Source organism: Mchenga conophoros, linkage group LG1, assembly GCF_057382185.1.
Source record: "Mchenga conophoros isolate Kocher_MC1m ecotype Shallow Benthic linkage group LG1, M_conophoros_male_GT1.1, whole genome shotgun sequence".
Lineage (NCBI taxonomy): Eukaryota > Metazoa > Chordata > Actinopteri > Cichliformes > Cichlidae > Mchenga > Mchenga conophoros.
In genome coordinates this window covers 1,516,481-1,573,633 of record NC_140526.1, presented here as the reverse complement: position 1 = coordinate 1,573,633, position 57,153 = coordinate 1,516,481, and the positions used below count along the sequence as shown (strand labels likewise).

Genomic DNA, 57,153 nt, shown 5'->3' with positions numbered 1-57,153 from the left:
TCCCGGGGAGAGGAGGGGGCTTTCAGAGGGACAGCAGGGGGGCGTTACGGCTGAAGATAACAGAACAAAAAGTAATCAAACGAAACTAAAGCATTTTTTAAACCACTCGATTATTTCTGCCTCGTTTATGTTTCGTCTCTTTCTCTTTATCCAAATTTATCTGGAAACACATTTAAAACAACAACACTGACCAAAGAGCTGCGCATGAATCACAGGGTTACACAATATAACACACACACATGCACACACACACACACACATATAAGATAAGATAAGATAAGATAGAACTTTATTAATCCCTCGGGTGGGTTCCTCTGGGAAATTCGACTTCCAAAAAAAGCACAGCAACGACCGAAGTTACAGTTACAGAACTGTTATATATATATATACACACACACACACACACACACACACACACACACACACACATATATAAATACAGAGACAAATATAAATAAAATATACAAAGGGGATAAATAGAATAAATAGGAATAAAAAATAAAAAATACAAGTGAATTGCACATTTCAAGTATTGAGGTCTATTGCACCGTTGACTATTTACAAAAAGTATTGCACAAGGTATTGCACAGTGAGGTCAAATCAAATCAAATCAAATCAAATCACTTTTATTGTCACATCACATGTGCAGGCACACTGGCACAGCACATGCGAGTGAAATTCTTGTGTGCGAGCCCCACAAGCAACAGAGATGTGCAAACACAACAACACAAACGAGCAAAATACAAGAATGGCCAACCTGAAACTAATAAATATATGTACAATATATAATAGTGTATGCATTTCTGGATGTGTATACTAAATATTTTCCTACGTGTGTGTGTGTGTGTGTGTGTATACACATTTTTACAAATTAAATAGTAAAAAAATAAAATAAAATAATAATAATAATAATAATAAAATATATAAAATATACAGAGTTGAATATGTGCAAAACAAGTGGCATTTATATACAGTGTGGAGTGCATAATGTTGAAGTTCCAGTAGTGAAGCTGAGGTGTCTATGACGTGTTCAGCAGTCTGATGGCCTGATGGAAGAAGCTGTCTCTCAGTCTGCTGGTACGGGACCGGATGCTGCAGAACCTCCTTCCTGATGGAAGCAGTCTGAACAGTTGATGGCTGGGGTGACTGGAGTCCTTGATGATCCTCCTCGCTTTCCTCAGGCAGCGCTTCCTGTAGATGTCTTGGAGGGAGGGAAGCTCACCTCCAATTATCCGTTCAGAGCACCGCACTACTCGCTGGAGAGCTTTGCAGTTGTAGGCGGTGCTGTTGCCGTACCAGGTGGTGATGCATCCAGTGAGGATGCTCTCAATGGCACAGTGATAGAAGGTCCTGAGGATGCGGGGGCTCATGCCGAATCTTTTCAATCTCCTGAGAAAGAAGAGAAAAGTGTGAAAAGGTGAAGAGGCACTACAGCTTAGTTGTTCCCCCCTCCTTTGTCCTCCTGTTTCCCCTCCCTCTCCCCTCCAGAGAGGAGTTAAACAGTCTGATGGCGTGTGGGACAAAGGAGTTTTTAAGTCTGTTAGTTCTTGTCTTGGGGAGAAGCAACCTGTCACTGAACAGACTCTTCTGGTTGTTTATGGCCGTGTGCAGAGGATGCCCAGCATTGTCCATAATGTCCATCAGTTTCTTTAATGTCCTTTTCTCTGCCACTGTCACCAGAGTGTCCAGCTTCATGCCGACCACAGAGCTAGCCTTCCTGATCAGTTTCTCCAGCCTGGATGAGTCCCTCTTTGCTGTGCTGCTCCCCCAGCACACCACAGCATAGAAAAGTACTCCAGCAACCACTGACTGGTAAAACATCCTCAGGAGCTTCCTGCATATATATATATGTGTGTGTGTGTGTGTGTGTCTGTGTTTAAACCCTTTAATGTGGTTGGCTCCATGACCACATGTTAGCCTTTTTGGCCCAGAGTGAGAGTTTCAATATTCAGGCTGCTGTATTGTGTGTGTGTGTGTGTGTGTGTGTGTGTGTGTGTGTGTGTGTGTGTGTGTGTGTGTGTGTGTATTGGGTTGTTTTGTTTTTAGAGCAGGAGTTACGTTCTAAAAATAACCCACAATAACTGAAACCCGCGAAGTAGCCGACTTTATTTACAATGATTACAGATGTTTTAAGGCTGTAAAACCCGTCACTACACACTTTAGACACTTTTCTCAGACAGGCATGAACATTTTCAGTTTTCTCTCTTGTTTATACGCTCAAAGTTCAAACCTTCGTAAAAAACAAACAAACAAGTCCAGCATTACAGGATGAAACCAAAGACACCCGCACGTGACGACGTCTCGTCAACATTGTTGTGCTTGTTGGGGAGAAGACTGACAAACGTACAGTCCAGCACTTATGAGTCACACTGTTAGGATGGAAGATTTATGTAAATGTGACGAGCTGAACGCACTCTGTGCTGTACAGGAGACACGTGCACGGGACTGATGGACAGTAGGGGTGCAACGATATTCGTATCGATATTGAACCGTTCGATACAGTGCTTTCGGTTCGGTACGCATATGTATCGAACAATACAACATTTGTAATTTATTTTATCAACTTTCCTTCTGACGATGCTGTCTGTGTTGAGCGCTCAGTGAATCTGTGTTCGACTACTCCGCCTACGCTGCACTGTCCAGCGCAGATCCACTGAGCGCTCAACACAGACAGCATAGTCAGAAGGAAGAGCGCAGGGCAAGCTAGCGAGACAGAAGTTAAGCTCTACTTGCAACATGGCAAATTGAACCTCATTCAGATCTGGCGTTTGGAATTATTTTGGTTTTCATGTGACGTATGACCCTGAAGGTAAGCGAGTCATGGACTAAAGTAAAACAGTATGTTGGATGTGCCACGCAATGCTCAATTACATGGGTGTGAACTAGTGTGTTAGCGCAGTTAGCTCGTTAACGTGTTGGCCGTCTAGCCCCATGCACGGAGCGATCGGCGGTAGCTCGTTAACGGAGATTTGCCGTGTTGTGGCGTTAAGGTCATTTCAACGAGATTAACCTGAAAGCACTAGTGGGAACACAACGAATATGACTGCACATTTACGCAGACATCATCCTAGTGCAAAGACAAAAACAACAAGCATGCTACTAACTTTAGCCGAGTCATTTAGACAGCTGTTAGCACATGATTCTCCTTATGCTGCTGAGAATATAGCCCAGAGGAAGCGGATAGTATAGCTTTTATTTTGGAAAGAGACATTTCTCTGTAATAAACTCTCTTTTCCAAAGATGAGTGATTCCTCAATCAGATACAGGGCTCGCAATATCGCTAGCCCGACGTCCCGGAGCTAGCGATTTTTTCAGTCGGGCTACCAAAATCTATCTCTGCCCTGCCCGTCGGGCTATTGTAGGAAGGAAAAATATATGTCAATGCTTTTGCATTCTTTCAGAAATGTAGCTGGGTAATTATGTCATTGGCATCGGTGAGCCACTGTCAATATGTGACATATTGAAGTCGCGTTTGAATTTGCGCTTGTTTTTTTGCTTTCACTTTGCAATCGTGCGAACTGTGTATAGAGAGCGACAGCACTGATCTGTGAGTGATGATAATTTGTGCACCAATTCCTCTGACATCGTCTTATTAATCGTTAGCTTACTATGCAAACATGACAAGTGAAATCACCCGCAGCTTAAACATGTGAGAGGTTGATCGCGCAGAGAATCGCTGAGCTTATGTGAGTGCGTGTGTAAAAGCATTTCAGTTCTGCTGAGCCAAATAAGACAGGTCAGGGTGAAGAAGTGACAGCCAAAGAAAAGCTTACCACAAAACGGAGAAGTTATGACAAATCAGACTATAAGGCAAAAAGAAAGTGCAGCTTTATGGTTTCATGGACAAAAGAATTTCTGTGGCTGCAATATGACGAGCTAAATAACCAGGGCTGCACATAAGTGGTCCGCAGGTGCGCATTCGCTGTCAAAATAAAAAACACGCACAAGGGTTAGGGTTAAATTTAAAAACTGTACTTTTGAGTTAAAATATATATTTATAATTTTAATAAATGACAAATTAAAAAGGCATGAACATTTTTTTGTATTGAAAAAATATCGAACCGTGACACCAAAGTATCGAACCGAACCGTGAATTTTGTGTATCGTTGCACCCCTAATGGACAGTGGTCCACAGCCAATCAGGACGCAGAACACAATGCGCTGTATAAAAAAAGACAAAAGGGGGAAAAGTATGCAAAATTGCACAAAAAAATCAGCGAAACAGCGAGGCTGCGAAAGATGAACCGCGATATAGACCGCCAGGGCTGGACTGGGACAAAACATCGGCCCACCAGGTATTATAGGAAAAACCATAAAGCCTTTGATTGAGAACAAACGCTGTTGTCACAGTGATGGACGCTGTCTTGTTGGTATATATGCATCAGTCTAATAAACTTAAACCTGCACCATCCTCCCTATTCTGGTATTCTAAACAGTACCTGAAAGTAGACTGTTGGTCGAGTTAACCTCCTGAACTATCTACCTGACATTGAGACAGAGAAGACTAGAGGTGAGACATGATCATTACTGATGACAGATTTAGATATATTTGCATAAACCATTCATTTGCCACATCAATAAACAGCATGACAGGGCAAAATATTCTTTCTAACATGGCAACCTTTAAAAAGTGAAAAGTGACAGAAAGACAGGTGAGAAAGAATAAAACTGACTTTTTGATGGCATTTTACACACAGTACTGGTGCAGTATCTAGAAAATGTGGGAAATACTGGCATCATATACAGGGAGTGCAGAATTATTAGGCAAATGAGTATTTTGTCCACATCATCCTCTTCATGCATGTTGTCTTACTCCAAGCTGTATAGGCTCGAAAGCCTACTACCAATTAAGCATATTAGGTGATGTGCATCTCTGTAATGAGAAGGGGTGTGGTCTAATGACATCAACACCCTATATCAGGTGTGCATAATTATTAGGCAACGTCCTTTCCTTTGGCAAAATGGGTCAAAAGAAGGACTTGACAGGCTCAGAAAAGTCAAAAATAGTGAGATATCTTGCAGAGGGATGCAGCAGTCTCAAAATTGCAAAGCTTCTGAAGCGTGATCATCGAACAATCAAGCGTTTCATTCAAAATAGTCAACAGGGTCGCAAGAAGCGTGTGGAAAAACCAAGGCGCCAAATAACTGCCCATGAACTGAGAAAAGTCAAGCGTGCAGCTGCCAAGATGCCACTTGCCACCAGTTTGGCCATATTTCAGAGCTGCAACATCACTGGAGTGCCCAAAAGCACAAGGTGTGCAATACTCAGAGACATGGCCAAGGTAAGAAAGGCTGAAAGACGACCACCACTGAACAAGACACACAAGCTGAAACGTCAAGACTGGGCCAAGAAATATCTCAAGACTGATTTTTCTAAGGTTTTATGGACTGATGAAATGAGAGTGAGTCTTGATGGGCCAGATGGATGGGCCCGTGGCTGGATTGGTAAAGGGCAGAGAGCTCCAGTCCGACGCCAGCAAGGTGGAGGTGGAGTACTGGTTTGGGCTGGTATCACCAAAGATGAGCTTGTGGGGCCTTTTCGGGTTGAGGATGGAGTCAAGCTCAACTCCCAGTCCTACTGCCAGTTTCTGGAAGACACCTTCTTCAAGCAGTGGTACAGGAAGAAGTCTGCATCCTTCAAGAAAAACATGATTTTCATGCAGGACAATGCTCCATCACACGCGTCCAAGTACTCCACAGCGTGGCTGGCAAGAAAGGGTATAAAAGAAGAAAAACTAATGACATGGCCTCCTTGTTCACCTGATCTGAACCCCATTGAGAACCTGTGGTCCATCATCAAATGTGAGATTTACAAGGAGGGAAAACAGTACACCTCTCTGAACAGTGTCTGGGAGGCTGTGGTTGCTGCTGCACGCAATGTTGATGGTGAACAGATCAAAACACTGACAGAATCCATGGATGGCAGGCTTTTGAGTGTCCTTGCAAAGAAAGGTGGCTATATTGGTCGCTGATTTGTTTTTGTTTTTGAATGTCAGAAATGTATATTTGTGAATGTGGAGATGTTATATTGGTGTCACTGGTAAAAATAAATAATTGAAATGGGTATATATTTGTTTTTTGTTAAGTTGCCTAATAATTCTGCACAGTAATAGTCACCTGCACACACAGATATCCCCCTAAAATAGCTCAAACTACAAACAAACTAAAAACTACTTCCACAAACATTCAGCTTTGATATTAATGAGTTTTTTGGGTTCGTTGAGAACATGGTTGTTGTTCAATAATAACATTATTCCTCAAAAATACAACTTGCCTAATAATTCTGCACTCCCTGTACAGTACTTACTTCTGAAGAAATTATGATGGGACCCTAAAAAAATTACTATGTACAATAATGGATTTCTATACATCTCCCAGCATCTGGCCCATAAAAACAAAAAATCACCATTGGGCTTACCGACCAGTCCACCTACGGGGACCGCTGTGTGTGTATATATATAAATGTGTGTGTGTGTGATACAACCATGTTCCACAGTTGTCCTGGCTTCTGTCTGAGAAATCTCTTTACATTTGAAATGTTCATCCCTGATTTATTTTGTCTTTTCCTTCCTCTGTTTGTCTCCTTGTTTCTGGATTTTGTTTTTTTGCTTTGTCCTGTTGAATTTTTGCTGTCAGCCTAATGAAAGCTTATCTTTCTTACTTTATCTGGCTAGTGTCCTGTTGTGTCCTCTCGTCGTTCCCTACAGATACCGAGACCACGAAGTGCTTCAAAACAAGTAAAAGGATTTGGAGTCATTGACGTGACAGCGTGAGAGGTCTGACTCAGCCCTGAATCCAAGTTTTACGTACATTTTGAGGTGCGTCACAGCTGGATATGACGGCATGCATCAGTTTGTCTCTGATGACTGAAAAGCAGATTTAGTGGCAGTTCCCACATGACTCATGAGCAACTTAAAATGTGAGTCAAACATTATTCCCGGGTTCCGGCTGGAAGGTTTGGAGTCCAGGGGGATTTCTCTCTGGCTGGCTGAGCTTCAGCTTTCAGTTTCATGTTGATTGAGCTGTACGGGGCTTTGTCACATCCACACGTGCGTATCTAAAATACACCCACTGTGGATTCAGGTTTGTGCGGTTCGTGTACAAAGTGACTCGAGCTCTGAAAGTGTAAAGAGTGTTTTTCATGATTGTTTACAAAAATGAGTCACATGCTGGGCCCGGATGATGCTCCAGATCCTGCACATGCACAGAAGTGGTGGAAATGACACAATCTGCAGTTCTTCCTGCACACGTGGCTTCAGGTAAAGCAGCCGTGGCTCTGTCGTTTATGCACATGTATGAAAAGAAAAGCCTCCGTTTGTTTTCCAGCTGTTCTTCTTTAACACACTGACTCCATATTTGTTCCTTGTCATCCGAGCGCCTGCGTGGTGAAGTCGGGGTTTTCCTACGACACCTGAAGATGTTCAAATTCAAGTCTGGTAAGAGTCAGAGCAGAAACATCTGCTCAGCAGCACCGAGTCACAATCATGGCTCCTCCTACTGGCCACAGGAAATCAACAATATGTGATAAACTTTATCTGATCTCCAACATCACCTCATGAGCACAGGAAGCGATTTGTTTGTGCAACAGCTAATAGTCAATAGAGCGTCTCGAGATGCTCCAGGAGAGACGAGCGTCTGATAAACTGAAGCTGTCGGCATGTTTGGGCTCTTCCACGTGACGCAGCAGTTTGATCAGACAGGTGGTGTGCTGCTCTTCAGCCGTTGGGTGTAGTTCCACCCCCCTTCGTGCTTTGGGTGGACGAGGAACGCTATAGCCAATCACCTTCCAGCTGTGGGTTTGTAAGCAGCTGTTTGCAGTAACACTGGGGGACTTTGTCCTGGACTCTGCTGTGTTGTTGGAGTCACTGGTTTGTCTTTTTTCTGCTGTTGACAGAGACTGAGAGATGACCTCTGACCTTTGGTTTGTGAGCAGTGTGTGTGTGTGTGTGTGTGCGTGTGTGTGTGTGTGTGCGTGCAGCCCTGTTCTGAGTCTAAATTTAAACTCAGAGTTTTCTGTTCCTGTTTTTCAGGCGACTCTGATCACAAAGCCGTCAATGAGTCACCATGGCGACCGATAAATAAAGAGCAGAGACATTTTTAGCGAGGCCAGAATTATGAATACTGGTCGGTTCAGAGTTCAGAATAAATCCTCCGTGATCACTTCCTCTGTCCTGTCATTGATCACTGATCGATTAGAAAGTCAGCTGTGTTTTATGTCACAAATATTTCATGTTTGGAGAGATGTAAACTCTGATACGAGCTGTGAGATTCACAGGATGTGAAACAGAGAGTCAGGCAGGAGGGGAGGGGTCAGCCACCTGCCAGGTGAGGTTTCGTCTCAGGGTGAGCAAACTCAGAGACTCCAGTAAATCCTGAAGTTCTCCTGAGAAACGACTGAAATGCTGAAGAGCTTCGCCTCCTCGTCTCCATAACTTCAGGTATCAGGATGAAGCACGGTGGATAAGCTGTGCAGGATGTGGACGTGATGATATTTGAACAGATAATATTCATTCTTGACTTCAATACTCAGTGATTCCTAACAACAAGCACGGCTCTCATATATCAAAGCCACAACTTCATGTCAACCATTTTCTCTCGCTGCTGTTTAAATTTGACTCTTTGCTGAATAGAACGAGCACTAACAGTCCAGCTTCTCTGAACACTGGACCTTGTACACAAACTTCAGTTTTTCCCTTTAATATGACACCGCTGGCTTTTTAGCTGCCTCCACCAAAGATCCACCAATCAGCTTGGGACGTGCAGCGCTGTGTTAGCGTCCTTTCAGGCTCCTGGCAGCTCTCACTGCTGACTTTAAGGGCTCTTTGTGGACTCTGTCCTTCTACATGTGAGCTCGTAGTCTCTGATGAGCATCACAGTCAGTGACAGGACTTTAAATGATTGGTCAGTGTTTCCTGTTGGTGTGAAGCATCCTTCCAGTTTGCATCGGTCTGATTATACACACAGTATTTTAACTGTGATATACCTGAAGTGATGTACAGGCCACATTTAAAAGTTTGGTATCAAACTTTCAGTCAAGCGTGAAGTGAAACATGTTTTTAAAATGTAACTTTAGGCTGTTTTTTGCAGGAACACCCTAATAAGGTTTCATATAAGAAAAGAACTACATACAAAATCTTTACCTTCACTCGTTATCAGAAGCACAAAGTTTCTAATAATACGTTTCTGAGCCCAAACCCAGCTGCTCTAAACGCTTTCTATTCTTCGACCTGTCTGATGTCACAGAGGGAATAGGAGCCACACCCACCCGCCGTTCAAACCTTTTGGTTTACATAAGAAATGTATCTTACCTGCCCCTCCCTTCCTTCCCTCCCCATCTCCAGCTGCCTCCCTCTTCCCGCTCCACCACAACCACCCACACATGCAGGGCCTTGGAGTGGGGGTATGTCACCAGGGTGCAGAGGAGGCTACCCCCCCCCCCCCCCCGTCCCCTTCTGGCTGCCTCTGCCTCAATTTTATCCCACAACTTAGACATTCACATTATTCACACTCTCATTACACATACATATAGGATCTTGGGGGTGGGCACAATCACGGAGTCCAAAGTACCATCAGGGTGTACACCCCACCCCTGGCATCGTTGCCCACCTCTCAATTTTAAATACACGTAGACATTGAGGGCTAGCAGGAGGGACCATGCGCTTACCTGCTGCTCTCTGGCAGGTAGCTCCATGCCCTCCTGGGTTTTAAAGGCACCTTAGAACACACATGCATCAACACTACAATGAGCGGGTGGAGGGAGGTTTGGAGTCTTCTCCCACCCCCATTCTCTGCGACCTGCTGGAGCGGGAGGGCTAGGAGGAGGAGTTGGCCGTCCGACTGCGGTCTGGGGTGTAGGGCCTCCCTGCTGCTGCGGAGTCGGGGCGGTCTGCCTCTCCCCACCGCAGGGAAAAGGGAAACACCACCTGGGTCTGGGTGCAGTTCCCCCCTCCAGGGGCAAGGGTACCTAGACCCGATTTGTAGAGTACGCTTGGGGAGTGTGATCGTGTGTACAGCGTCTCTTTATGTCTGTCTCCACGTTGGTTGAGTGTGGAGTAAGTGCATATGAGAGCATGAGGGTGGGAATGGATGTTTGTATCTGTGTGTGCCTGTATGTCTGTGTCTATATGTCAGGTTGGGTATCAGACGCCACCTCTCTGGGGACATCTCAGGCCCTCCAAGGTTTGGAGGCCTATCTCCACCCACCACCACTTCCCCTGCCAGTGGCGGACTCCCTCAGGTGTCGGTGTGTTGGTGGTTCTTTGTGTCTGGGGGTGGGCGTCCAGGTACACACCGGCTCACTCCTTGGCGGCCGCTTATCGGGGCCTGGAGCCTGGGGCTCGCTCGGGCCCCTTCGGAGGTGGGGTGCCCCCGGCCTCTCGGCCTGGGGCTCGGTCACTCAGGCACGGCTGGCGGCTGGGGGAGCTCACGGGCGCGTCACTGCAACTCCCCCTGGCTTCTGCTCCGCGGCTGCTGGGCGAGCCCTCATCTGGGACTCTCCTCAGCTCTTTCTGGGACAGTGGCGCGGCTGCCCCTCTGGATGTCTGGAGTTTTGATCTCCTCCATACCTGCTTCACACCCTGGAGGACGGGGCTGTGGCCCCCCCACACCCTCTAGCAGATCATTACATGGAGAAACCTTTGGAATACAAGCGCGCTGATCCACACAGGTATGCACACAGGTGTTCACTGCTCGTAGACTTAAATTATACCTTTCTTGGCTGCTACCTCGAAGCACATCTGTCCTGCGTGCTGCACAACAACATTGAATATTTAGTATTTACTGCTGTTTACACTTAGCTAGATTAATGCGATGGTGTTGTGTTTAGTATGTTGCTTTGTTTTTTTTTGCTTGTTTTCTATTCTTCTCTCAACAGGTGATCCAGGAGATTTTTATTTTTTTTCTCCCCCCTTTCTCACTGTCCCTCTCCCCTTCTGTTTTTCCTTTCTTTCCTCTTTCTTTCTCCCTTTCCTATCCCTCACTCATGTCTGTCCTGTCTGTAACATCTGAAAATAAAATATAATAAATAATAAAAACAAAGATCGACCAAATGGATCAATACGGCAATGCCACGATGATCCATTTGGCAAAATAAATCCATTGGGTATCCTTGTTGGTCTTCAGACAACAATTCTGATGGCTAAAGAACCAAATGGGACAGGCAAACAAAAAAGAAAAGAAAAAAAAAAGAAAAAAGAAATGTATCTTAAAGGGGGAGGAGCTAAAGGGATGAGCTGAGGAGTCGCAGGAGGCCCAGCAGGTAAAGAAGGATTATTCTGAACTATGAATCATGCAAAGCTGCTCTGGGAGAGAGAGTCCAGGAATAAAAAGATGAAGCTGGAGATGAGCAGAGGTATTTAACCGACTGACATCTGTTCCCAGTCACAAGCTGAAGGTTCTGCTCTGTGACAATATATCTGTGAGCTATTTTTAACCAGCGAAGTGCTTTTATGGTGCTGCTGGTACTCTGCTGTGGATACTGGTGGGGTGGCTGAGTGGCGCCCTCTGCTGGTGTGAAGCATGCACAACTAAATGCTGCTCTTTGCACATCCAGCAACACTTTGTTGCTTTAAAAGTTGTTGTGAGGCCTCGTGTAGGTGTGTGCAGCTGATCTAATGGACACGGGTGCTGTGTCGCATTAAATGCCGCAGTAACTGAGCAGCAGCACAAACAGAACCAGGATCAGATCACTGCAGAACTCTCACACACGATTATGTGTATTTTATAAATCATCACACAAATTCACATGATTACAGACAGATTATCACGGCACACGTGCCGCATTTTTACAGCTCAGCCTACAAACAATAAATGTGTCCTAGCGAATGTTTCAGGAGGCCCCTCCCCCCTCAGGAGGAGGTGTCGGCTTTGTTGCAGCAGAAGTAGATTCAGAGCAGAAGCAGAGGCATAGAAGCGGTGTTCGGCTGTCAGCGGCTTTACTGTGAGCACCTCTTTACACGCTCTGCAGTTTTTTGCTGAGTCGGTTCAGAGCGTCTTCGACGATGTCCAGCTCGTGCCGGATGTCCTTCACCATGCTGTTGATGTTGTTGGTGTCCTCCAGAACGTCCACGCTCTGAGTGTAGGGGTCGTAGCGTATCGTGAAGGGACGACGAAGGGTCTTGGCAAACTCCCTGCAGACACAGCACACACTTTACATCCTCAGCTGAAGCTCTCACATCGGCTCAGAACCAAAATCAGGGACAAGCAGGGACATACAGGGTCAGGGTTCACGGTGCGTCTCACACATCATGTGGGGAAAACTTGCAGCTCACCTCATTTTGTTCTTGGCTTCCTCAAAACTGTCGGCCACATAGTAAACGTGCTGAAACGTGGTGATCATGCACTCCTGGTTGCAGGTCACCGTGGGGTCAAAAGGAAGGATGTTGGCACTGCTGGACAAAGCGTGCTAGGAGGACAGACAGACACGTGCACAGATGTTTTAGATAGAGTCCAAACTTACTGAAACCTGAGCGCAGGTGACTGCTGCGTCAGGTAACTAGCTTAGCAACGGTTGGTGTCAGCTGGAGGACGCTCTGTGCTGCTTCTACCAAAAACCAAACACTGAGAGCGAGTCGTGAGTGCAGTGAAGTAAAATCTTACATGTTGAAGTTTTAAGCATCAAAACCTGGAAATACTCAAGTAAAATACAAGTACACAAAAATGGGAGGAGTTTTAAGATGGTGTTTTTATGCCATGTGGATTTTTTTAACCACTCAGTGGGTTTAAGAAAACACAAAAATCACTAATAATCTGAGTCCTTTTAAAAATCGTCAGATGAAGGTGCAGTGTGGAGGTCGGAGGTCACCTGGAGTTCACTGACGGAGGAGAGGAGCCCCGCGCCGTACGCCCTCAGCCTGCCGTCCTGCTTACAGAGCCCAAACTCCACAGTGAAGAAGTAACACTGGAACAAACAGGAGGACACCGACATCAGCTCAGAGCGCCACTGCACGCGCTCAGTCAGCAGCGCTCATCTGTCTGTTTGGTAGATTAAAGCCTGGTGTGGATGAAACTGTGGACAGGTGAGTTCACTGAAATCATCTGCTTCTAGTTTTTCACATTTCGTTCCAGTATTTATATTTACTGAATCCTTCTTCATGTTTTCTGTTCATGTTGAGCTCAGCAGCATCACATTAGCGCTAACTCAGCATGCTGTATACACGTGTCAGTAGAATATTGTATTTCTTTAGTCAGTATAAGCTTTTAATGATATAAGTTTACTTGTGATAGAATGCTGCATGATGATCATTTCCTAGCTTAGAACTGATCGTACTTTTCATTGTTCTGGACGGATTGTTCTTTATGAAACGTGTTCTGATATTTGTATCTGAATCTTCCCACAGCGATAGTAAGAAGTCAAACAAGCAGTCCTGACCTCGCACACACACACACACACACACACATGCTCACGTCAAATGTATTCATTTTTCTTGTGTATAAGTGCAAGAACAGAGCGTGCATTTCACAGGGCCCCACTCTGATGTGAGCGCTCTGCGAAACACCCTTGCAAGTTAAAACTGCAGCGTCTGTTTGTGTGTTTTCTCCTCTTAGACTCTCAGCTGAAGAAGTGTCATTTAGAATAAATCTCTTGACAACACGCATACTGACAATCAGCGGTTTTGAGTCTTGATTATATTAATTTATTCTTATTCTTTTTTATTTTCACAGTTTGCACCTTCGATCCAGGAGGACGATATTTCGTCCCACTGTATACCTGAGTGTATACAGTTGGGTTGACAATAAAACTCGACTTGATTCAAAGACTCAGGACAGGAAGGTTTAGGGCGGGGCCGTCACTGACGATGACCTTGGTGGGTTCAAGCTACCCAGATTATAAACCAGGTGGAAGTATAAAGGACAATGGTCCACCAGGGGGCGGACGTTCACCCCGGGGCGAGCGCACACTGAGAATCGCTCAAAGTCACCTGAACAAACTTTTCACATGAATATTTTGAACCTGAAGGAAGAATTTTGTAAATGCATCAGCTGCTGAGCAACACTGCTTATTATGAGGAACTCTGAATATACTGTAAGTAAGAATTGCTGTGATTGGCTCGTTCCTCACTGATGAGAAGCCTGGTGGTGTCACCTGGTGGTGGAGATGTAGAAATGCAGCAGAGGTTTGGAGCAGGAGCTCAGCAGGTGATTAACAGGACAGGTAACCACGTACATGCACCTCTATACATGCACCAGCCAATGACACGCTGCCACAGCTGTAAGATAAACAGGCGTGTTTCTGTGAGGATTGCCTGCTACTCAGGAGCTCGATTCTTACGGGGAGAGGGAGAGGAGACCCTGAGAGCACCTAATCCAGGTGTCCTTCACCTTTACGTGTCAGTCAGTGGTCTGTTTCACTCCTATTGGTAGTTGCCTTAATATTTAGACATGTTCAACTCAGGACACGCCCACTTCACAACACTAACTCCATATTTTGCCTCCAGCTCACTGAGGTCATCAGCCCAACCTCTCACCTGCTACTGCTGCCCTGAGTCTTCCTGTCCCCTTAAGAAGAACTGAGAACTTTCTATCAGATTTAAGGCCCTATTTCTGTCATGTCTGAGGTCCCTCATGGTTTCATTCCAGCTTTCTGTTTGCGCTCTGTCTGTAACACTGTGAGAACTCTGTTAACCCTTTGTGACGTTTGCTGTTTTGGTTCTTCGTTTGCAGATACGTGTCCATGTAAAGCACTTTGGTTCAACTTCTGTGGTTTTAAAATGTTCTGTGTAATAAAACTGACTTGACAGCCTTATGAGCCAATCCCTTCATATGTGGGGGGAGCCATGTTGTTCCCGCCTCATCCAGGTGTATTTAGGGTGAATCGGCGCTGCAGCACTCACCGTGGCCAGTTTGATTACATCATCATCTGAAGCGCCAAGCGACGCCAAACCGAGCTCCTGAGAGAACTGAGCGAAGCTGGGCTCGGCAAGCAGAGGCACGTGACCCAGCAGCTCATGGCATGTGTCTCTGCAGCACACACACACACACACACACACACACACACACACACACACACACACACACACACACACACACACGGCTTTAGAAATATGAACAAAATAATAGTGTGTGTGTGTGTGTGTGTGTGTGTGTGTCTTTGTGCACTCACGGTTCAGGTGTGTACAGAGGCTCTGAGCTGTGGCGGACATACTGAGTGCAGTGGAAGACTCTGAAGGCCAGGCCTGCCAGGAAGTCTCTGGGGGAGAGGTAACCGGCAACGGGCCTGATGATGAAGCCTGAGCACTCTGCTCAAACACACACACACACACACACACACACACACTGTCCATCTTAATCTAAACAGCGACCAAAAGATGACCAGTTAACCAAAAATAAGAAAGCCAGAACTGAAGAGGAGTAAGATTAGACAAAGACTCAGGCACCAGGATGAGGGTACTGAGGATGGGAGAAAATAACAAAGGATAGAAGTAAAAACACAGAAAGGTAACAAGGACTTAACTGTCAAAATAAAACAGAGGCACAAAGATCAAACCACACAGAAAACAGGAAGGACGCAGGCAGAGGGGTTATTAGGGTTACCATGACAGCTGCAGTTCATGTACCGGCCAGCAGAGGCAGCAGCGAGTCAGTCCCCACAGACTCCCATGTTAAAACTTTCCAGCAGAAATAACCATGTTTACAGCCTGATACACAAACTGTTTGTTCTCTAGAGATAATTCCCCCTTAATAATAACTAAGGACGATTTTATAACTCACATGTTTAAATGGTATTAAGGCTCTAAGTTTGCATTATTGGGGGCGTGGCCTCTTTGACTGACAGGTTGATGGTGGTGACAGGTGGCTGTAGCTGCTAGCTGTCTGCTAACTGGATCTCTGGACCTTGGTTGTGCTGTTGGAGCATTTTAATGAAATCATGTGACCAACAATATGGCTGCTGTGGGGTTTATGGGCTCAAATTGTGGTCATAAATATTTTGTACTTGTAAATCAGGATTTGTATGTATAAAAAGAATTTGTGTGTGCGTAAAAAAGATTTGTGTGTGGACATACGTGTGAAACTCTGCACTCAAGCTTCAAGTTACAAGTACGAATTTTGACCCTATTTTTCTTCCTTTCAGCTGATTGGTCAATGTCATGTCAATCACAAATGTAACAATCCAATCAGAGAACAGATGGGTTTGGATGTCGGAGGGGCGCTTTTTGAACTGCAGGTCCTTGAAGGATAAAGGCTCCAAAACAATCAAACTGGTTTTGCCCATTATGTGCGAAACCAGAAAAAGTGCCTGAAAGCTGCAGTGGGAAACATCGGTGTCACTCTCCTTGTTTTTGGCTCAGATATTCAGCAGCTTGGAAACAACTGCTTGCAGGGCTCTAGGGTGCGACCACATTTTTCAATGGTGCAACTAAAAAAAATCCTACGTCGCAGAACTCTGAAAGTCTCCGTGTGGTCAACAACAGACAGACATTATGCCTCTATCGTGGTCTAAACCAATCAGAGATAGCCAGGGGCGGGACCTCTCTGATTGGCCGTGATCCAGTTGAGAGTGCAGGTGGATAGAGATAGTGATGATAAATTCGATTCTTTTTACTGAATCGAGTTTGAATGAGTCACTCACCAAAGTGAATTGGATTTTGAGTCATTTGAGTCACTGAGTCAGTCGACCAGAGAGTGCAAAAAATTTACATTTTCACTGAAACTTAATTTGTTTCTCTTTTCATGTAAATCCTGCTGCTAAGACGAGTGATTCGTTTATGCTACGATTCAGCGCAGCAAGGGAGGGGGTGAGTAACTCAAATGTGCTGTTAGCATGTTAGCAGAGCGATGCTACTGTGAGCTGAGGAGCTATTGTGTTGATGTGAGCTTCTACTCAGGGTTTTTTCTTCCAGTTCAGAGCAGGAATGTTTTTGTTAAGTTAATGTTTTTTTGACTGTTGTTTTTTCCCCCACAATTTTAATTATAAGTTAGATATATTTCTACTAATGATATTAGTTTGCTAACAGCAACAGGGATGAGTCAGTGAGTCAGTTGGCGTTTTGTGAATCATGATTCACGAGTCAGTAAAGTGATTCTCGAGTATTGAACGATTCGTTCATGATTCGCACATCACTAGATAGAGAGAGGTGAGTGGCTTGAATAAAGCGATAAAGCTCTCAAAACCATTTCAACAACAACCAAACAGTAAATGAGAGCAGGTACACGGATTCCACACAAAGACGTAAACACAGAGCGGACCGACGCATCAGAATCAGCGTTCTCTTTCTCGGCTTTCTCACCAGACGGCCCGTACACGGACACGCCGTCGGGGCTGAAAGCCGACAGCTCACTGATCCTGATGCATCGGCCGGTCCGCGCTTTGTGTTTACTGTTTACGTCTTTTTTGTGCTCAATTCTGAGCTGCAGGTTTTGTGTCTCTCCAACCAAAATTCACTGAAGCAGCAGCAAAAGAAGATCAAACTACGCTTCACATTTGATAAACGTCATCGTCATAAACATCATCAGTTGATAAACATCTTCTCTGACTTTTGCTGTTTTGCTTCCACCACGATAAAATCACACTTCATGCACAGCTCTCTCTCTCTCTCTGTGTGTACTTCAAGAACAGTTTCCCATCTCAAATCTAAATTTTTGCGTTATTCATTCGCTTATTACCCATATTGCATAATTTTATAATAAATGATCAGAATTATAATGTTTCTGACTGTCTGAGGCAAAACTGAATCGAATCAGGACCTCGTGAATCGGAATCGAATGGATTATAGAAATCAGTGATGATACCCAACCTTAGTGAGCAGCCTAGGCCCGACAGAGTGGATGTAGCTGTGGGTAATAAAAAAGATGAAAAGAACGATTGATAACTTTTTTGTTATGTCTCCGTCTGATCTGTCTGAAATTCATAGCCAGCTCTGACACGGTGCCATCAACCTCTGAGCGCTGAAAAAGCAGCAGTGTGTCCAGAAACACATTATATGCTGCGATAAATGCCCTGTGTCCCCTCTCCCCCCGGCCTTTCAGCAGCAAACAGGTCGTCAGAGTGATGATTAAGTTTAACATTGTCTACAACATTACCAAAGAGTGCCAACGCACTTTAAGCACAAGCAGTTTTTCAGTAACTTCTCTTTCTGGTAGAAATGTGCTTCAAATAAAGAACTTTGTGTTGACAAGATTGTTAGTTAATCATTTACAAATCAATAGTGTCTCTATGGACTGAATTTCCCCCCAAAAAGTGTTAAGCGCCCAAATTTTGCACTGAGAGACTGCAGCACTAAGAAAAAAGTTAGGCGCACCAGTGCAACCGTGACAAAAAGTTAGTCTAGAGCCCTGGCTTGCATTTGACGGTCAGCGATGGGCAGTAACACGTTAAGGTAACACATTACTGTAATCCGATTACTTTTTAAAGTAACGAGTAAAGTAAGGGATTACTATTGCAAAAAAGTAATTAGTTCGTGGTAACAGACGTGTGCAGTTCAACAAGGGATAATGTGCAGTGCGGGAGAGAGTACGACCGTGCAGCATTTAAAGCGTGGAAGTACTCACATTACTTTGAGTTTGATTCCTTACAAAGTAACACAAACGTTCGCGTCTGCTGTGCACTCTGCGTGGAAAATGAAACCTTAAACTTCTGAGCAAGTACCGAGAATGCTGGCATGACCGCTGAGGCACACCTGCACCGGGCAAACCTCCACCCGCACCACTCCTGCTAAACACGTGAAAATAGATTTAAGAGCGACAGGACTCAGTGCTGCTAAGTTTTTGATTTTATTTATTTTCTGCTTTGTTTTACTTGCATCTATTAGAAAGAGTGTAAACACAAAACAATTATTTTATTTTAAATGCTGGAATGTGCAGAAAATAGGTTTAAATGTTAAACACATTTCTTCAAGTCAAAGACAGCTGCATACGATTTAATTTTTCCTTGATGCATAAAGTTAAAGATTCAAACGAATAAGACACGTTTTAAAGAGACTTTTTCATTAGATTCAGTTTTATATGATGGATCATGCAGAAAAAATAGAATTGGGCTGAAAGGTCGCTTTATTACCTATTCAGGTTGTGTATCGTGTTTTTTAAAAGTAACTAAGTAACTAATTACTTTTGAAAATAAGTAATCAGTAGAGTAATGGGATTACTTTTTTGGAGACGTAATCAGGAATTAGTTAATGGTCACTTTTCCAAGTAACTTGACCAACACTGTTGACGGTTACCTTTAAGGAAGTGCGAGACGTCCTCCAGCTGGGGGATGTTGTCCTCGCTGTATTTGCAGTACTTGGTCAGCAGTGGGAGGTTCTTCAGGTACTCCCTGCAGGCGTGGCTCGGGTACAGCTTGTGGAGCTCCCTGAACACCACGCCCCAGGTACGCACCTCCTCTGCAGTGTAGTCCACACGAGGGATGGGCTCACCGCTGTGAGAGACGGAGTTAAAGGATGAAAGCCCTTCTAGGTTTTTATTATTAACTTCATTAATGAAAACATCCATAAGAGGAACTCACTGTTTGTAGTTTACAGCTAAATCAGAAAAATATTGTCTTCGTTTTCTGTATATGTTGTCCTTAAATCCCTGCAGGAACAGCAAAACCTCAGTCGGTTACCGAGTTCACGCTACATTTCAGAGCTCTGTCCGATGACGCACATACCGGATGATCTGCATCAAGTTCAGAGCCGTACATCAAAACCCTGTTTGCACACAGGTCCAAGTCTGAGATCTTCTTGGGGAACCACGGCACACCGGGCACATCTGAAACACAGTCAAGACACACGCAGACCTGTGAAATAACTCATTCCTATCACAGCTACTGTTTAGTCAAAGTACGACAAGGTGTACCGTCCTCGGGTAGAGCGGAGCCGTCGAACGGCGAGATCTCCACGATGTCCGTGTGCTTCCTGAGCAGCTCGGTGAGCTCCTTGAACTGCTCGTGGTCGGTGTCGCAGTCCACAAAGATCTCAAAGTCTGAATTCCTTCGTTTGGACTTCCGGGACTCGATGTGGATGAGGTTGACGTGTTTTTCCTGCGAACACACACGCACAAACACACACAAACACACACAAACACACACACACCCAAAGAAGATGCTGTAAAAGCTTCTGATCACATTCATTCCTGGCCAGTCACATGCATCCTCAGAAAACACCATATCTGTGTCAACATAAAGAAAATGAAACCTCACCTGGAAAAGTTTCAGTGCCTTTATAAGACCACCGACTTCGTTTTTCAGAGTGAATATGATGGTTGTCGAGCCTCTCCCAAAGCTGCTGGAGACGGTCCTGTTGTCCAAAGACCTTCCTCTGCGAAGCTCCTTTCCTTCTGACTTCCTGGCGTACATGCTTCTCTGGATTTCAGCGATACAAATATGAAATTGATAGTGATGGTTCAGTAAGCTTGCTTTGGCACTGGCTGCATCAGAGAGTCGTCTGGTAGGAGTACGACGTGAAGGTCGTGACAGGATGAGTCTCCGGCTGTTCTGTCACTCTGCACGGCGGCTGCTGCCTTTATGAAGCTGCAGCAGAGGGGAGGGCGCTCCAGAGATGGATGTTCATCAGGAGGAAGATCAGCATCACGCCATATACATCACAACACACGACGCCTTGACACGTCACCACCTGTTCACTAATTGTTGAGTCAACGTGACGATAAAGTGTTACTGTAACCGTCCTTTAAAATACACGAACGCATGAACTTTACAGTAACTGTGAACGACTTACTGTTTGCTTCATGGCAACCGGTTTATAGTACTGTGTACTGTTTGTGTACAATGAATTAAATATTTACTGTATTTATGACACATTTTAATTGACACTGTTTCAGGATTAACATCCCTTATTAGTTATAACAATAGAAGCGTATGACTGTAATATAAAGTCCCAGGTTATACATATTATATTTTCAGTACCTGAAACACTCACATGTATCTAAATCAAACTGATAACATAGTTACAGTTTGAATGGAGAGAGAACAAATTATGTTGCAAGTATTTGAATTAATGAGTATCCAACATGTTAACGTTAAAGGCTGCATCATAGAGGACAGCAAACTTTGCTTTCTTTCACTGAACTCACAGAAATCACTTTGAGCTGCAGCTGTTGGTTCCTGCTCTTCTCTCTTCTGTTACAAATGAAGACAGTTGAACCCTAAATGCTGTAAACGTGGGAATGAAGAGATTCCTGTTTGTCTGTTTGCTGACTGTGTTTTTATGCGGTGATTAGCCACGGGACAAAATAAAAGAATTATTTATAAGACAGAAAACACACAAAATCTTTTCAAGTAACAAATACTTTAAAGAGCAGAGTATTATCAGTATCCTGACCTCCTGTCCTGGACTCTAGTTACACAGTACTCACAGGTGCAGACAGCTGAAAGGTGAACCTGGAGACGCTGTTGAGTCATTTTAAAGAAACTTCTGGTTATGAATGCAGAAATTATATTTATGGTTCTATTTTTTGAAAGTTTACCATCATTTTTTGTTCAGTTCTGTTTTAATATTAATTTTTTTTACATATTCAGCAGGTTATTTTTGATCTTTCGGGACTGATTCTTATACAGCACTTCTCTACTCTCCCAGAGTACTCAGAGCGCTCTATACAACATGTCACATTCACCTTTTTCTATGATTTTAAGTGCTTACTGACATTCACACACATCCATACTCTGATGGGTCAGACAGCAACTTAGGGTTAGTAGCCCAAAGGCATGCGGGCCAGGTGGGGGTCGAACTACCTCCTGAGCTACAGGGGTTCGTATACTCTAATACAGACAAGATCCCTAATAGTCACGTGTAACTACAGTGTAAGGAGGGGAAACAAACTATAAATCTGTATCAGTGTTTTATTTTACCCAGATAATAAGACTCGGAGCGACCAGTCAGTGTGAGCAGACACTGATAATAATATTGCAAAAGGACTGTAAAGCGAGCCGTCACAGCTTTTTATTGATAAGACTTCAAAACCTATCAACTGGATCTCGTGATCAGGAGTCATCGCTCAGGACATCACCTCTGTCAGAAAACAGAGGGCGGGTCTGAGTCACCTGTGGAACCGAAGCCTTAGTTATTCAAACTGAACCAAATTCTTCTTTATTTTTCTCCAACAAAGAGCAACTTCAGTTTTACCAGCGGACGTTTTGCACAGGTGGCATCTTATCGCAGCATCATGCTGGAGCTCCTGAGAGCGACACAAATGTTTGTAGAAGCCGTCAGCATGCCGAGGTGCTTGATTTGAAACACCTGAGTGAAATGATTTGGACAGGTGAGGGAATGCTTTTGGCAGAGCAGTTTGTTTTACACAAAAAAACAAAGGTTACACTGTGAGTTAGAAGTTTCCACCAAAGGTTTCATCGCATGTTCGGTTGCATGTGGTCATAACCTCATACGGGAGGGGGGGTAGCTCACATTGGCCATGTAGTCCGTCTATAACGAGTAATTGTAGTTATAGCGAGAGACAGGAAGTCTCTATCTGCTTCTCTAATTTTGTCTAAAACTGCAGCCTGACTCCAGCAGGCTCCACATGAGGCCTGGCGTATTTAAACACATTTACGGCCGGACGTGACCCTCAGCAGCCCTCTGAGATGAACGTCACTGATGCGGGTTTGCTGCTAACTGCAGCCATGATTTTCTGGGCTGCAGATCTGAGTCTGATGCTGCTTCTTTGAAAAGCTTAATGAGAGTCAGACTCAGAGTGTGATCCATCTACTGTCTGTTTATGCGATTAGAGAGCCCAGGCCTTTGTGCAGCACTGTCTGCTGATGCTGTATGTGTTTCTGTGCAGGCTCGTTTTTTTACTGCTTTACCTTGTTACGCACTGATCTTCATTCACATGAATGAAATAATGCACATGAAATACAAATATAACTTCCAGCATGAATCCGAATGCAAAGCCGACTCTAAAAATATCCCAAAATTACTCCAAAGATGCTAAGGCCCAGTAACGCTGCAGACCAGCACCTGAGGAATAACGGAATAAAATAATCAGAGTGTGTAATTCAAGCGAAAACTAGTGAGAACTGTGAAGGCCTGAGAAGTGTACGGTTTTAGGACTGAGCCTGTATCAGTGCAGAGACACGAGTCCATAATTACACTGGCTGTGTGAAAGGTTTTGTCCAGCCAGCTCCAAACGTTTGGACCTTGACGTGTCTCGGACTGTTTGTCACTTTCATTTGGAAAGTCTGTAATTACTCCACATAACTAAGACACATGTTCCACCATAGACATTACTGCAGTTTAACTGAGGCTCAAATAGAGACAGGAAGAAGAAGAGCTTCACACAGAAGGAAGTCTCTCAGTTTGAAAAATGAGCCAATTATTTAGACAGTGTCCTCATTAATTCATCGATATGCTTATCAAATTTCAGAAATTCATCCATCATTTCTCTTCCACTTATCCGATTCAGGGTTGTGTGGGCGCTGGGGCCTATCCCAGCTACCACAGGGCGGGAGGCCTGGTACGTCCAGGACGGGTCGCCAGTCTGTCACAGGGCCTCCAGAAATTCATCAAAAGATGAATCTCCGCCTTATAACCCAGCTGTTTGTCTTGATGTCATAACGTCAATTACAAAGAAGTTGGGGCGTTTATAAAAGTACATAAAAACAGAATGCAAGTCACAACATATCAAATGTGTAAACTGAAAAAATGAATAAAAGTTTTAATAAAAAAGACTGAGTGTGAAGACAGCAGTCTCCCAAACATCTGGGAGCTCTCCCGTCCTCGGTGCTCATGCTCCAGATGTTCTGGGCCGCTGAAAGGTGAGGACTGGGCCGGGTGCGTTCACTCAGTTGAGTGGGTAAAGCGAACATGTTTGGGACGCGGCCCGCCTTAGGAGGCTGGAACAGGGCGTTTCCGCGCTGAAGGGGACGCGGCCCGTCTGGTTCCTGTCTCGGTCATATGTCGGGGCTCCTGGTGCTCGCAGCGGCGGTTCCACAGACAGAGTTCAGAGTTCGAGCAGCGCGTTGTCCGGGTCAGCTGAAGCCCCCCAGCAGCGGAGAGGATGCCGGCGGTGTCTAAAGGGGACGGGATGCGCGGACTGGCCGTGTTCATCTCCGACATCAGGAACTGTGAGTTTGTCTCCTTCACCCCGCAGCTAGGCACGGCTAGCCTCTGTACCGCGGGGACCTCAGGGAACCCGCCCGGGTGGGGGACTTCGAGCCCGGGGTCAGTTTCCCGCCCCTGCCGCCCTCGTTCTGGACACATTTACCCCGTTAAAGTGGGATAAACTCCCGCCCAGCGCTCAAGCCTCCCCGGCTAATCATCGCTAGCTGCTAGCTGCTAACGTCACCGTGTCAAAGGGCGTGGGCCGCCGTGGGGAGATAACCAAACCGTCACTTTTTAACTGCGTGAGCTGCTTTATCAGGCCAACATGAGCGGCTCAGTGCCGCCTTAGCAGGTCGTAAAAGTCGGTGTGTAAAGTCTCCGGTCCACCGCCTCAGTTGGCGTTAGCTGGAATTAACGTTAATCGCAAAAAGTAACGCAAAACGGTAATCTGAGTACTCGCGAAAGAGCGAGAGGAGGCGGTGCTGCTCTCCAGGGGGGTTAGAGAAAACCAGCAGCGGGTTAAATAAAAGCTTGAAATGAGAGTGTGTCCGTGTTAGTGGGCAGGTGCACAGGAAAGGTGAGACGGAGGCAGGTAGACAGTTCCCGTGTTTCTGTTTGCTGGTCGTGGGAACGAGTTACAGCTACAGTAACTGAACCAGCTGCTGTGTGACGGTACGGCTCTGCGGTACCTGCACGATGACCAGTCCAGTGGCTTTTGGCCTCTTTCAGCATCCTTACACTCTGTGACAACTCTGACCCCTGACCTTGACCCTGAAACACTAAAGTCAGGTGACTTTCACCCACGTGGTGCCTTACAGCCTTTTCCTCTGGTCCCCTGTGAGATTTTGATAGGAAGTATCTTTTATATTGTGTTTGTGTTATTGTTGGGTCCTTACCTACAGTATAAACCCAGAGATGGCTGTTGTTGTGAGGTGGTGTTGTATAAATAAAGCCGCTGTTGTAGGTGACGGTGTTGCAGAACTGCACGTTAGTGTTCTGGGTGAGAAAACAGGCCTCAGAGCTTCCTGTTGCTGCCCCGACACAAACCGTCCTGACTGATTTTATTCTGCAGCGTCCGGCTGCTGCTGCTCTGCTGGTTTTGTTCATGCTGGCGTTTCAGGGTGACTTATTCTGAATCCACCACAGCAGCTTACTGTGATTCACAGTTCAAAATAAGCCTTCTGTATTTGATAGTGCAGTTGATTCAGGCCCTCTGTGTTCGCACAGGCTGTCAGTGAGTGCTCCCACATCCACTCTGCTCCCTTCACCTCTTATTATCCGGTCAATGTGAAATGTTGGCGAACGCTCATCAGGTTATAAATCACGTTCTTCACAACAAAGCACATGAAAAATGTTCCTACTGTCACAATCAGAGACTGTACATCAAGATGGATTTAGCTGAAAGGTAAATCTGACACAGAAGTGTCTTAAACCATCCAGCAGGGGGCGACTCCTGCGGTTGCAGAGAGAAGTCTGATTGGATGGAAGTCTGTGAGAAAAAGAGGCTCCGGCTCAGCTGACCTGAGCTCAGTAAACACTGTGATGATGGTTTATGGTCTCAACCGCTGGTTTCGGGGCTTACTGAACAAAGCGTGATGTTCGATTTGGAGGTTTTGGTCACAACAGAGCGAGAAAGGAGCAGGAAGCGGGGAGGATTAGCTCTGGGTGATCCTGCTGCGTCATCAGGTCTACGCTTCAAAAACAGGCGGCCTGAGGTTCCTGCTTCTGGAGATAATAAAGTAAAGATATGTCACTGCTTCATCAGGAAGCTCTTATGTTGTAGTGTGCGATTAAACCCGGACGCCACGTTCCTCAGCGGGGGCGGGTCCTTTAAAAAAGGCAGGATGTTGTATTCATGAGTGATCGCAGCTCTGTGCATGCTGAGTAACGCTGATCTGTCTGCAGGTAAAAGTAAAGAGGCCGAGATAAAGAGGATAAACAAGGAGCTGGCAAACATCCGCTCCAAATTTAAAGGTAGGTGATGGAGAAACGAGCTCGCCGAGTCACCTGACCTGCTTCCTGCTTCCTGTCCCGACTGCTTTGTGTTGCCCTGTGAAACCTCACTGACTCTCTGGTTGCTGCTGTTTCTCCTGTTGCCACCTGTTCCTCACTGCCTATAATTAGTCTGCTGCAGAGAGGAGGCGATATGCGGGCAGGGAGTGTCCACATAGCGCCTCCTCTCCGCCCTCTCCACCCGGCATTCAGGCCTTTCCACTGTGTCCACATGTCTCTGCAACTGTGCTCCTTATCCATGAAGTACTGAGGCTGGCGTAAAACAATCTTTCTTCAGTTTTATTTGATGATGACGTTTCCAAACACTGAATAAAAGCCCAGTCATGCAAAAATAAAGATTGTGTGTTTGATGTTGCACTGCTGCAGATCCTGAACCTCCCACTCTCACTGGGTTTGGATTATTTGAATCAGACAAAGTCCACCTGCTTTCCCCTCAGAGCCTCAGCTGTTTGGAATAAAATGCTGCTGTTTATCACATAGACATTAAAGTGTGTGTGTGCGCGTGTGTGTGCGTGTGTGTGTGTGTGTGTGTGTGTGTGTGTTTGTGTGTGTGTGTGTGTGTGTGTGTGTGTGTGCAGGAGACAAGGCGTTGGATGGCTACAGTAAAAAGAAGTATGTCTGCAAGCTGCTCTTCATCTTCCTTCTGGGCCACGACATCGACTTCGGGCACATGGAGGCCGTCAACCTCCTGAGCTCCAACAAGTACACGGAGAAGCAGATCGTGAGTGTCGGAGCCGCTCGGCCGCCATGTTTCAGGGTTATCACGTGCGAGAGCGTCAGGACCGCCCCCTCACGCCGCTCTGTGGTCTCTGCTTCTGGGTTGATAAACACATTTGTTCCAAATGTTTTTATTGCAGTGCCCCTCGTTTCCCTTTCGCGGCGTCCTGGTGGTTTTTTTTAAACCTCTAATGAAGCAGGCAGTAATAACTGTGTAATAACAACTTTACCAACAGTGTTCTGGATGAGAGTGACGTGAATCGGCTCAAATCATTTCAGCTCCGAGAGACTAGATTTTATTTCCAGCTTTCCACCTGTCCCGTCTCTAAAAGCCCACACTCGCTGTGGTCGTATCTCTGGGTCAGACAGAGCTAGCTGCCTTTGACTTGAGCTCTCCGAGCGTCTCTGAGGGTCTGTGCTGAGATTCAGAGCTGTTGGCGGGCATCCTTCCTGCTGAGCGCTGGAGGCGGAGCTGCAGGCGCCATAGGCTATAAACTCACTGTGTAGGACCTCACCAGACTCCACTTAAAGTGTGACAGAAGAATGTTAATTTTGCTGCAAACGTAAATTGTTATCTCTGCGACCCTGACGTGGGGTAGCTGTCGTTAATCAGCTTCTGATCAGTTTTATTTCATTGATCAGTTTTTTGTTTCCTTAAAGGAAACGAGTGAGCGTGTGGAGGCGGATCATTGTCACAGCACGGCGTCCTCCAAAGCCTCAACGACTGTTCAGTTACACGAGTAATCCAGTAAAAATACTTTAAGCACGAGACTAACACGAGTTTGATAAATGATGATGATCGTCAGGGCAGCCGATTCGAGAGTCGCTGGGATCAGCTGATGTTTTGGTAACAGAGGCCACGCCTCCAGCTGCTCCGTGTGGGTGGTGCTGACGCTCCGCCTCTGCTGTGTGTGTTTGTGGATTTCCAGAGTCAGAGAGAGAAAGAATATCCCGTCACGTGACCTTTGCCGTGTCTCCTCCTTTCAGGGTTACCTCTTCATCTCAGTGCTGGTCAACTCCAACAGCGACCTGATCCGCCTCATCAACAACGGCATCAAAAACGACCTCGCCAGCCGCAACCCCACCTTCATGAACCTGGCCCTGCACTGCATCGCCAACGTGGGCAGCAGAGAGATGGCGGAGGCGTTCGCCTCGGAGATTCCCAGAGTCTTAGTGGCCGGGTTCGTTCTTAAACACGTTTTAGCTCAGAGCGGCTCAAAGTCCTTTAATATCAGTTTGTTTGTGTTGGTCATGAACCTGGTTCAGGGTCAGCTGTGGGCGCTCGTGAGAAATACGACGTCAATTATGTAGATTGTTGCAGCAGCGGTTTGTAAGGCACCAAATCCAACCTGACATTATCTGAGATTGACTGCTGTGGCCTGAAGCGCAGCGCCGTCACTCATTACACATTAATAAAGCCGACCTCATTACACAGTGACGATCCACAGGCCAGTGTGTGGGTAACAGGCCGTGAAACAGATGAGCAGGCGGATGAATAACCACACACGCACATCTCCATCCTTCCAGTCATTACAGACAGCTGTCTCCTCACTCACAGCTGGAGTCAGCACTCGACCTCCATCCAGTAAAACGAGCGGCTGTTACGGGCCGTCGGCACTTTGGTAAACGTTTCCGGAAACAACCCTTAAAAGCGACGTTATAGATGAGGATTCGTGTTCAGACTGAAACGCACATGTTGATGTTCTGTTTGGGCCTCAGCCCACAGTCGACACTTAATCGGGGAACTAGTTCTTGGAGGAGGGATACTCTGACAGGGAAGTGGGGCCAGTGTGATGCAACAGAAATCAGTTACAAATCAAAGAACAGCAAAAAAATTGCAAACCTCCTTCTGGGCCAGACTGGAAGCGACGGATCAGATTTTTACTGGGAACAAGCTCGCGAGGCTCGCGAGTGAACGATAAGAAAACAGCGATCGTGGTGCATCAGCTTAATGAAATAACACAGAGCTGGTGTGAACAGTGAGCAGACTGTAGGTCTAAGCCTGTGTAATCTGATGTAGTCTGATTACCAATGGGTAATGTGGGCGTGTCCTCGGCTGCTCGCTGCTGGTGTTCTTCCTGTTTGGTGAACTCGTGTCGCCGTTGCTTCTCTCAGGGACACGATGGACAGCGTGAAGCAGAGCGCAGCTCTGTGTCTGTTACGGCTCAACAGGACGTCGCCCGACCTCGTGCCCATGGGCGAATGGACCACACGGGTCGTCCATCTGCTGAACGATCAGCACCTGGTGAGACTCCGCCTCCTCGTGGCGAGCTAAATACTTATATTTATCGTGAGAACGAGCTGATCGATGTGATGCCGTAGTTTAAACCCCGCCCTGAAACGCTGACTCTGCCTTCCTTTATTTCAGGGCGTGGTGACGGCAGCCACCAGCCTCATCACCACTCTGGCCCAGAAGAATCCGGATGACTTTAAGACCTCCGTGTCACTGGCGGTGGCCCGGCTCAGCAGGGTGGGTGTCCGTGTGACCCTCCGCGTCGCTCGGCTCAATCATAAACCAGCGGGGACGTTAATCTCCTTCCTGTTTGTTTAGATCGTGACGTCGGCGTCCATCGACCTGCAGGACTACACGTACTACTTTGTGGCTGCCCCGTGGCTGTCCGTCAAACTGCTGCGCCTGCTGCAGTGCTACCCTCCTCCAGGTACGGCACACACGCGTTAGTCCACCACGAATAAGTAAAGGTCTGAGAGGCGTAACCGTGGCGACGGGGCTTGAAGCGTCTGGTTTTCTTTGCAGAGGACGCCGCTCTGAGAAGTCGTCTCACCGAGTGTTTAGAGACCATCCTCAATAAAGCCCAGGAACCTCCGAAGTCCAAGAAGGTCCAACACTCCAACGCCAAGAACGCCGTTCTGTTTGAAGCCATCGCCCTCATCATCCACCATGACAGGCAGGTCATACACGCTTTGTTTATCCCCAAGTGTGGGGGAGAAAACAAAACATCCGTCAGTTTGCTTTTGCATGTGGGCGGGGCCAGTGCCTAGCACAGCTGTCATTGGGTGAGAGGCGGGAACACCTGGGCTGGCCGCCAGTCTGTCGCAGGGAGGGCGCAGAGACAGACCCATCACCTGTGATCGAGACGAAATGTAACAGGAATCAGGTTTGTGTGTAAAATGCAAGGCATTGCCATGGAAACCAGAACAAAGAGCTCAGTAAGTACAAATTTAACTCAAACACAAAGTCAGTAAGTAATAAATTAAAAGTACTAATTTAAGTTAAATGTTAAAAAACAGAAAATATGAGCTCAGTAAGTTACACTGAAATATTTAACATTTTAAAATGTTCAAATTTAAATGTACAAAGTAAAAATATGCAAAAAGCTCAACGTGATGAAATCAGATTAAAAACAAACAAACATGAGATGATGTCAGAGGGCTGAGCGAGCAGCTGCTGTGCAGATGTGCTGCAGTGTAGAGAGGGGTTCCTGGGCCCGGCCCACGTTCCTGACACGCGTAGCTCCGGTCGTCCTCGGACGTCATCGTGTTCGGGTGTCGTATCTGAGCCTCACGCTTGTCCCCCGTTGTCTCCCAGCGAGCCCACCCTGTTGGTACGAGCCTGTAACCAGCTGGGCCAGTTCCTCCAGCACAGAGAAACCAACCTCCGTTACCTGGCGTTGGAGAGCATGTGCACGCTGGCCAGCTCCGAATTTTCCCACGAGGCCGTGAAGACGCACATGGAGACTGTGATCAACGCTCTGAAGGTGAGTCTCGCTCAGCTGGACGTCAGTCGTCCGTTCCTCCTCAACTTGGACAAAACTCAAAGGTTTGGTTCGGTTCAATCTTTGAACACTAAAAACTAGTCTTGCCAATAAGTCTGACCTTTACTTTGAAATTCACACTTGCTTCCTGGTGTCTGTCCCGTGCAGACGGAGAGAGATGTGAGTGTTCGCCAGCGCGCCGTGGATCTGCTCTACGCCATGTGCGACCGCAGCAACGCCAAGCAGATCGTGGCAGAGATGCTTAGCTACCTGGAGACCGCCGACTACTCCATCAGAGAGGAGATAGTGGGTCGTGATGTCAGCACGTTTCGCCGTTCGCTTTAAGTGGCGTGAGCGCTCGTCTTCAGCCTCTGGCTTCTCTTCCTCAGGTGCTCAAAGTGGCCATCCTGGCGGAGAAGTACGCCGTGGACTACACCTGGTACGTGGACACCATCCTGAACCTGATCCGCATCGCTGGGGACTACGTCAGCGAGGAGGTCTGGTACCGCGTCATCCAGATCGTCATAAACCGAGACGACGTCCAAGGTTACGCCGCCAAGACCGTGTTTGAGGTGAGCCTCGCTGCTGTCCCTGAATGCTACAGAGCTCACCACTGTTTAAGACTTGTGCGGTGAATCTTTGTCGAGCTGGCGCCGCTGCCAGCTTCATGCTCACGCGCGGTGTATTTGACATGTGGTCGCACAGGGATCCGACGGCACCGACCCGGCCAATCACAGTAGCTGCAGGCTGCACTGCTGTGACGTGTAGTTATATTTGCAGGGAGCAGCGTGTCGGGGTACGGCGCAGATTTAACTCGCACTTCTTTTCCCAGCAGACACGTTCAGAGTGGCTTCAGTCTGTGATCATGTGATCAGGTTTTATTCTGTCCGGACGTTTGGGTTTCTTTAAAGGCTCCAAACGGCTGTGTGACACACAAGTTTAACTGGCTCGATCATTGAACACTGAGGTCCTCACGGAGGAAACGAGTGGGCTTAAAGCTCTTTGATTGGTCGGTTGGACGAAGGAATCCTTCATGAACGCAGCTGTGATCCTGAATGTGTCTCCGGCCCGTGTGACTGGTTCGTTTGTGTCTTCTACCGTCTCATGAAGTCACTTCCTCTCTGACCTGCAGGCGCTGCAAGCCCCCGCCTGCCACGAGAACCTGGTGAAGGTGGGCGGGTACATCCTGGGGGAGTTCGGTAACCTGATTGCTGGTGACTCGCGCTCCAGGTACAAACCACACCCACAGCTGATCATCACAGTCCAGGGGATGTTTGTCTGGTCTCGTTGTTATTTGAGATTTTTATTAGAAAGAATAATAAATAGTTTCTGAGCTCTTCTCTCATTCTGGACGATTTTGTGACAGAATAGGAAAAATGTGCCGGCAGACTTTAGGAAACGTGTCATTTGTCAGTAAAGCTGACGCGTCGCTGCTGAAGCTGACGGGACCGCTCGCAGGTTTCACCGCGACTCTGTCTCCTCTTCCTCAGCCCTCTGGTCCAGTTCAATCTCCTTCACTCCAAGTTCCACCTGTGCTCTGTGCCGACTCGGGCGCTGCTGCTGTCGGCGTATATCAAGTTCATCAACTTGTTTCCAGAAGTGAAAGCCACCATCCAGGACGTCCTGCGCTCCGACAGCCAGCTGCGCAACGCAGACGTGGAGCTTCAGCAGCGAGCCGTCGAGTACCTGAGGCTCAGCTGCATCGCCAGCACCGACATCCTGGTGCGTTAACCCCCCAGCTATAAGACCCGCCGACGTGGCGACATCTGTCGTGAACTAGCACTGATGCTAACTGACTTCCTGTTTCTCTGCACAGGCCACCGTCCTGGAGGAAATGCCGCCGTTCCCGGAGAGGGAGTCCTCCATTCTGGCCAAGCTGAAGAAGAAGAAAGGACCCGGAAAACTGCCAGACATGGACGATAGTCGCCGCAGCGTCAACGGCAGCACGGAGCACAGCGAGAACACCGACACCACGAACAAGGTAACCACAGAAGCAGAGCTGTGATTGGCTGCTGTGAAATCTGCCCATACCTGTTTAAAAGCCTGCAGCAGGTCGCTATTGCAGTCTGCGTGCGCAGGCTGCCTTTAGCAGCTCGTCCTTCATCTTCAAACTCTGTCCGTCTTCTTCTTCACTGTTGGATGACCTTCTCCCTCCTGACAGGCCCCGCCCCTCCTCCTCTGATAGGAACATGGTGCTGTCAGCCTGACTTGGTAAACAGTAGCTGCACTGATGAGCGCGCTGCTCGATCAGCTGTGAATCGATTCATTGGTGAAAGCAGAGATTCAATCCTGGCAGGAGGGTGTAGTTCACACCTCCACCTGTTCTCACTTTGTTTGCTGGTATCTGTCTTCCAGAGCTCCACCCACTCTTTTACGGATGTCCTGAATCTAAACCCCGCCCCCTCATCAGGAGCCAATCTGCTCATCGACGTGTTTTCCGAGAGCTCCGCCCCCGCTGCAGCCACAGACGTATCGGAGGAGAACTTCCCCAGGTGGGGTTCAGCTGCAGTGACCTGCACTGATGTTTCTGTGAGTCTGTCTCGTCTCAGCGATGCTGCAGCGCGTTCAGGTTTGCAGCGTTGGTTCATGCACAGCTGTCTGAAGGCTGACCACTGCTGCAGCTTTGCAAACAGCCATGAACTTTGACCTTTCTCACGCTAACTGAGGCCTGTAGAGACCGAGACTGAGCTCTTGGGTTTACCGTGTGACCTCAGGGTGACCGTGTGTCGATGGAGGTGCTCACGCCGCTCTCACAGCGCTGCAGAGTCGTCCACGAGGATGCCCGTGTAACGTGACATAAAAGTGTCGTGTTGTGAGTGTTGTGTGAAGCAGGCAGGTTGCACGTGACCTCGGCTGTGTGTGTGAAGCTGTGTCACGCCTGCTGTTTGCACACCTTGAACCAGACGGTGTGAAACTCTCAACATACAAACTGCCGCAGGTTTCTTTGCAGTGCCGTGCATCCCGCTGCTGCAGAGAGCGGGATGCACGGCCTGACAGGAGGTTAGCCTCTGACATCACCGAATGCCGCGTTTACCTCTGTACGCCGTCGTTCCTCGTTGTTAGCGATGCGAGTCATTCCAGTGGCCGCTCTGAGATCTGCACAAGATGAAGTGAATGAACAGATCGCTAAACCTGTGGGCGTGGCCGAGCTTTACCGCCGTGCTCGGCCTCACGATGATGTCTCTTCTTCACACAGACGTTTCCTTTGTGTAACTGTCGTCACGTTTTCCTTCTTCCAGGTTTGTTTGTAAGAACAACGGCGTGATCTACGAGAACCAGCTGTTACAGATCGGGCTGAAGTCTGAGTACCGGCAGAACCTCGGTGAGCAGCCGCTCGTTAAATCGAGGTTTAAAAAGCACAACCTCCTCCTGCCAGACTCAGGCTAAAATCTCGTTATCTTTGTTTTTTCTGTGAAGCTTTGTTATTATTGCTGCCTGACTTTGACGGTCACCCTCGCAGGTCGCATGTATGTGTTCTACGGAAACAAGACGTCCACCCAGTTCCTCAGCTTCTCCTCCTCAGTGAGCAGCAGCGACGCACTCAAGTCTCATATCCTTTCATGACAAACCTCGTAATTCTGCTTCAGCACAGCGAACCAGAGCACGAGGAGCTCCCACTTCAGCTCTGCACGACTCAGAAAACCACTCGGGGGGCCGAGGCGGCCCTGGAGAGGGTTGGGAAACTTTAACATCATGACCCAGGTGGCGAGTACAGCCGAGCAGAGGCGACGAGACCCTCTTTAAATATTTATATCCGATTCTTTAGCATCTCTGTGTCTGTGGGCGTGGTGTCCTGTGACGACCGCGCCCCCCTGAAACAAGTTCAGAAAAACAAACGTCGGCCTCCAAAGTGCAGGAAAACCCAATCAGAGCAGATTTAAAATGCTGTGACATCAGAATATCTCCAGAGCGATCAAAGACGTCCCGGTGGGTGAAACTGACTGTGAGATACCCGCTGAACTTCCTGTTCCATCAGAGCTGTGGAAGCTGATGCATGTTTACTACCAGTCCTCTGTTTGTACTGTGTGTCTGTGCACTCACATCATCACGGCCGAGAGTAACAGGGAGCAGGTTTATAATTACAATAGCATGAAGCTGACCTCTGAGTGGAGCAGACTGAAACACCAGAGCAGACGAGTTGGACGTCATGCGCTCGCACGTTAAATCTTTGGTGCTAGTGTTTGTGTCGGGGGCCTGAACCGTAACGTCCTGCATTTAAAAAGAATAAAATCCAGCTGAAAGTTTGAGTTTGATCACAGACGTGTGCACTCAGTAGTAGCACACAGTAGTAGCACACAGTAGTAACACACAGTAGTAGCACACAGTAGTCGCAGAATAACCCCGTGAGTATCAGGAAGGCTCACTCAGAGGAGTTTGTGTCTCTGATGATGTGGAGCTCTGTGACCTTCAGTAGAGTCCTTAACGGTCGCGTCCACAGCTGAACGTCCACTCGAAGGCGGTCGACCCCGTGATAGAGGGCGGAGCTCAGATGCAGCAGATCCTGAACATCGAGTGTGTGTCAGACTTCAGCGATGCGCCGGTGCTCAACATCCAGTTCAGGTAGGTGTGTGTGTGTGTGTGTGTGTGTGTGTGCGTGTGCGCGCGCGCACAGGTATTAACATCTTCATGGGGACCAAAACTTGGTAGTTTACTATCCTCGTGGGGACCAAAATCCGGGTCCCAGGAGTTTGAAGGTATTTTTGAGAGTCAAAATGTGGTTTTAGTGTCAGGGTCACAGTTAGGTTCTGCTTAGGTTCAGGGTCAGGCATTCATTTTTGATGGGTAGGGTGGGGGCTAGGGAAAGCATTATGTCAATGAGATGTCCCCGCAAGGATATAAATACATACGTGTGTGTTTGTGTGCTCACTTCTGACTGCGTGTGTGTGCTCACGTTCAGGTATGGTGGGGCCCTGCAGAACATCGCTGTGAAGCTCCCCGTGATGCTCAACAAGTTCTTCCAGCCCACAGAGATGATGTCGCAGGACTTCTTCCAGCGCTGGAAGCAGCTCGGAGCGTAAGCGCAGCTTTCACTGATCAATACGCCGATCGATGGTCGATCGCTGCTGTGACTGAAAACACTTCAGCCTCTGAATTCGAGCGCTGACACCAAACATTTGTTCTGTTTTACGTCTGATCGATCTGAGAGAGCTCGAGTGTGTTTCTGTGAGGAGCTTTCAGGATTGGATAACGGGTCGGGGTTCAAATGGGTCACGTAGTAATCGAGGACTCGTTTCCTTCTGTTTGTCCGCAGTCCTCAGCAGGAGGTCCAGAAAATCTTCAAAGCCAAACACCCGATGGACACCGAGGTCGCCAAGGCCAAGGTAAAAAGACACAAATCACTTTGGCTGTAAACAAGTTTTTGTTCAGTTTTATTTCCGCAGCTAGAATCACAGCAGCCGCCCCCTCAGGCTGCTGCATGTCGTCAGGTGCAGTAAGATAACGAGCTGTTTGTGCTCAGGTGTCTAAAGTCTACTGACACCTAGTGGTCAGATGTTACACGCTGGAGTTTTGATGAGGATAAACTCCTCCTCTGACCCTCGGTTCAGGTGTGAGCCACCTGAGTCGTGCAGATGAGCCACAGAGTTACACAGTAATATAGCTGTATTATAGCAGTAATCAGATTACAGCATACGCTCTTCAGCCTGTGGAGATGAGACAAACGTGATCAGGAATTTGCTGCACAAACATCGAAGTTGAGGTCGGCACACAGGTAGCAGAGTGAGGCTGCGGCGTGGCGACCGCGAGACTCGCGGGCGTGCAGAGACGCTGACCGAAGCGTCCACGTTTATTCCCACGGTGTGAATATGAAAATGTATTTTTCTCCAGATTTTAGGTTTCGGTGTCGCTCTGCTGGACGGCGTCGATCCCAATCCTGCGAACTTTGTCGGAGCGGGAGTCGTTCACACGAAGACCACTCAGGTGGGCTGCCTGCTCAGACTGGAGCCCAACATGCAGGCTCAGGTAAACACACACACACACACACACATACACACACACACACTCTCTGTGTGCAACCCTCACCTGTGTGTAACTCTGAGTGCTTCCTGTGCAGATGTACCGCCTCACGCTCCGGACCAGCAGGGACTCGGTGTCTCAGAGACTCTGCGAGCTGCTCTCAGAGCAGTTTTAGACTCGCCGCCTCTCACACCTCAGCTCCTGTACAGTGTAAAGTCTTTTTTATTTTTCTTGCTTTACATCTGAATGAATCCAAATGTATTTTTGCACACAGCTTTACTAATCACACTGCTTTAATCGTCCCTCACTGTGAGCGCCTCGCTGCAGGTCCTGACTCTGCCGCCTTTCCCTTTAGAGAACAATCCCACCAATCACACGCCTTCAAACCAGAATCGCTCGATCAGAGGTCGGCGTCGTTTACCTCGGGAGGAAAAGCCGCAGCTTTTCTGTCTTTGGTGTAACAACGACTTCAGATGCTTGGGGCGGTTCTGCTTTTGCACATAAATTTTACACGATAATTCAGCAAAGACAAAAAGTCCTCGTAGAACACTAGCTAGGATCTTCTTATTGTGCTGGAGGTCATGAGGTCATGGGAGCGCGTCTGTTCTTCTTGTGCACCTCTGAACCGGTTGGCTCGCTTTCAGACACCAAACGGGAATGCTGCTCCTCCAGCCACGGATCCAAGCTTCCCGTTTGGAGCGGGACTTCCAGGGAGCCATCTAGGAATCTGCAGCAGGTGCAGAGGTGAACAAGGAGACGGCTTTGTAGGTTTGAAGGGGACGTGGCCCAAAAGTCATGAGTTAAAGGTGGCCTTTGACCTCGCCTCGTTCTTACCTCCAGATGGTCGAGTCTGTGAACGTTTGTTACTGAGAACATAAAGGCCTTACAAAGAGCCTCAATCACTGCCTCACACACTACGTTTGCCTTAAAGCACCGCTGCACTCTTCACATTTCTGTCGCTGTTTGCTGAATCTCCTGCGTTTGTGTGACGTGTCCTCATCCTGATCTGCGACGGCACACGTGACTAGTACAGAGCGAGCGTTCACGCGTGGGCTTCAGCCTCACAGACGTCGATGTGACAGAAAAAAACCGCTGTTTCCGGTGTTTACGCCTCACGCGGCGCCGTCACCGTTTCGGCTTCAGGTTCACAAAAAAGTCTCCATCGTTTTAAAGGAGACCGTCAGACGCCTCACCTGCAGTGCCTTCAAGGTGAACTCTGTTCAGCCTCTTTTACACCTGTGCCCTCATCGGCTGCTGACCCCGCAGCTCGCCCCTGCTGTCAGCACACAGTGAGCCAGGTACTCTGATTACTGAAGCTCAGCTTTGTCTCTGCTGACGCATCAGCCTTTGTGCTAAACATTAGAGATGTTGGAGGAACGTCCTGTACGTGGCAGGAAGCAGCTTGTTGAGCCAGCAGGTGAAGCCTGGCCTCTCCCGGCTGCAGTTTGGCACACGTGAGTTTGAGCTTTCAGGAGGCGATGAAACGATGTCTGAGCGTTGGTCGGCCCAGCAGGAAGCTCTCAGCGTTCTTCCTCGTTACTGCCCATAGAGAAGTGTTCAATGCCACGGGCTCAGTCGTCACGGCTTCACCTCAGAGCGAGGAAACTTTAAGGTCTGACCTCACGCTGTGGCTTCCAGCTCTCGCCGTCGTAGCTGGACGTCCTCTCAGTTTCTGTCCTGAAGCTAATCTGTAGACGAAGTTTTGCGACCCGTTGAAGCTCCGTGTGGCGGCTCAGGCCGAAGCAGCCGCTCGTCGCGTTTCCTGAACTTTACGTCTTTAAAATCCGTCGTCGCTCCTGACGGACGCTCGCGCTCAGTCACGTGTGCCTCGCTGAAGGATCGCACGCCATCGAAGCAGAAGAAACGGCTGCTGATGTCACTGTGATGTCATTTCAACATCCAAATGTGTTTTTACAAATAAACATATTTTACAAACTAATAACCTGAAATCTGCTGTTTTTATTCAAAAAGGAAAAAAAGCCTCCTGGTAACTCGATCTCGCTTCACTTTGAATAAAAATAATAAAATGTTTTCAAACCTTCAAAAGTGTTTTTAGAAATGAAGCTGAAACTTCGCAGCACTCATATAATTGCCTCAGATTTGTACATGAATATCTGATTTCTTTTTTCTTACCATGAAAAGGAATTTTCTGTCTTAAATTCTACACTAATAAAAACGTCACATAACAGACGAATAGTGAATGATGTGTAGAGTTTCTCAATAATGTGAAAATAAAGCATGTTTTAAACGTTTTTGTTAGTTTTTCTTAAACCACAACATGGATTTACACAATGATTTATATGAAACCAGCCGTGCAATACATGGTTTACGGCTTCAAACAGTAACTTCTGTTGACAGCAAATACATTTTTCTCCACGACAGGATCGTCATCCTCCTTCCTCCTTTGAGTTAAACATAATGCTGTTAGGTTATACACTTACAGCACAGTTTTCATAAGGTGCCTGCATACCAACAATATTAGATTTAGTCTGGATGACAGAGACAAATCACAACAGTTGTCTCAAGGTGCTTATACTGTAAGGTCGACCCTGCAATAATACATACAGAGAAAACCCAACAATCATATGACCCCCTATGAGCAGCACTTTGGTGACAGTGGGAAGGAAAAACTCCCTTTTAACAGGAAGAAACCTCCGGCAGAACCAGGCTCAGGGAGGGGCGGGGCCATCTGCTGCGATTGGTTGGGGTGAGAGAAGGAAGACAGGATAAAGACATGCTGTGGAAGAGAGACAGAGGTTAATAACAGATATGATTCAATGCAGAGAGGTCTGTTAATACATAGTGAGTGAAGAAGAAACACCCAGTGCATCATGGGAATCCCCCGGCAGCCTACACCTAAAGGAGGATTCGGGGTCACCTGATCCAGCCCTAACTATACTTTAACGTCTTCCAGTGTTTCTTCAGTGTTGACCGGTCCCATACAGAGTGAAGAAGCCTTTTTCTCCTGAAAGTCTCCAACATGAGTCTGGAATGTCTCGGATTCCAGACTCTCTGGACTCTGGCTGTTTGTGAGATTTTAAACGAGCCTTTGTTTCTTGTATGTTTTCCAGAATATCCCGTCTCCACGCCTCCAACTGATCGATGGTGGGGTTTTTCTTACGGAGTGTGAGATTGGATAGTGGTGTTGAAGGCATATGTTTAGATCAAATCAAGTGTCTTAACTGTAATTTTAAAAAAAATATCTTTTTAGTGTCGTTATAAGTTTGACAACGTTGATTAAATGTTAGAAAGCTGCCATTTAGATAAAGACCTATCCTCCTCACCATAGCTGGACTGGCCATCGGGCACACCGGGCATTTGCCCGGTGGGCCGCTGGCGATTTTTTGTTTTTATGGGCCGATCGATGTTTTTTTTTTTTTTTTTTTTTGGAAGGGTATAAATAATGAAAGGTGTTGGATTGGCCAGTTGGTCATGATCGACTCTGGGCTGGACCAATTACAGCCGAGGAGGTCGGATGCACCCTCCCCCTTGTTTAGCAATCTTATAGACGAACTAGAAAGTGCATTTTCTGAAGAAACTGCAGTGTGAATGCTTGAATCTGAATGTATGCACTGAAATGAATTAATTGCTGAATTTTGAGTTAAAAATATTGAATGAGATTAAAAAAAAACAAAACGAATTTAACCTGAAAACAAAGGTGCTGAACTGCTAAAAGCTGAAGGTTACACAGAAGAAGGAGTTGGAAAAAAACTGAAAATGTTTTAAATGTAAATTAGAAAACCCTAAGAAATGAGAAAAGAACATTTAGAGTCAGAAAACATCTGAATGAATATTAAAAGGTCATATTCTTTGAATCACTGAATGACTCAAATGTGATCCCTCCACTTTGATCCACACAGTTTAAAAAGTTTAAATGCCTGAGCTTTGAAAGACAAGATGTTGGAAAGAGAACAATAATGGCGACAATTTGAGGGTAAAATGATGGCTGTAACACTGTGGACACAGCAGCAGTTGAAAGAGAAGTGTTTAAGATGAATCTTGGTACAGTGGCAGGCAGAGCTCGTTAAGCAGGCAGGTGTGAGCCTGGTTGCTATAGTGACCGCACCCAATGGCTCCATACACACGTACACAGACATGCACCTCACTTTTGCTGCTTAAAATGAACAGAAAAGTCAGGCCGAAACAAATCGTTCCCAAATGAAAAGTAAAAGTCGTATTGACAAAATTCTTTCACCGTGAGTGACAGCAGCTTCTAGTCTACTGAATTCTCAGTTTTCATGCCTGTGGAGTTTATTATATGGACGTGGTGACAGTGGAAAGACACCATGCTCTTCTGATTTTCAAACGAACCTTCTGAGACATTTTAACATTGGAGTCTATGGAAGAGTTGGAGGGAGGAGGCTGTGCATTGGTGACATTTATGAAAGAACCATAACACCTAGGACAATAGTAAACACATTGGATGAAAGAGGACAGCCATGGCTACGTTTTGATGGTAAAATCATACCTGTAGAGCAAACGCTGCGGACACAGCAGCAGTTTTAAAAAATATTTTAAGATTAATTTTTTTGCTCCTCTCACTCTAGCAGTTGAGCTGTCTCACTCTAGCCCCAACATTCCGTCCCATACACACCCATTATAAACTCTGAAACGGGTGAAAAAACATCATGAAACTTAAACTGGAACTGAAGACAAAGTATAATAGATATTGAAAAGATAAATACAAGTTGAATAGTTGAATATCTTGTCTTCGTTTTAAAGTTTGAATGGTGGCTCTATGTCAACGTATGTGGAAGTAGTAAGAGTTTAAAAATGAGTGAATTGAATGAGAATTTGAAGGGTCTCCCCATTGAAATACATGGGAAATTTTTGTTGAAAAAAGTTAAATAAAATTAAAAATATAAATGTTAAAAATGAGAAAAATAGAAGCACACCATTCCAAAAGAAGAGGAATCTAATGGTGTTTGAATGGTTTTTCTAAGTTGAACGGTTTTGAAGGAGATAGTCGGCGAAAAACGTACGGAATAGGAAAAAATAATAACTAGAAAGTGCATTTTCTGAAGAAACTGCAGTGTGAATGCTTGAATCTGAATGTATGCACTGAAATTAATTAATTGCTGAATTTTGAGTTAAAAATATTGAATGAGATTAAGAAAAACCAAAAAAAACCCGAATTTAACCTGAAAACAAAGGTGCTGAACTGCTAAAAGCTGAAGGTTACACAGAAGGAGTTGGAAAAAAACTGAAAATGTTTTAAATGTAAATTAGAAAACCCTAAGAAATGAGAAAAGAACATTCAGAGTCAGAAAACATCTGAATGAATATTAAAAGGTCATATTCTTTGAATCACTGAATGACTCAAATGTGATCCCTCCACTTTGATCCACACAGTTTAAAAAGTTTAAATGCCTGAGCTTTGAAAGATACGGTGTTGGAAAGAGAACAATAATGGCGACAATTTGAGGGTAAAATGATGGCTGTAACACTGTGGACACAGCAGCAGTTGAAAGAGAAGTGCTTAAGATGAATCTTGGTACAGTGGCAGGCAGAGCTCGTTAAGCAGGCAGGTGTGAGCCTGGTTGCTATAGTGACCGCACCCAATGGCTCCATACACACGTACACAGACATGCGCCTCACTTTTGCTGCTTAAAATGAACAGAAAAGTCAGGCCGAAACAAATCGCTCCCAAATGAAAAGTAAAAGTCGTATTGACAAAATTCTTTCACCGTGAGTGACAGCAATGTCTAGTCTACTGAATTCTCAGTTTTCATGCCTGTGGAGTTTATTATATGGACGTGGTGACAGTGGAAAGACACCATGCTCTTCTGATTTTCAAACGAACCTTCTGAGCCATTTTAACATTAGAGTCTATGGAAGAGTTGGAGGGAGGAGGCTGTGCATTGGTGACATTTATGAAAGAACCATAACACCTAGGACAATAGTAAACACATTGGATGAAAGAGGACAGCGATGGCTACGTTTTGAGGGTAAAATCATACCTGTAGAGCAAACGCTGTGGACACAGCAGCAGTTTTAAAAAAGATTTTAAGATTAATTTTTTTGCTCCTCTCACTCTAGCAGTTGAGCTGCCTCACTCTAGCCCCAACATTCCGTCCCATACACACCCATTATAAATTTTGAAACGGGTGAAAAAACATCATGAAACTTAAACTGGAACTGAAGAAAAAGTATAATAGATATTGAAAAGATAAATACAAGTTGAATAGTTGAATGTCTTGTCTTCGTTTTAAAGTTTGAATGGTGGCTCTATGTCAATGTATGTTGAAGTAGTAAGAGTTTAAAAATGAGTAAGTTGAATGAGAATTTGAAGGGTCTCCCCATTGAAATACATGGGAAATTTTTGTTGAATAAAGTTGAATAAAATTAAAAATATAAATGTTAAAAATGAGAAAAATAGAAGCAGTCATGTCCAAAATAATAGGAATCTAACGATGTTTGAATGGTTTTTCTAAGTTGAACGGTTTTGAAGGAGTAGGCTTTCAAAAAACGTACGGAATAAGAAAATATAACTAGAAAGTGCATTTTCTGAAGAAACTGCAGTGTGAATGCTTGAATCTGAATGTATGCACTGAAATGAATTAATTGCTGAATTTTGAGTTAAAAATATTGAATGAGATAAAAAAAAAAGTCCGAATTTATCCTGAAAACAAAAGTGCTGAACTGCTAAAAGCTGAAGGTTAGACAGAAGAAGAAGTTGGAAAAAAGCTGAAAATGTTTTAATTGTAAATTAGAAAACCCTAAGAAATGAGAAAAGAACATTTAGAGTCAGAAAACATCTGAAAGAATATTAAAAGTTCATATTCTTTGAATCACTGAATGACTAAAATGTGATCCCTCCACTTGGATCCACACAGTTTAAAAAGTTTACATCTCTGAGCTTTGAAAGACAAGATGTTGGAAAGAGAACAACGTTTTGAGGGTAAAATGATGGCTTTAACACTGTGGACACAGCAGCAGTTGAAAGAGAAGTGTTTAAGATGAATCTTGGCAGAGTGAGAGAGAGAGCTCGTTAAGCAGGCAGGTGTGAGCCTGGTTGCTATAGTGACCGCACCCAAGGGCTCCATACACACGGACACAGACATGCACCTCACTTTTGCTGCTTAAAATGAACAGAAAAGTCAGGCCGAAACAAATCGCTCCCAAATGAAAAGTAAAAGTCGTATTGACAAAATTCTTTCACCGTGAGCGACAGCAATGTCTAGTCTACCTAATTCTCAGTTTTCATGCCTGTGGAGCTTATTATATGGACGTGGTGACAGTGTAAAGACACCATGCTCTTCTGATTTTCAAACCAACCTTCTGAGACATTTTAACATTAGAGTCTATGGAAGAGTTGGAGGGAGGAGGCTGTGCATTGGTGAGATTTATGAAAGAACCATAACACCTAGTACAATAGTAAACACATTGGATGAAAGAGGACAGCGATGGCTACGTTTTGAGGGTAAAATCATACCTGTAGAGCAAACGCTGTGGACACAGCAGCAGTTTTAAAAAAGATTTTAAGATTAATTTTTTTGCTCCTCTCACTCTAGCAGTTGAGCTGCCTCACTCTAGCCCCAACATTCCGTCCCATACACACCCATTATAAACTCTGAAACGGGTGAAAAAACATCATGAAACTTAAACTGGAACTGAAGAAAAAGTATAATAGATATTGAAAAGATAAATACAAGTTGAATAGTTGAATGTCTTGTCTTCGTTTTAAAGTTTGAATGGTGGCTCTATGTCAATGTATGTGGAAGTAGTAAGAGTTTAAAAATGAGTAAGTTGAATGAGGATTTGAAGGGTCTCCCCATTGAAATACATTATAAATTTTTGTTGAATAAAGTTGAATAAAATTAAAAATATAAATGTTAAAAATATGAAAAATAGAAGCAGTGTTGTCCAAAAGAATAGGAATCTAACGGTGTTTGAATGGTTTTTCTAAGTTGAACGGTTTTGAAGGAGTTAGATGCCAAAAAACGTACGGAATATATAATAATAACTAGAAAAATTTGCATTTCCTGCGAAAATGCAGTGTGGATGCTTAAAGCTGAAGCTGTATGCAAAAAGTAGCTGAAAAAGCTGAAAAGTTGCAGAAATTGTAAAAACTTTGCAGAAGCAAAGGAACATTGCTAAAATGTAATAATTTAGCAGAACTGCAATATCTTAGAGGAAACATAATACTTGGCAGAAATACAATAGCATAGCAGAACTTAGCAGAAATATTGTAACTTACCAGAAACATAACTTCTCAAAAATACAAGAATTTAGGAGAAATAGTATAAGATAACAGAAAGAATAAAGGCACAAATCCTATAAAAAGCAGAAATACTATATTAGGCACAAATCCTATAAAAAGAATAAATACTATAATTTAGCAGAAATACTATGTTAGGCACAAATCCTATAAAAAGAATAAATACTATAATTTAGCAGAAATACTATGTTAGGCACAAATCCTATAAAAAGAATAAATACTATAATTTAGCAGAAATACTATATTAGGCACAAATCTTATGAAAAGCAGAAATAGTATGATTTAGCAGAAATACTGTATTTAGCACAAGTACCGAAAAGTACCAGAAATACTATGATTTAGCAGAATAGTAATAACTTACAAAATTACAAATATGGAGGCATATTGAAACACAAATGCACAGAGGGACACACAAACACAGGCTCTAATCCAGTCAACCAGTCTAACTATATTCAATTTAAATCCTACAATGACATGCTGCCAAATAAGGGCAGGGTCCTCTCTCTCCCACTAAACACACACACACACACACTCTGTGGGGTCCAGCCTGTACTCACAGTGTAGAGTAGCAGTGGCAGGTAAAGAAGAGGATCTTGGTAAATGTTTACAGATGTTGTGGCTAATTTGGGCTGCTGGTAACAAAGAACACTCACCAATGCTGTCTCAACACAGGTTTTCTCATCACTGATGCCCATGGTTGCTGTTAGAGGTCAATCTATTACATCAAAGTCTTTGCATGATTCTCCAGTGTTTAGCAAGGAGATGTGAAGTGGGTCACCAGCCAAGTCGTTGTACAGTTTATTTCTGTTAAATGCCTCACATAATAATATGAGGGTAAAATGAGGCACTGTGAAAGTCATCTGTGTAATAATGACAATAATAATAATAATATCAATAATAATAATAACAACAATAACAACAATATATACACTTAAAAACTACCCCGCACACAATAGTTTTGCACCTGAGCACTTTATTCATCACTTAAATCACTTTTAACTGGATTATCAATGTCTGACAGTTTTTGGTCTGTTTACAAATTTTACTGTTTATGTTTATTTGTCTTTACTTTTGTGAATAGCTGCTGTAGGATGTATATATAATCATATTAATTATATTTAAACATTGCACTTTCTATTGTGCTTGGAGCATGTTACCTGACTGTTGTACACTAATATTGTATATAACAGCAGCTTACTATCTCACCTGATTCCTCCTTCCATGACTTGATTGAGCCTTGGTCTGCTGATGACCATTTAATAGCTGGCCCTGGTTCCAACCCCTGAAAAAAAGCAATAACAAATATTTTTTTTAAAAAATACTTATCAAACAAGCATATAACATTATTTATTGCAGGTTAGAAAAGAACATTAAAGGGTGAGGCCTTAATATGAATCTCAGTGCTGTTTGGGTTTGTCTCACGGTTGCTCTGTCTTGGTGTAGGTGTGAAGAGACAACCTTCAGCTTCATTTCTGATTGAAAGAGCAAGGCTCACACTGTGCGATTTTGTCAGTCGCGTGATTCAGCTCCTGCTCAAACTGTACGATTGACTCGCAGGGGTTAGAGCAGGGGTGTCAAACTCAAATACACAGTGGGCCAAAATTCAAAACTGGAACAAAGTCGCGGGCTAACATTAATATTTATTGAAAAAAACAACTTCCTCCAGATATAAGAATGAATCTGTTCTTATGGACTCAAACAAGTTTTGCTGAAAAACTGAATATGGAACAAGCAAAGTTTAATACTAAACGATATATATATATAAGCTGGATAATACCAGTAGGCCAGCTCTAATAATAATTTGGTATGGCTTCGCGGGCCAAATGTAATTAGGCTGCGGGACAAATTTGGCCCGCGGGCCAGAGTTTGACACCTATGGGTTAGAAGTTCATAGGTCACGATGCAGGGTCTCACACTATACCGCCCGATGCTCTGATGCGACCTGAGTGCTCACACTGTGCGTGCATAAAATGAAGGTTATAACAGAAAATCTGTCGCTCTCCCTCTCTCTCTCTGTCTTTCACTCACACAGACACACCACCGCCATCAACTTTGCTAAATTGCTAATGAAAAACGTCAGGCAGCTGTGATTGAGCAGCAGTGTCTATCCAACTATTTTCACGGTTGTTGTGGTCGTGATAATTTTGTGAGGCCACATCGAAAAGGCTCGGATGAGCTTTCCAAAGTTCTACAAGTTGTGCCTCCATCGCTTGTGTCCAGATCACACGCTGCACTGCCGTGCTGTGCCGTCTTTTTCGCTGACATTTGTGTTTGCGCGTGTGCAGTGTGAGAAACTGCGGTGACACCCTCAGGACAGTCCCGAGGCAGGACCAAGCGATTGATGATCGGGAGCTGGTCGTGAGGTGTTAATCGCTTCTCGTTACCCCACGTATACTACACGATGCACGAGGTAGGCCAAAATCGGGCCGAAAAAAGTCGCAGTGTCTGCCCAGCAGAGAGGCAGTCTTATGCTGGGCTTACACTGTGCGATTTACTCGCAGGGGTTAGAAGTTCATAGGTCACGGTGCAGGGTCTCACACTATACGACCCAATGCTCTGATGCGACCTGAGTGCTCACACTGTGCGTGCATAAAATGAAGGTTATAACAGAAATTCTGTCGCTCGCTCTCCCTCTCTGTCTTTCACTCACACAGACACACCACCACCATCAACTTTGCTAAATTGCTAATGAAAAACATGATCAGGCAGCTGTGATTGAGCAGCAGTGTCGATCCAACTATTTTCACGGTTGTTGTGGTCGTGATAATTTTGTGAGGCCACACCGAAAAGGCTCGGATGAGCTTGCCAAAGTTCTACAAGTTGTGCCTCCACCGCTTGTGTCCAGATCACACGCTGCACTGCCGTGCTGCGCCGTCTTTTTCGCTGACATTTGTGTTTGCGCGTGCGCAGTGTGACAAACTGCGGTGACACCCTCACGACGGTCGCGAGGATTTCAAACAGGTTTGAAATCCTCACGACCAAGCGATTGATGATCGGGAGCTCGTCGTGAGGTGTCAATCGCTTGTCGTTACCCCACGTATACTACACGATGCACGACGCACGATGAAGGCCAAAATCGGGCCGATCGCCAAAACGGTCGCACGACTCAAAAATCGGCTCAAAATGGGCCAAAAATCGCACAGTGTGAGCCCAGCATTACACACAATGGCTATAAAATAATTGAGAGGCAGAGGCCTGTGACATCCACCAGGTACAAAGAGGGCTAGATGATGGCACTCAAAATGAAGCTTGAGTTAGTCAGAGTCATTTATAATTCTGTGAATTTATCTTTTTACAAGTAGACAAACAGCAACACTGAACTGAATTGAACAACCATGCATGCATTGTTTACCAAGTCTCTCAGAGTATAATTTCTCTGACCTTTCTCAGTGTCCGACAGAGTACCCAAATAGCATACCTTTATTTAAAATGTAATTTTAATAAATAGCACTAGAATACAGGTAACTGATATTCAATTTTAAAAGTTATTTCTGGAAATAAATTTAATTCAAGTGTCAAAATGATAATAAAACCTTTTTTCAATGTGGCATTTTGTGTATGATTTATAAGACAACACATAAAGTTCAACTTAAGTGATGATCAAATCTGCAGGTCATTAATCAATATATAAAACTAAAATAAATGTATTTTAGTTACACAGCACACAAACACGGAAGCAAGACATGTAATTAGAATTACATATAATAAATATGGATTCATTAGTGCAATTTCTTTAACCATAGAGAATGACTAAATCCTTCAGGACAATGGTCATATCAGTGCACTGAACTCACTATGTTATCCATCTAACAGCCTCAACATGTTCTCACTGTAATTTCCCCTCATGAATGAATTTATGCTGCACTAATCTGAATGTTCGGAGGGAAATCAAACGCATTTTACTCGCAGTACTCAAGCTGACTTACCTTTGTTTGAATGATGAGGTATTCACAACGTGGAGTCTAAAAATAGCCAAATCTTGTAACCAACCATTGGTTAATCGGATGTGCGCCTCCAGACATTTATAATTGCGAAATGGTTCGCTGTGTATGCGCTGACTCCACAGGTACGGAAATATATCAGGCTTCGGGGCTTCTGCTCCACTGCCGTTTTTTCATACGGGTCCACATTTCCAATGCACGCTATTTTTTGCAAGTACCGTCTCTTCGCATCCGACATAATCTGAATCTATAAAGTTTTTTTTTGTTTTGAGCTGCTTTTAAGTACGGTTTGTATCTTCCGTCCAAACGAGTGTGTTTGTTTTGATTCGTGGCCTGATAAAATGGTGACATGCTCCCACAATGCATTGCGGCGTGACGTCAACTCCAAAGCCCTATAACAGATTTTATAAATCTCAAATTTTACGTTTGAGACTTATAAAATAGTAATGATAATTCCATAATTAAAATTAGACGAGTTAACAAACAAAAATAACCCAAAACAGTGATAACATAAAATCATTACAAGGCAGTCCAATCACGAAACACAATCGTAGTTAGCCAATCAGAGCGGGTGACAACAGATTACGTCACAAGTTGTAACTTAAAGACCGGCGGGAACCTTGTTGGATCTTTCCGAATCTACTTCGAGGGACACAGACGGCTTTTACTGTATAAAACGTAAGTATCTGACTTCTAACTCCGTTAAATGTCATGAATTCCGTTTTCATGGATGCCTGGATGTTAAACTCAATTGTTACACCTGGTAGAGCAGAACGCTGATCGTTTTATTAAAGATGAAAGACTTTAGACAGTTTTTCAGCTCTCAGTAATGCCACAGTGATCGTTTGATATATGGAGTTTAGTTCCAGACACGGCTAGTAACGTCAGACTGAACAACCGGATTGAATTTTGAGGGTGTTTTTTTACTACCCTTAATACAATATAGGGCAAGACACAAGATCTAGCCATTTAACTTGCTGTCAATATAAAGACTGTCAAAGTACCAAAACTTAATCTGACTTTTCTTTCTTTTTCCTATGTTACGTTTCTATTGCAGAGAAATTCATTATCAATAAATTCACATTTACTATTGACAGTAATATATTAGTGGGTGTCATAGTTGATGAACTTATTGTCTCATGGGTATTTAATTGAAAAAAAGATCTAAATGTATTAATGAAAAATAATTTCAGTCCTAATTTTTTATATGAAATATTAAGATCTTAACGAATTTGACAAATCTTCAAGATCTATAACAGTTTTATAAACTTTAAGATGTTAAGTTTGAGCTGTGAGTCTCTAACTTTGCTTAAGGCTGGCACTCTGCCCTGGCAACAACACTTTCTAGCACTTTCTCAATTAAGCTATACAAAAACTGAATAACCAATAGGAATTAAGCTAAAAGAGTTAAACAAAAACCTAATGGAAACCATATTCTGAATAACTTCATCTCCCACAATGCCTCTCGTCAAAAAAGCCATTTTCTTACAGAGGGTGAGACTGAAGTGAAAACAGGGTACATTACTGTCTTTCTATTGGCTCAAATGATTAACACAGGGGACCAATAGAGAGAGGCACAAATGATTAACACAGGGGACCAATAGAAAGAGCCACGTTTATGTGTGTGTGTGTGTGTGTGTGTGTGTGGGGGGGGGGGGAGAGAGAGAGAATGTATACTGAAACAACGAACAATAGCTAGGTTTCATTTGACGTAGACGTGACGTCGACGTAAAGCGCGAAATTTGACTGTCGGTCGGAAGTGAAAAAGATAAGCGCAAAATCACAGACAGACAGTACGCAAAATGCCTATGTCCTGTTGTGTTTACGGATGCTCCAGTAGGTCGACCAGAGAAACTGATAAACGGTATTTTAGGGTACCAAAAATAGCCCAACGAAGAGGAGAAAAATGGAAAATTCTAACCGAAAAACGTAGGAAAAAATGGATTTTAAATTTACGTTTACAGTCGGGAGGAGCAGAGTCTGCCAATGCCCGTGTCTGCAGCGACCACTTCGTCAGAGGTAATGTTATGTTTGCAAACGAACTTATTAGCATTAGGTTGTCGTTAAATTCTCGTTTACTTAGTGCTTTTAAGTTAGTAGTCTAATATTGACTTGATTGGGACTATAGGCTGCCCAAGTGCTTTGGATGACGAAGAGTCGGAGGACTGGGCTCCGACGGTCAATCTCGGCTACGAACGAAAACCCAGATCGGAATCAGTTCTCAAACGAGAGAAAAGAATGAAGCTTAAGGCAGAACAGCATCGATGTGCAGAGGCGATTTTGGATATGCAACAGACGGCTGAGAATGGTTTACCTTGAAACAAACAACTGTCACTCTAACGAAGTCCTAAGGATGTGGCATGTTTGTTGACGTTAAAGCCGCTACCGCTAACTGTTAGCGTGTTTAAGATAAAGCAATATAAGAACAAACACTCACCCTTGCAAACACCAAACTGTATCCATCACGGAGACGTTTTGTTCCAAGGTTGTGGACCCACCCGCTGACAAAAAAATTGTACGCCTCCAGACTCTTGAAAGCTTTCATTTGCTGCCTAGTGTAGTAAGAAGTCTGGAGGACCAAGTAGTTGGTGATATCCACAGCCTCGATAGTAGGCAAATCCTTTACTTCTGTGGTGTATTCGGACATTTTCAAAGAATACGGATCACGTCCGATATATTTTTTAACTATCTGTTTATATCTCTCCCGAGAAACGGGGTCTAAAGTTGCACAATAGCTGCTCTCCTGACTCTCCACAGTGTCCTCCATGTTTACTTCCGCCCTCCACTCAAAAATCGCGCTGCCTCCGCACGTCATCAGAACCACGTGACCGCAACCCAACTATTTAGGCATTTCAATAAAGTTAAATCATCTCTGCTCTTTAGAAATTCAAAGCCACAGACCAAATTGTGAATAGAACTGTAATTTCACTGTTTCACTTCAGCAGCATCAATCTTTGCACAGACAATCTTCATATGATGATTTCTTGTTTATTGTCAGTATTTTCAAAGGAGATTATATGCTAGAAAATACAAAAAATAAATGAATAACAATTTGGTGAGAAAAAACATTACTTTCACCAACTTGTCTTTGCTGTAATATTTAGATTAATTCATAGAAGTCTTAGAACTGTCAGCTTTATTTTAAAACCAACGTTGTATATCAAAAAAAAAAACTTTTAGACAGGCCTGTGTTTTTGGCCTGTCATTTTTAAGCAGGAACCTCAGAAAGGTATTTATGAGTTTTGTTTGACATCAGAAAGTAAAAAGACTGCACAAAAGCTACACGTGTTACCATATTATATGACCCTTGCTATAATAGAAATGTATTAACCCCTTAATATTTTTTTGTGTTGCTTTTTTTTCAGAATGGCTTTGACAAAACTTCTCAACAACCGCCCTGACACGCCATACTTCCGGCCACCCCCACTGCACATAAAAATTTTAAAGTCCTGTGACCAGCTAAAAGTCATTAGCTGGGACTTCAAAGATGCAACACCAAAACCCCTGATGACAAAGACGAACACCATTGCGGCGATCACCGATGGCCAGACTGTGACAAAGGTCACAATATTTGAAGCACATGCCTCTAAAGTCCAGCAGGGGGGGTCATTTATTATGAGAGGCCATGAACTCAGTGGCACAGGCCCCCCTTACAACATTAGTGTCACACCCAGAACACAATTTTTTAGGGCACCGACCCTAAGTGTGAGGGAAGGTCTAGTAAAACAAGCAGAGGATCTTCTGCATCCTCTTGCTCCTCTCACCTCACTCAACATGAGCTCCACAAATGACGGACTCATGACAGTTCAAGGAGAGGTGGTGGAGGTAAGTATTTGTGGTTCCATCAGAATTTACATGGATTTAGGTTTCCAAATAAGCCATTATTGCCAGTATTTTTTACAGTGAAAATAATTTGGGTTTTTGCTGTCAAGCAGAGACTAAATTCTGTTAAGATTGTTAAGCACAATTTTTAAAAAATATTTTCCTCAGAGCATTTCTGGCATTTTTGCAGCCAATTTGCATTGTGCCTACGTACATTTGTGTTGTAAGGGCTAGATTTTAATGAACAGTCTCTACTTGATAAATAATTATTTATTTAAAACAGAATAATTATTTTATACACTTCTGTATATAAATTCGCACAAAAGTCTTAATCTAAATATATCCTTTATAATAAAAATAAAAGCAGATACAACAGAAATGGTCAGAAAGTACCCTGAATTGGACATAATGGAAAACAAGTAGATTTTATATACCTGAAACTGGCAAACTTTTCATTTATGTTGCTGTCACTTAAACTAAGTTGCAAAATGTATTGTTTATAGAAGGATTTCCCACAACCTGTTTCATAATCACAGTATATGAAAATCATCCTAATGACCGATACAGATAAAACTGCTTCTGATAAGATAAATGGCAGAATACTTAACAACAACCATAACATAATCTAAACAGATTACTGAAGAAATAAAAACCTATCACAGATAACTACACTGACTATTACTGACATTAAATTTCAATTTACTTTTCAGGTTTCTGCTGTAAAGAAGGTGCTGTCGGGAAAAGAATACGTTCCCCTTAAAAATCTGCAGCTGAAGGAGGTAATGATGGAATTTAAGTTTTATATTGAAAATGGTTAAACTAATGTGACAAATTTGACATTGCTGGTACAGAATGTATGAGGCTGTGAGCTTTTTTTCTAGTTACTGGACTTGTTATCATTTAATTAATTAATTAATCTTTAATTCTGTCATGTTTGTGATTTCAGGATGGTTTTGCCATGACAATCTGCCTCTGGAGGGAGGCAGCTGCCAATAACTTCAACGTGGGAGACCACATCAGCGTCTCTCACGTTAAGCATAGACAGTCGTCTTATGGCATACATCTTCAGAGTACAACATTTACAAAGATTGAGGTATGAAGAAGCTAAACCTTTGTTTGTCTTATCAACAAATGTTTAAAACTATGTTTTCAAATTTGACATAACATTATATATATTTTATTATCTTACACACACACGCACGCACGTACGCACACACACACACACACACAAACACTAGATAGATAGATAGATAGATAGATAGATAGATAGATAGATAGATAGAAAAATTCACCACTCGCCCCTGCGGGTGGTCAATCCTTCAAGCTCGGGTCCTCTACCAGAGGCCTGGGAGCTTGTGGGTCCTGCGCAGTATCTTAGCTGTTCCTAGAACTGCACTTTTCTGGACAGAGATCCCGCACCACTATGTCCGGTTGGCTAACCAACCGGACATAGTGGTGCGCAGTCCTGGGAAGAGCTAAGATATTGCGCAGAATCCTCAAGCTCCCAGGCCTCTGGTAGAGGACCCGAGCTTGAAGGATTGACCGCCCGCAGGGGCGTGCTGGGTATTTTTTTCTCCAGGTGAACATAATTAAGCATTTTGGAATTTACTTACCTGGATGATTGAGCATGCATCAAGACATAATGTGTGTATGTATGTGTCTTGGTGACTTAGTGAAACCACGTGATGACCATAGGTTTTCTTTTTTTCTTGTTGGATAAAGAAACCCAACGTTTTCTGGGCTAAATGTGTGCCTATGCTGTGTCAACAGACAAAAGTCGAGGAGCGAGCTGAAATTCTCATCATTGGTGTGGCCACGGCAGAAATGCCAAACCACCTGGAGGTGTTACTGGAGGATGGAAAGACCCTTTACATTCAAAATGAGCTGTGGAGTCCCTTTGACAAGGAACTGGAGGAGGCAGCAATCAAAGTCACAGTTAAAATAAAGGGAAACCATATTGTACATATTCAAAAATATCAATACGAATAGTTTAAACAAAACGTACCGTTCCTTTGTTCAGAAATGTGATTGTATTTTATAACTTAAAAAGTATGAATTTTTTTTCCTATCAGTATTTATAATTTTTAATGACATTTTGTTAAGTTCTCTACTATAGTTAACACTGGAAAATACTAAAACTGTTAAGTATTTATATATTAAAAATTCTACATAATAATCTTATATTTGTGTTTGTTTGTAATTTTTGGAACACTGGAAGTCTATAAAATGTTTTTTAAAAAAAGAAGAATAACAGAACTGATCAAGGCTTAATGTTGAATTTTGTAGATAATAAAGGGGGCAGGTCTATAAACAATATTTGATTTGTACCTTTTGAAAAAGCCAACAAATTCCTTCCATTATTGATTTTAACATTCCTGCTCTTTTAATTTTTAATTCAAATAATTGTGGTAGGGCAAAATGATGAACTCGAGATTTCTGGGTGAATATGATATCAATTAGAATAGAATAGATTAGAATAATCATTTAATTGTCCCACAAGGGGAAATGTGCTTGTATCAGCAGCACAAAAAAAACCCCCACATATACAAACAGGACACAGAACAGAAACAATTGTTACATATTTACATCATGGACAATAGTTACCAAAGCAGAGTACAGTACAGTTGTTAAAATTTGAGTACAGATCGAGTGCAAACAGAGCAGGATACTGAAAAATTTTAAATAGTTAGGAATATTTAGAATTAGAAAACTGCAGATTGTGTATCGTACTTGTGCATTAAAAAGTAGACATATAACTCCCAATAAGTGGGTGTATATATATATAAACTGAGAAAAGTAATGTACATAGGTGTAGATCAGCAGGTGGTTCTCCTGAAACCAGTGGACTCAGTACAGACCTGTGGTGATGACAACTATGGCAGAGTTGTCAGAGAACTTCTGTTGGTGGCAGCGTGGGGAGGTGATGGAGAAGTCTGCAGTCTAGGAGGTGAAGAGGAACAGATCCATCACAGTTCCCTGTGAGGCCACCGTACTGCAGACAGTGTATCAGAGACACAGCCCTGTGTCATCACATACTGTGGGCGTTCTGTGAGGTAGTCCAGTATCCACTGTCCAACAATTGAAGCATCCGTTGGAATTGTGAACATATCCTTGTTTGCCATGTTTATGTTCACAGGCTATTTTAAAAATTTATACATATATATATATTTATACATGGGAAGTGAGAAACAAAATATGTTTTCTGATTTGTTGGAGTTTTTTGCACATACCGTGTGGCAAGGATAAACAACATATTCAAATGCCACATTAAAATTTTCAAAAGCTTCTTTTTTCAATTAGTTTACAGTTTCCTAATTTGATGATGAATATGGTACCAAACTAAGGAATACTGTTGAAATGAAGTTCACATTGTGATATATTTTAGGTATGGAGAGTCACACAGCTGAACAATTGATGTGCATATTTAAAGAAACAGGGATAAAATAAAGAACATTGTTGGGGAATAAATTATATTGAAAAATAATCAATGTTAGAGAGTGACTTATGATCAGATAATATTTGGGTTAACTTTACCTCTTACAGCTTTTCACATAGTACTGTGACCAGGATGAAAGTCATCATGAAGAAGCTGTAAACAGTAGAATCATTAACATGAATGTTATGGTTCTACTTTGACTCATGTCAGCTGTGTGACCTCATAAAATGATAAACAGAAACACATAGCACTGGATGAGACCTTCATGAACTTTTCAAACAGACTTAATGGGTCAAACTATATGTCTGACCCATTATCAATATATATATTAGAGCAGCGGTCCCCAACCTTTTTTGCGCCACGGACCGGTTCATGCCCGACAATATTTTCACAGACCGGCCTATAAGGTGTCGCGAATAAATACAACAAAATAAAACTAGTACCGGTACCGAAAAAAAGAAGATTTATTCATAACACACGTGAAAAGACCCAGGAAAACCGAGTTAACGATAAAACGATGACAAAATAACGCTGAAAACCGATAAAAACCCTGAAAACTATACATTTCACACCTGAGCCTCAACTCTCGCAGCCCGGTACCAAACGACTCACGGACCGGTACCGGTCCGAGGCCCGGGGGTTGGGGACCGCTGTTTTAGAGCAGTCTAAGCACAGATGTGGAAAACCACTGTTACACCTATTCTATACTCATGTACTTACTGACACCCCATACTAAGACAATATTCATACAAACACACTTTAAGCTTTCTTTACTTATCCTCTTAAACACTTTCTTTTTTTGAGATTGTGTAATCTCTATAAAGAATATGTGTAATGGTTCAATAGATTCTGATTTAAATGTCCATAGTAATCAAATGATCATTATTGTGCAGCCTACAATTCAAGAGTTAGAGCTGTGTGTTTGTATGAATTCAGGTTGCTATACTTATAGACTAAAATTACAGTAATTCACTATTTACCCAAACAAGTTACGTTGTTTGGGTAAATAGATTGTGGTTTTTCTACAACATAATTATTCAACAATCAAAAATACAAAACAATATATGTGCACATTAATCCAAAGTTCAGTTTTATATATCCGATATTGTTTGTAAAATCTGGTGACACAAACAGAGGCAAAAATTCATTGTTGGTGTGACATGTGGCTCTATTTACCTTTGAACAATGATGTGCTGCTAAAAAAAATAATATGTTAATTAAAAATGTTTTTGTTTAGTAAAAGGACTGAAATCACAAGGAAACTGTCACCTTAAAGCCTCACTTTAAATACCATCACAAACAGATGTTTTCCACGCAGTTAACAAAGCTCCAGCACATCCGATCACTGCATCTAAATCTAAAAGAAGAC

General features: G+C 44.2%; 3 protein-coding genes across 3 annotated transcripts; 2 read left to right on the top strand and 1 right to left on the bottom strand.

Moving 5' to 3' along the window:
- Nucleotides 1-11,697: 11,697 nt before the first annotated feature.
- Nucleotides 11,698-20,753, bottom strand: LOC146582656 (tryptophan 5-hydroxylase 1-like). Its single transcript, XM_085271313.1, has 10 exons — nt 20,114-20,753; nt 19,771-19,954; nt 19,583-19,683; nt 19,439-19,506; nt 19,155-19,351; nt 15,101-15,236; nt 14,832-14,958; nt 12,803-12,898; nt 12,270-12,403; nt 11,698-12,128 (listed from the first exon to the last, which is right to left on the bottom strand). Exons 1-10 carry the CDS (start codon nt 20,267-20,269, stop codon nt 11,951-11,953), a joined length of 1,377 nt encoding a protein of 458 aa, XP_085127439.1. The 5' UTR covers nt 20,270-20,753; the 3' UTR covers nt 11,698-11,950.
- A 3,011-nt stretch (nt 20,754-23,764) lies between these two features.
- On the top strand, nt 23,765-38,306 carry LOC146582655 (AP-2 complex subunit alpha-2). The gene is made up of 22 exons (XM_085271193.1): nt 23,765-23,989; nt 25,872-25,940; nt 26,558-26,700; nt 27,684-27,877; nt 28,812-28,941; nt 29,065-29,166; nt 29,248-29,356; nt 29,452-29,602; nt 30,244-30,412; nt 30,578-30,715; nt 30,799-30,981; nt 31,542-31,639; nt 31,900-32,131; nt 32,226-32,390; nt 32,765-32,901; nt 33,649-33,731; nt 33,870-33,960; nt 34,847-34,969; nt 35,307-35,423; nt 35,661-35,730; nt 36,236-36,370; nt 36,462-38,306. The coding sequence occupies exons 1-22, from the start codon at nt 23,923-23,925 to the stop codon at nt 36,537-36,539; spliced, it is 2,784 nt and encodes a 927-aa protein (XP_085127319.1). The 5' UTR covers nt 23,765-23,922; the 3' UTR covers nt 36,540-38,306.
- Nucleotides 38,307-50,286: 11,980 nt separating this feature from the next.
- Nucleotides 50,287-54,468, top strand: LOC146582654 (uncharacterized). The gene is made up of 5 exons (XM_085271074.1): nt 50,287-50,545; nt 51,892-52,351; nt 53,059-53,127; nt 53,295-53,441; nt 54,119-54,468. The coding sequence occupies exons 1-5, from the start codon at nt 50,466-50,468 to the stop codon at nt 54,335-54,337; spliced, it is 975 nt and encodes a 324-aa protein (XP_085127200.1). The 5' UTR covers nt 50,287-50,465; the 3' UTR covers nt 54,338-54,468.
- The last annotated feature ends 2,685 nt before the right edge of the window (nt 54,469-57,153 follow it).

Excerpts from the sequence above, each read along its gene's own strand:
- LOC146582656 (XM_085271313.1), bottom strand. The coding sequence starts at position 20,269 with ATGTACGCCAGGAAGTCAGAAGGAAAGGAGCTTCGCAGAGGAAGGTCT. Across the intron at positions 19,352-19,438 it reads TTAGCTGTAAACTACAAACA|CGGTGAGCCCATCCCTCGTG; the intron begins GTGAGTTCCTCT and ends CGTCTCTCACAG. Across the intron at positions 12,129-12,269 it reads GAAGCCAAGAACAAAATGAG|GGAGTTTGCCAAGACCCTTC; the intron begins GTGAGCTGCAAG and ends CTGTGTCTGCAG.
- LOC146582655 (XM_085271193.1), top strand. The coding sequence starts at position 23,923 with ATGCCGGCGGTGTCTAAAGGGGACGGGATGCGCGGACTGGCCGTGTTC. Across the intron at positions 23,990-25,871 it reads CATCTCCGACATCAGGAACT|GTAAAAGTAAAGAGGCCGAG; the intron begins GTGAGTTTGTCT and ends ATCTGTCTGCAG. Across the intron at positions 30,413-30,577 it reads CTGTGATCAACGCTCTGAAG|ACGGAGAGAGATGTGAGTGT; the intron begins GTGAGTCTCGCT and ends TGTCCCGTGCAG.
- LOC146582654 (XM_085271074.1), top strand. The coding sequence starts at position 50,466 with ATGGATTTTAAATTTACGTTTACAGTCGGGAGGAGCAGAGTCTGCCAA. Across the intron at positions 50,546-51,891 it reads CAGCGACCACTTCGTCAGAG|AATGGCTTTGACAAAACTTC; the intron begins GTAATGTTATGT and ends CTTTTTTTTCAG. Across the intron at positions 53,128-53,294 it reads AAAATCTGCAGCTGAAGGAG|GATGGTTTTGCCATGACAAT; the intron begins GTAATGATGGAA and ends TTGTGATTTCAG.